A 60,948-nucleotide genomic window follows, 5' to 3' on the forward strand; every position below is an offset into this window, starting at 1 on the left:
TTATATTGGCAAATAGGCCACAGCTCTTATTATTTAACAATGACAATGTGTTGGCTAACAAGGGGCAGGAGCCTAAACTTTCCCCAGGTCATCTGACCCTGAGCCTCCGGGGAGGGCGGTATAGAAATATAATAAATAAATAAATAAATAAATAAATAAATAAATAAACAAACAAACAAACAAACAAACAAACAAACAAACAAACAAACAAATAAATAAATAAATAAATAAATAAATAAATAAAATTAAGTTACTCTAATGGCACTGTGGGTATCCCATTCCAGACCCATGCTGGGCCACGTGATCCCTTGCCATACAGTATACCTAACTAAAGATAGCTGGAACGCTTTAGGAGGTGTGGACCTCCCTCAGCCCATTCCAGCCTACCTGACGTTGAGTGCTTTGGACCTACCCATCCGGGTCAGCTGCACTCAAGGCAGATGCCTCTTCCTGAAGCCCCCCAATTGAGGGAGTACCATCACTCTCCCTTTTTTCCGTTCCTGCCTGTTTAGGCTCCTTTCCCTTATCCCCCACCAGCTATGACAAATGAACAATTGCATAAAATCCTCAACACAATGTGAACTTTCAAATAACACACTAACTGTAAATACCCGAGTGGGAGGGTAGGATGCTGCTTGCTGGCCAGCCAGGGAGGAAAGAGGCTGCCTGCAAGCATGTAGCACTATCTAAGCACCACACCTTACTCCTCCCCCCTCTCCCCCAGCCTCTGACATGGCACATCTGTGCCATGCCTGCCCAGCCCATTGGGGAGAGCATCCTGAAACACATCCCTCCCACCCCATGACTTCATTTGTGGCAGCCATGGTAAGTCGCAGCTGCGCTTTCCTGCCCTTCCCCTTGAAGGATGTTTCAGAGGACTGCTTGAAGCACAGATTGCTCAGGTAGTTTTGTGGACTTTTGGCATCTTCTGCAGATATTACACCCCATAACCATTACATACCTCATGTGAAATCAGTATTTGAGTGTTGCAATATTCTTGGCGGAACATTCTCTCTGCCTTGGAAAAGGGTCTGGAAATGCCAGATGGTAAAAAATGCAAGAAAGAGAATACTCATGGATACCCTTCATGGAAAATCCTAACAACAGTGTTTTGTTAACCAATACTCATTGCCAGAATGTTCCTGGACACAGTTCACGTGCTTATGTTGACTTTTAAACCCAAGATACTTGAAGACTACCATACCTGGATATCCTATATCTGTACACCGCCCGTGGCGCCGCGGGCGCCACGGATTAAATAAAATAGTAAGGGGTTCTGGGGCGGGATGTGTCCGGGATGAGGAAGGGTCCGGATTGGACCCTTCCTCATGACAGACAATCAGAGGGACCAATCGGCAGGCGCGAAGCGCCTGCCGATTGGTCCCTCTGATTCCCAGCCCCAGTAACTGCAAGCCGCGCGCAGCGCGGCTCGCAGTTGCTCCCGGCCTGACGTGACTCCAGCCGCCGAGAACCTCCAGCCGCCGAGACTCCAGCAAGACTCCAGCCGAGCCAAGACTCCAGCCGCCGAGAGGGAATCAGGGCCAGGCCGCGCCTGCGCGGCCCGATCCGCGGGCGCGGCTCGCGGGTGCGGCCCGATCCGCGGGCGCGGCTCGCGGGTGCGGCTCGATCCGCGGCCGTGGCCCGCGGCCGGGCGCGGCCCCGCGGGCGCGGCCGCGGCCGGGCGCGGCTCGATCCGCGGGCGTCGCCTCTGAGAAGCAGCAGAAAGAACCCACCCCCCCCAGCCGCAGAAGATCAAAAAAACCCAGAGGAGCCGCCGCAGCCCAGCGCACCACACCTGGGACTCCCCACCAAAAACCACGAGACGCCGAGGAGCCGCCACCCGCCTCCTCTTTCAGGTAGCCTGTCCCTTGCTCTGTCCCTCGCCTGCCCCTCGCTCTGGTCCCTGCCTGCTAGCGCCCATTGTCTTCTGGATACAATGGGCTTTTTTACTAGTCTATATATATAACACATGCTACTGGATTTTATTCTGTCATCCTGCTCTGTGTATCTCCACTGAAAGAGTTGAGAAGGATTGGCACAGAAAAACCAGTGTTCTCATGCCTATATTATAGAAGGCTCTCCAACCAGAGTGCTCACCTTCCAACAACTTCCAAGGCATTTCTAATATGGAAGGTTTGGACAACCTTCAACTGCAGGGAAAGGTGGAGAGAGCATACTTTAAATAAAATTAGGATGGTATAATTTCCCCATAATTTGAGTCCAAATATTTATTTATTTAATTTATTTATATACTGCCCTCCCTTTCATCTCAAGGCAGTTTACATTGTGACTCTCATAAAGCAATACAGTACAATAAACATCTTGATTCAAATATAAATATATTTAACAATGAAATGACTCGTAATGAAACTGTAATTTGTTTTAGCTCTGTCAGGGCCTTGATGTCATCTGGGAGCTTGTTCCACCAGGTAGCCATAGCTCAAGAAAGCCATAGCTCTAGCCATTGACAGATGAGCTTCCCTGGGGCCAGGGATCACCAGTTTGCTGGTGATAGCGGAACATATTTCTCTTTGGGGGACATAGGTAGAGGGGTGGTTTCTCAGATACTCAGGGCCCAAACCATGTGTGCCTTGAAGGTAATTACCAGAGCCTTAAGCCGGACCCGATAGTCAACTGTAGCCAGTGCAGCTGTTGGAGTGTGGGCCAAATGTGGGCTCTCCAACATGTTCCCGTACATACCCTGGCTGCCAATTGGAGTTTCCAGGTCAGGGATAAGGGTAGGCCTACATAGAGTGAATTGCAGAAATCCAACCTACAGGTGATTGTTGTCTGTTACTTTAGGGCATTTTATCTTGTGTTTTTGGTCCCAAATGCTTTATTTGCAAGCACTAATGTCTGTCCAATGTTATGGAGTAAATGTGAGGACATCACTCATAACATGACTTTACAGATGCTCCCAAGTTCTGCAACAAATGAAAATATTTTCTAGAACAACATATCCAAAAAAGGAAACAGTGAAAAAGAGGCACATTAGCCCAACATAATGCAGGCAATTAGATTTCATTTTGAGCCAATAGCACTCTCCTCCCCCCACCCTGCCACTCAAAAATTTTTTCCAATGTTCCTGAAAAAGTTTGTGGAAGTCCTATTCAAAATTTCTATTCTTACATTGTCCAGAAAGTCTGATTCACTGCATATCAAAATTGATGAGATCAGTTTAAAAAAAAACGAACTGTTTAGCCATCGAAACAGGCACACAGTATTTCCATAATGATCAGTTAGGTGTACATGCAGCAAATATTAGGAAATAATAACAATAATATCCAAGAACACATGGTACATATTTAGACAATATAATTTAAGTACTTGAAAAATAACTTTTCCTGGTTGATAGTCAACCCAAGTGAACTAGACTTTGCTTATATCAGCACCACACTTCCTGCTGTTTTCCATTTAAAAGGTAGTTCAGTTTATCATTTCAATCTGATCTTGACAGTCTGCCAAGCAACATTCATCTGGAATCCAATAAAAGAAACTAGAAGACAAGTGAGGGGGGACACTTACAATTCAACACACAAGCACTGCTATTCGTAGAAGGAAAGGTCATCATTAATATTTAGAATCACAACTGTATGGCAATTTTTATTTGTTTGTTTATTGTTGAAGTTATATATCGCCCCTGCTAGCCAGCCGACTGGGGCAGTTCACAACAATGAAAAATACAATTTAAAACCAAATCAGAAAAAAACAACAGACAACCCCAACCAACCCCACCTCCCCCACACCCTTCCTGTCATGAAATGGCTGGAAACATTACCTCCCACCAAAGGAAGGGTTGTCCGAGGTGGGAGCCCGATTGATGTTCCACCACCCAGCCCCAACCAAATGCTTGGTGGAAGAGCTCCATCTTGCAGGTCCTGTGGAACTGCGAGAGCCCTGACAGGACCCTCAGCTCTTCCAGGAGCTCATTCCACCAGGTCAGGGTTACTATTATGTACTATTATGTGTTTAATGCCTGTTCTGACCTATTCCATGGACTTGGCCTTGAAAGGGTTAAATAAAGTGCAAGAGTTTCACATATTCTTTGGTTTCAAGTGTGTGTAATCAATCTCACTATTTTTGTAGTACTATTTATTTATTTTATTTATTTATATTTCCATTTGTTACCTGTCACTCTCAGCCAAGGCTGGCCTGCGGCTGGCCTGCGGCTGGCACTCTGGCCTGGAAAGGGTTAATAAAAGTGTAATAGTTATGCATTTTCTCTTCTAAAGTATTGTTCTCAAGTGTGTGTAATGCATCTCACTTCTTCTTTTTCTTTTCTTTCTTTTTGCAGTACTATTGTTTGTTTAATGCTCGTTATGTGGTGGTGAGGAGGCATTTGGCCCAGAAAGGTTTAATAAAAATGTAAGAGTTAATTTCCCCTAAAATATTGTTCTTGAGAGGCTGTAATACACCCAACTGTTTTTTTTTTTTTGTACTTTTTTAAAAATTCCCCTTCCATCCTTTTCCTGGGTATTCCAAAGGAATTCTGGCCTGGAAAGGGTTGGTACCAAATGTGTCTGTAATGCATCTGACAATTTTTTGCAGTACTACTGCTGGTTAAATGCTCATTCTGTCCTGTTCCATGTTATTCTGGCTTTTATCCTGCCCTTTTGTGTCCATGTGTGGGTATCTAGGAGTAGATCTCCTGCTCTCTTCTATTAATGCAGAACATCTGGGCATTCAACTGCTTTATAGGGCTCCAGAATCTGGGGCAGCTGGGGCTGTGCATTTGTTGATTCTTTTCTGAAAAACCCATTCTTCAGCTGTTCTGCAGACAAGATGAAGAAGGCAAACTGATTCCAGCAGTTCCCAGGATTTGGGGGTTTTAATCTTCATTGTACTTTGGAGGGATAGCATGTGCAGACCCCAACAGCACAAGAGTTTCCTTATTCAGCTTTGGTTATGCAAAAGTAGCTCCAGTCCTCTAAGAAGAAGGAAGGAAGGAAGGAAGGAAGGAAGGAAGGAAGGAAGGAAGGAAGGAAGGAAGGAAGGAAGGAAGGAAGGAAGGAAGGAAGGAAGGAAGGAAGGAATCAGACTTCCAGGATCCTGCTCTTTATTATCACTTCCTTGGTTGTGGGTGTGTGAAATTTTACATACAGCCATAACTTATATAACAAAACACCAGGAGAAAAAAAGAGAGACAGAAACAAGGCAAAAGGTACAGAATACACATCTGTTGGCATGTGGAGGATCCTTAAGTTTCTTGAGCCCCATCTAAATATATAGATTACATAGGTGGCTATCCCGACAGCAGGCATGTTCAATAAGGGCACCATGCTTTTCTTCTAAGACATCACACTTTGCACTTGCTTTTGGCTCACAACCAAATATTGTTAGTTGAAGATGGCCCTCTAAGATAGAGTTAGGAGAGAGGTGGAGAAAGAAAAATGTATAAGAATTTTTATTCTCCTCATCCATAATAAAATCTACTTTGATTGTCCATCCAATATTCAATGTTTTTCAGTCTTCATTCATCCTCATTGCTTAATATTCCATTTTATGGCATTATACCTCATTGACGCTCCTCCCTTCCCCAAACACTGTTCACCCCAGAAAACTTCCAAATCTTCAGGAATTTCCTAACCCAGAGTTGTCAATTAAGTGCAGATGATGCTTCCCCTCTATCAATATTATGCCCCATTTGTGTCCTACTCATCTTGGCTTTCCACTGTTTCCCATTCTACAAAGTTCTATCATTTTGTTCTAATCCCTTATTATAATTTTGACATACCATGGAGTTACCTCTTCCGTTGATTCTAATGCATGTGGCATCCAGGATTCAGCATGTTGAATGCACATGCTTCTCTGAATTGGGCCAGGGAATATTTATTTTTATTTTATTTATATATAATTGAATGTATAGATGGCCCAGCCAGCTCATTTACATAAAATATAAAAACAGCATAGAACAATTGATGGGAACAGCAAAGAACAATATAAACCCTCAACCCTTCTGCTGGCAGTCACTGTTGCCCCAATAGCTGACCACAGGTGACAGATGGCCTTGGGGGGAGTACAGGTTACAAAGGGGGGAAGGGACCAGATCTTATTACCCCTCCCTTAACCACATGCCTGGTGGAATAGCCCTGTCTTGCAGGCCCTGCGGAACCCAGCGAGCTCCATCAGAGCCCTCAGCTCTTCCGGGAGCTCATTCCACCAATTCAGGTGTGCTTCCAGGTGTGCTTCCCAGGGACCCAGTACAACCAGCAGATTCATACCCAAAGAGCGGAGGGTCTTGTGGGGGGCCTAAGGAGATAAACAGTCCCTCAGATAGGTCCCTCAGATCACCCTGCCAACAAAAGTGCGTTTAGTCAAGGCTATGGTATTCCCAGTTGCAATGTATGGCTGCGAAAGTTGGACCATAAGGAAGGCCGAGCGTCAAAGAATTGAGGCTTTTGAACTCTGGTGCTGGAGAAGACTCTTGCGAGTCCCTTGGACTGCAAGGCGAACAAACCGGTCAGTCCTAGAGGAGATCAACCCTGACTGCTCTTTAGAAGGCCAGATCCTGAAGATGAAACTCAAATACTTTGGCCACCTCATGAGAAGGAAGGACTCCCTGGAGAAGAGCCTAATGCTGGGAGTGATTGAGGGCAAAAGAAGAAGGGGACGACAGAGAATGAGGTGGCTGGATGGAGTCACTGAAGCAGTAGGTGCAAACTTAAATGGACTCCGGGGAATGGTAGAGGACAGGAAGGCCTGGAGGATCATTGTCCATGGGGTCGCGATGGGTCGGACACGACTTCGCACATAACAACAACAGATAGGTAGGACACAGGCCGCATATAGCCTTGAAGGTTAACTGGTAACCAATGCAGCTGCCACAGTATCAGCTAGACATATAAATATCCTCACTAATAAACCAAAAATGAATACATTCATTTTTGGATGTGTTAAATTTCAGTTATTTTGATAAATGCTTTGATTTCAAAGAGCAGAATTGCAGAATACTCTGCTGGGTGAGAAGAAAGGAAAATCTAAAGAGTATTTTACAAGAATCTGTTGATACTTTATACAATCAATGACCTGTATCACTCCATAGCCCAAAAAGCTTAGTGAACAGGTAACTCTAAATATCGTTTGTCAATATAACACATCATGGAATGCAAAATATCCAGGATTGTATCCACATTTATTTCTTTTAGGCAAAAAAAGTGTCTAATTTCACAAACCTGTAGATACCTGATCAGGGAATTTTGACAGTATATTTATATGATTCAACCCAATGAAGGTGCAACTTGGGGAAATATGTGGTCTTAGACATTGGGACCAGCAAGGTAAAGAAATTATGAACTCAGTTCAGTTCTTACTTAAATATGTTCGGGTGACATGGCAGGTATGTGTTCTCCAGTTCAGTATACAGGTAGCACTAAGTGGTTTACAGTGTGATCCTGGTTTCCTGTGTATGCAGGATCGACATCGCAGAGCATCTGTTTTCAAAACATATATTTTCATCATTGTAATGGTGTTAAACTGGACAAGGGAGAAACACTGTTGTCCAATGATACTATTGGTCTAGATGTAACCTGTTTTGGAAAATATTTGCTCATTCTCTCTCTTCCCCCTGAAGGATGCACAGCTTTGGAGTGCTGGTGGAGGCATAGATTACTCAGGTAGCTTTGTGGACTTTTTGCCATAACTGGTAGATTCACCAGCTACATCATCTCGTGAAGATCATGTAACCCTTAAGCACCCTAAGTGAAATTGGAAGGCATTCCTTCTGCCTTGGAAAAGGGCAGGTGGTAAAAAATACAGGAAAAAGATTTACTGCAGAACCCTTCCAGTATTTAGTGACTGCTTAGTTACTTTTCATCTGTGAGCTGTGGGAGTAGATAACAAGCTGTCTCAGTTTATCTGAGAGGAGTGCTGCGAATGGAAGATTAAAGATTTATTTTTCAATGCTGTGACCAGTATAAGGAGGAAGGCTTCTATTGGGTGAAGGTGTTTCTGGTCTCTGTTAGAATGATTACAATTAGACATTGTTTCTTGATTAAAAGGCTGCATTTCAAACAGTACAATATTAAAGGACAGGACTTTAAAGAAAAAGGGCTGTCTGTATTATTGGGATGCAAAAGAGAAGTGTACCTGGGAAATATAAAAATGGTGCAAACATAGCAAAGAAAAACAGGATGACAGAGAATGAATGAAAAAGATAAGAATGTCTGATAATGGGTGACAAAGATAAGATGGCCTCTGCCAAAAGGAAAAACAGTATTTTAGAGGCAAAATTACAAGAGAACGAGTCTAAAGTGGATTTCATAATTAACCTACTTGTTTCTTTCCAAAAAGAAATAACAGAGAACTTTAAAACTTTAGAATAGAAGTTGGAAAAATTGACCAAAGATTGTACCCAGGGCTGTCCTAACTGTCATGTCCAACTACTTCCCTCACTTTGCCTCAGACCACTAACAGAGCTGGCAGGTGGCTGCTGAGTGCCCTCCCTCCCCCCTCCCTTCAGGCCTGCTGTGAAGGAGCCTCTAACAGCTCCAGACTGAGGCAAGGGAGGCATTTCCTTCCGAGAACAATGCAGGGGAGTCTGTGGGGGTACTTGTGCTTTCCTTTTGTGTGTGTGTGTGGGGGAAAGCTTTCCCCTTATGCCAAACAGTTGGGTGACAGGGAGGCCACAGAAAAGCCCCTCACTTAAAATATTGCTCTACCCAGCCTCACTGCTGGAGGGAAGAAACAGCCAAGCCATGTGTATTTCTTCTTTGTGACTCTCTGTAGATTTAAGGCCTACTGCACAGGGTTATTATGCAGATGAAACTGGATGTTGTTGCAGAGGTTCCTTTGCTTCCCATTTCATCTGTACAACAACCCTGTGCAGTAGGTCTCAAGTATTTCAACTCCACAACATGTGAGGGAGGCCTTAATGTTTCTTCTTTACCACCACCCTGTCCAAACTCCAAAGCAGCCCTTTCTGCCATGGGAGCTGATCTTTATAGTCTGAAGTTGAGCTGTAATTCCAGGAGCTTTCCAGGCCCCACTTGTACATTGGCTACCCCTTGATTGGAAATATTCCTGGAGGTTTGGAGGTGGAACTTGGAAATGGTACAATGCCTCAGAGTCCACCCTCCAAAGCAGGCATTTTTGACTAGGAAGCTGATCTTTATAATCTGGAAATGACCTATAATTCCAGGAGCATTCCAGGATCCACCTGGAGGTTGGCTACCCCTGGATTGGAAATATTCCTGGATGTTTGGAGGAAGCACAAATGCCTCAGCCTTCAAAGTAGCCATTTTTGCCTGCAGAACTGATCATTAAAATTTAGAGATGAACAGTGATCTAGAGATGATGGTAGAGGCTTGCAGACTGTGTTTGGGGTGGATTGGTGCAGCTGTGTCCCGCCTGGGCTATGGGCTTTGGCCAGCCCTTACTAACAACTGTTTGTATTTTGGGGTGCAGACAGACAGACAGACAGACTAGCATTGCTCCTGTGAGTCTGGAAAGTGCAGAAATATCTAAATAAAGAATATTTACAACCTGAAACTGTAATTAGTGAACAAGCAAATGGGCGTACCCCATCTGGAGGCTGGAATCCCTAAACCTCAATGGGATACAATGGGATACAAAGAGTCACCCCTCCAAAGCAGCCATTTTTTCCTGTGGAGGTGATCTTTATAGTCTGGAGATGAGTAGCAGTTCCAGGAGATCTCCAGCCCACACCTGGAGGTTGGCTGTCCCTGGTCTGAACATATTCCTTGAAGTCTGAAAATGGGGCCTCAAAAGTGTGTAATGCTTCCACAGCCACCTAGCACCCCTTACCTATTTTAGGTCAAGAAAACATTGCAGAGAGGAGGTAAGGTTGCCAGATTGGTATAGGTTCATGTTCTGCAATTCCACACTACCTAGGTTTACACAAACCTGCCTAAGGTCAAGACTGCTGTACACAGAAAGACCTCCTCTTAGGGTTGCCATCTTCCAAGTGAGGCTCTCTACCCCACCTCCCTCACGGGGAGTCTGCTATGGGGAGTGGAAGGGAAAGTGATTGGAAACTACTTTGCGACACCTGAGGCCTGTTGGATGACTGTGGACCATTCCCAGTTCTCTCATATCTCTCACACCCCCACATCCCTCACAGGTAGTCTATTGTGGGGAGATGAAGGGGGAAAGGTGTTTGTAAACTGCTTTGAGACTCCTTTGCATAGTAAACTGCAGGGTAAAAAATCCAGCTCTTCTTCTTCTAAGGAGCAACCATGAAAGAAGCATGTGGGCACATAACATTTTATCAACAGTAAAAAAATGGAGACAGAAGGAGCAGGGTGGACACCTGTATGCTGTGACTCTCCCATGTGTATTAGGACTGGGGGACATTCAGTGTCTGTGGCCTAATTTACACAAGATGGGAAATGAGGTTGAATGTAGCACTGGGAGGAATTGGTTGTCATGTAATCTCCCCCTAAGAAGAATCTCCAGTCTGTTTCCCTTCACATATCTGAAGACATGGCTCTTGAAAGCTCATCTGTAACCACTATGCCACAATTCCCAAGGGTCAGTCCTCTCCCACACTCAATGAACATTCCAAACCACACATTCTTGACACCCATCTTTCCACACCCATGCCCTCATCACCATCCCACCACAACTTCCCACACAATACACACATTCTACCCCATGCCCTTACACACTGGACAACCCCATCCTCTTCCCACCGCCATGTTCTTGTGCCCGTTGTATTACTGGATACAATGGGCTTTGCCCCTACTAGCAGAAGTAAGTCGAATGCAGAGGCCATTTAAACCACTTTTTTTTTTTTTGGCACCCTACAGCTCAGCTGTTTGGTTAAATGGCTCAGAGATGCATGCACTCCACTGGTAAAGTGCTGTAGTGCTGGGGGAAAGTATGGTTCTTCCATACATTTTGGCTGGCTGAAATGGTTGTGAGTACTGGATCCTTGGTGTTGCTTCAACTATTTTTGGACAATATTTCTTAGGTTCTATCCCCACCATTGTCAAACCTCTGTCAAAGGAACAGTTCATGAACTGCATTGTACATCACCCAAAATTGAGAATCCTTCTCTTGGTCCTTGTAAAAATATAACTTACCTAGAGGGGTAAGGAACAGGAGAGCACAGGTTGCAATGAGCAGCATGTGTCCCATTGGTAGCATCTTGGAATCAGGCCTGTTCTGTATACCACAACTGAGCTTGAAAATCAGAAAGTCACTCCAGTCACTTTCAGCAGGATTAATGCACTGCTTCTTTTTACCCCCTTGAGGATGCACAAGTAGCACAGAGAACATTCTGTCTCACTGAGATGGAAAGAGAGAGATTCGTACACTATGAAAGCATAAACTGATCACACACACATAAAGCATAACTGTAATCAGAAGATGAAAGGGAAGAACAGGTTCTTAAATGCAGATTTTATGTGTGTTTCATCCATGAGGAAAAGGAGTTTCCTAGCATCATGTTCTGGTATCATAATTCTCTGAACTGATGTATCATATAATGTGGGCTATGCATGGATTTACCATATTTATTGTTTGTTTGGTTATTTATTTAAAACATTCCTATCCTTAACTTATCTTCTTAGGCTCAAGACAGCAAATTGTGCAGCAACCAGGGTGTGAGTACACAAATGACCATGGTACACCTCACAAAATTAAAACACAGATTCAATACACAAATTACAAATGTAAAAGCATGCAAATAGTAAAATGTACAAGAAGTTTTAAAAACAGAGGTAAAATGAGCACAGCCAAATTGGATGAAACCATTTTCTTTCCACCAAATGCTCTCTGGAATAAAACTGACTGAATAACGACTTCCAAAATGTCCATGGAGAGTGGCAGGATATAAATTGAAGCAATAAATAAATAAAACAGAAATAAATGTGGTGAGTGGCGATGCCCTCTTTACCTATTCTGTCAAGCCATGCCAGAAGGTGAGACCCACCAGAGAAAAGGCTTGTGATTTCACTCTGGCCATATGGTCATTACACAATAATGAGGAGGCTATCTGCAGAATGTAACTGGTGCAAAGGAGTATACACAGAGATACATATCCAAAAGTATGTAGTTTGATATATATATATATATAATGGTCCTAGGGTGCAAATAATTTAAATGGTAGCCTCTGAATGAATTTTAGGATCTCCTTCCAGCATGATTTTAATACCCAGGGTGTACAACAGTCTTGTATGCTGAATCCTGAGTGAATGGAAGCTGTATTTGCCTTGAAAATCCCCATGTTGCCCAATTTGATTATGATGTTAGCCATTCAGTTGTATCCAACTCTTTGTGACCCAATGGCTCAGCTGTTACCATGTCTTTCAATCTTGCACCGCTTCTTTTAGTTGTATAATGCTCTGGCTAGTGTCCATTTTGATCATATGCTACCATCATGTTCTTTGTCGGCATGGTTTCCTTTCACAACTAACCAATTCTAGCATAATTGCTTTCTCCGTCAAGTTGGATGATATGGCAATTGAGTGAATCATACTGCCCAAACACATGGCTGGCAGCCTTCTGCTGCGTGTGGACAGAACACACTGCAACATCTGCTGAGAGCTTTTAAGTGAAAGCCATAAGTGACCTGTGCAGTCCCCACATGTAGGCTCACTATCTTCAGGATCTAATGAAGGGGAGAAGGGGACTTAAAACAGGATTTGATGTCACCAGGAACAACCATGCATTAAATATATGTATAGTAACAATCAGCCTCTATGTTAAGACAATAATATGTTCTTAAATGAGTCAACAGGATGTTCCAATAACTGGTTTAGTTCTGATTCAGAACAAGCACCCATATTGTCAAGTGTCTTGTTTTTAGTAATTAAGAATTAGTGAAGTTTTTTTCTATCTGCCTAAAATTTGGAAGGTAAGATCCCTTGGGCAAGGAGTTCAATCCCCAGAAATTCTATCCAAGGTTTATAAAGCAGAACTGCTCTAACAAAGCATTGAAAGCATCAACTCTGTATTATGTTTTTAAATTAGCCTGTGGTGCAGTCTTCTATACAGTTCATCATTAATGTTTCAACAATCTCTTGGTCGTACTTTTGGTTCCAAGTGCTTTATACAAATACTAATATCTGTCCAGTGTTATGGAGTAAATGTGAAGACAACAACCATAATATTACACTACAGATCTTACCAATTTGTGCGGTAATGAAAACAGGAAAAAATAAAAGATTTTCTACAACATACACAAACATGAAAACAAGGCATATCTGCACAGTCAATCAGATTTCATTTGGAGCCAATAGCTCTGAAAAATTGTGAGGTTAGGTCACATAGCTTGGCTTTCAGTTTGTATAGGCAAGTATTCCTCTCCCCTTCACTCAAAAAAATCTGAAGAGGATGTGTTTTCAATATTCCTGAAGTACTTTATGGACGTACTGTTATAAATTTCAGTTCCTACATTGTCCAGTACATTTGATTATGAATAATACCAATTTTCCTGAAATACTAATTGTTCAACCAATGAAATAGGTATGCAGTATTATCATATATTCAATTTGGTGTACATGTAGCAAATATTAGAAACTCATAAACAGAATATCCAAGTACACAATGTACATATTTAGGTAATACAATTTAAGCGCTTGATAAATAACCATTCCTGGTTGATAGTCATCTCAAATGAACTAGATTTCAATTAGAACCAGAATCCTGTTTCTTGCTTCCCCCCCATTTATTATTATTATTATTATTATTATTATTATTATTATTATTATTAGTAGTAGTAGTAGTAGTAGTAGTAGTAGTAGTAGTATTTGTTAGCTGCCTTTGTATTGCCTTAATGAACCCTTGACTCACTGGATTGAGTTAAAACATTCATTGCATTCTGTCTGTACTTTGGCATTCTGTTTTTGAAATACTGATTCTCTCTGCCTTCCTGTCAGCTTTCTTCCAGCAAAGAGCTGAAATCTGATACCAGCACAGGAAGCAAAGGAAGCAGCTGGCTTCCCTTCTCTGCTTGGGGGAGATGGAGGGTGGAGAGAGGCTGAGGATAGGGCAACAAACTGGCAGCAGGGCCTTTCAGAGAGGCTAATACCTCTTCCACCTGGCAAGCAGCAGGAAGAGGAAGAAAGGGACAGATAAGCCCCACAATTGGCCCTCATTGGCAGAGTGTTCTCTCCCTATTGGTGGCACACCCCCAGGGAGGGCCAATCTGTATGTTGCCTGCACATAATTTGAATTGATTTGCCCTGACTGGCAGAGCGTAAACTGGACTGATTGGCCCTCATTGGCAATGCATATAATTTGAATTGATTGGCCTTCATTGACAGAGTGCTCTCTCCCTATTGACAGCCCTCTGCCTCTGTTTAAGTGGGCAGATAAAGTGGAGCATTTTCTACTTTATTTCTCCATATATAGCATGCTACAAGATAAGTTTTTACAACTAATGCTGGAAGGATTTTTGGGCCTACCCTCAGTTGGTAGGATGGAGAAGTGTTGATTGATGAGAAATTTCAGATTACAATATATACTCAGTGGATAATATTTGTACACAGAGATGTGCAATTTTATGGTCTTTATTTTATCATTTACATATTTTAGCAAGTTTTAAATTAATGAATGTAATAGTAATAGTGATAGTGGTTATAGTAATTAGTAAATAGAATGATACCACATATCATACATTAAATCAGATTTGTAGTAATGATAATGTCACAGAAGACAAAAAAAAAACCCAATTCTGAACAAGGACAAGGTTTCTAGAATTGCATTCTTTTTTCCTCCTCATGAACAGAGATCTGAATTGGTACCACAGCTGGGAGAGGACAGGTTCCTGATTTTACAACTAGATTATTCAAATAGCTCAGAGTATTCCTGTAGCACTTTCTCTTGGTCCCATCACCTCATGGTAAGATGTTGCTACCATTTTTAGTAGGAATAATCCAACCACTTGATGATCATAGTACAGTAAATAAATTATCATAAGCTTATGACATTATGTAGCCATTTTACGGTTTGTAAGTGGAGGGGAAATTGACTAAACTTTGTCCATAGAGGAATTTGCACCCTTTTACAATCATTATGAACAATAACAACAAATAACTTTAAATAACTGATTAGTTTTTTCTTATTCTTACCATTGCTGAATTCTTATATAATGACACAAGTACCTTATTCTTCTTCAAAATAATATTAATATTTCTGCAGGCACACTCAGATGAGGTGATGTAACTTTGTAAAAACATATTCCTTGGGTAGAATTTATCTCATGACAATCATAATCCAAATACTATGGACAATTATCCTTAATAACATAATTTTAGCACCATTTACAAATGCACATCATTATAGTCTTGTTCTCATTTTAATATAAGAAAATGTATTCCTCTAAATGTAGTCGTAATCTTCATGATACTACCTTTTGTTCTACTTCCAATACTCCTCTGCATGTGAGTGTAAAAGTTGCAATACTTCAAGTGAGGAATATGCAGGTTCATCATTGGAATTTTCTTCCAGATTCTAGCATCACATTCTTTCAAGACAATTTTAACCTCTGGGTAATGCATGAATGAATACCCAGTTTATCTCTACATTTACCACACTGTGATGAAGATGCTCGTGCCATCAAGAAAGAAGCAGGTTGTCATGGATCACCATGGCTAGATTTCTAGGGCCAAGTAGGGTGCTAGTGGTTTGGTTTGACGGAGATGGAAAAATACCAGTCACACTACTCTCATGATCTGCACTTCTATGATAATTCTGTAAGACGAAGTTGTTCAAGAGAACTTTTCTATAAAAGTAATATACCATAATAGTTCAGGGGGGTACTTAGTAAAGGCAAAGGGACAGTGGGGATAGGGGTGAAAATTACTGTCAAGACACGGCTGATTTATGGAGACCCCACAGGATTTTCAAGGCAAGAGACATTCAAAGGTTGCTTGCCATTCCCTGGCGCTGTGTAGCAGCTCTGGGTTTCCAGTGGACAGTGAATTATACAACACTATGGGGCTTTCTGCACTGGGATCCTTGTAGCAAATAGTTTGCTGAACGAAAAATCGCCATTTAAAATAGTGGAATTCATCATTATGCATACCTGACTTTGTAGTGGAATCCAGTTGCGTTTCCATCGTTTCCCACAAGCTTCCGGTCTCAGCAAAAATCGCTAGAAAGGAAGCGCTATTGCCGAGCTCGTCCCGCCCCTGGCCGTCAAGCAGCCAATGGGCAGCCGTTAGCATGCTCCCAAACAGCCCCTTTCCCTTTAAGAAAGGTTTAAAAAAAAAGACACACCCATTGCAACGAATATGTGTTGATTCGTTGCAACGGAGAGACCCATCCAGCTGGCAGGTGTGTTTGAGCTGTCGTTTCATCGTTGCCACGCTCCCCCCGAGTGAAAAAAAAATCCCCCCCCCTCACGGGCCGATTTTCGGCCGAAAACAGTGTAAAAAATAAAGGGAAAATACATCAGCAAACGGGCTTCTCTGTTGTTTGTGCTTAGTGACTGTAAAGAGACTATAAAGAGCTTTGGGGAGGGACTGCAGCCGGGGAAGCCTCACTGGGTAAACGAAGGCTTGCCGGTGATTTGATCTCCGCTTGCTCGGAGAAAAAAAAAATGGCGATCGCTTCGCCGGAAGATCAGAGGAGAGAGCCAGGGGGAGGGACTTTGTAGAAACCACAACAATGGTAATGCACAGAACTTTCCCGCTAGTGTTGCAGATTGGTTGCAGGAGTGTAGCGCTTTCCGGAGGGTGAATCCACTTTTGGGGATTTCCCTGAAAGCGCTACAAGGAAGCGCTTTTTGCGGATCAGTTTCAGGTGTGTGGCAGATTGTCAACAACGTTGTGCATAATGGCAAAACTGTAGTGATTTCAATTGGCAACCATTGTGCGATTTTGAAGGAGTGCGGAAAGCCCCTATGTATAGAATGTATTATCAGATTGCTGCAAGTATTTCCCTGTTGCCATTCTACTGATTTAATACCATTTTTCTCCATTGTAACCATACTCTGTATAATTCCTAATGTACTCTACTTATTCAGATTTCAGTAATTCTAATCCTAGTATATATTGCTCATTAGCTGTCTCCTCATGTTGATTGTATTGACCTGTACTGTCCTTATTTGATGACACTTTGTATAGTCTGTTATCAACTTACAGTGTGTAATTTACTTGTACACTAACTTATAAAATGAGAAACAGCTGCAAGTTCTGAATGTGAGACCATTTTAATATCTATATTACATTGAAAAAGACTGCGGCCATGTTGTTGTTATGCATGAACTTGCCCATTCTCAAGAAAACAGGGTTGACTATTTTAAAACAAAGCCAGATCTCAGTAGTCAGTCACCTGTAAGTCTGTGTATCTAGGTCAGACTTTTTAAACCAGGATTCCATGACAGTCCTAGAAGGGTTTCCCAAATGGGTGGGAGTTAATTTTTAATATATTTTTAAAATGTGTTAAACATTTATTGGGTGATATAACCATATATAGTCATGTCAACCCACCGGCCCCTTCCAAAATGGCCAATGATGGGCCTCGATGGAAGGGGAAGGGGAGGGACCCGAGGTGGGCATGTACACAGCTTTGCTTTCCAAGCATATTCTGTGTGATTGCATCACTTCTGAGGTTTCTCAAAGCCTAAAGAATGTTTCAGGGGGTTCTCAATGGTAAAAAAGTTGAGAAAGGCTGATCTAGGTGTTTCAGTTACCAGGAGTCATTCCATTCCTGTCTATGAATGGAGAGTCTATACACTTTTGGCCTGAGCTACAGACTGAACAGTAATTGGGGCCATCTTCAAGGATCGCTGCCTTGTTGTGGCAAGGGGGCTTGCGTAGTTCAGTGAAGCTATGAGCTATGCCGTGCAGGGCCACCCAAGACGGACAGGTCATAGCTGAGAGCTCTGACAAAAGGTGATCCACTGGAGAAGGAAATGGCAAACCACTCCAGTATCTTTGCCATGAAAACTCTATGGACAGTTCCAATAGGCATAACGATATGACGCCGGAAGATGAGCCCCTCAGGTCGGAAGGTGTCCAATATGCTACTGGGGATGAGCAGACGGCTAGTACGAGTAGCGCCAGAATGAATGAAGCGGCTGGGCCAAAGCCGAAAGGACGCTCAGTTGTGGAAGTAACTGGTGGCGAAAAGACAGTCCGATGCTGTAAAGATTTTTATTCCATAGGAACCTGGAACGTCAGATCCATGAATCAAGGCAAGCTGGACGTGGTTAAACAAGAAATGAGAAGACTGAACATCGACATTTTAGGAATCAGTGAACTAAAATGGACAGGAATGGGTGAATTTAATTCAGATGACCATCAGGTATACTACTGTGGACAAGAATCTCGCAGAAGAAATGGAGTAGCCTTCATAATCAATAAGAGAGTAGGAAAAGCAGTCTTGGGATACAATCCCCAAAATGACAGAATGATCTCAGTGCGAATCCAAGGCAAACCATTCAACATCACAGTGATCCAGGTCTACGCCCCAACCACTGCTGCTGAAGAGGATGAAGTTGATCAGTTCTATGAAGCCCTACAACACCTTCTAGAAGCAACGCCCAAAAATGATGTGCTTATCATCATGGGGGATTGGAATGCTAAAGTAGGAAGCCAAAAGATAACCGGGATAACAGGCAAGTTTGGCCTTGGAGTACAAAATGAAGCAGGGCACAGGCTGGTAGAATTTTGTCAAGAGAATACAATGGTCATAGCAAACACTCTTTTCCAGCAACCCAAGAGACGACTCTACACATGGACATCACCAGACGGTCAACACAGAAATCAGATTGACTATGTGCTCTGCAGCCAAAGATGGAAAAGTTCTATCCAGTCAATAAAAACAAGACCAGGAGCTGATTGTGGTTCAGATCATGAGCTTCTTGTTGCAAAATTTAGGCTTAAATTGAAGAAAGTAGGGAAAAGCACTAGGCCACTCAGGTATGAACTAAATCATATCCCCGACGAATACACAGTGGAGGTGACAAATAGATTTAAGGAATTAGATCTGATAGACAGAGTGCCTGAAGAACTATGGATGGAGGTTCGCAACATTGTACAAGAGGTAGCAACTAAAACCATCCCAAAGAAAAAGAAATGCAAGAAATCAAAATGGCTGTCTGAGGAAGCTTTACAAATAGCTAAGGAGAGAAGGGAAGTGAAAGGCAAGGGAGAAAGAGAAAGATACACCCAACTGAATGCAGAATTCCAGAGAAAAGCTAGAAGAGATAAGAATGCCTTCTTAAATGAACAGTGCAAACAAATAGAAGAAAACAATAGAATGGGGAGGACCAGAGATCTTTTCAAGAAAATTGGAGATATGAAGAGAACGTTTCATGCAAAGATGGGTATGATAAGGGACCAAAATGGTAGGGACCTCACAGAAGCAGAAGAGATTAAACAAAGGTGGCAAAATTATACAGAAGAACTATACAAGAGCGAGCTTAACATCCCTGATGACCACAATGGGGTAGTTACTGACCTGGAGCCAGATATCCTGGAATGTGAAGTCAAATGGGCCTTAGGAAGTCTGAGTAACAATAAAGCTAGTGGTGGTGACAGCATTCCAGTTGAACTATTCAAAATCTTAAAGGACGATGCAGTAAAAGTGCTACACTCAATATGCCAGCAAATTTTGAAGACTCAACAATGGCCTCAGGATTGGAAAAGGTCAGTTTACATTCCAATCCCAAAGAAGGGCAATGCCAAAGAATGTTCAAACTACCGCACCATTGCACTAATTTCTCATGCTAGCAAAGTTATGCTCAGAATCCTACAAGCTAGGCTCCAGCAGTATGTGGACCGAGAACTTCCAGAAGTACAGGCAGGATTTCGAAGAGGCAGAGGAACTAGAGATCAAATTGCCAACATACGCTGGATCATGGAGAAAGCTAGGGATTACCAGAAGAACGTCTACTTCTGCTTCATTGACTATGCTAAAGCCTTTGATTGTGTGGAACACAACAAATTGTGGCAAGTTCTTAAAGAGATGGGAATACCAGAGCATCTTATTTGTCTCTTGAGAAATTTATATTCAGGTCAAGAAGCAACAGTGAGAACTGAACATGGAATCACTGACTGGTTCAAAATTGAGAAAGGAGTTCGGCAAGGCTGTATACTGTCGCCTTGCCTATTTAACTTGTATGCAGAGCACATCATGAGAAATGCGGGATTAGAGGAGTCACAAATTGGGATCAAGATTGCAGGGAGAAATATCAACAACCTCAGATATGCAGATGATACCACTCTAATGGCAGAAAGTGAAGAGGAACTAAAGAGCCTGTTGATGCGGGTGAAGGAGGAGAGTGCAAAAGTTGGCTTGAAACTCAACATCAAGAAAACAAAGATCATGGCATCCGGCCCGCTCAATTCCTGGCAAATAGATGGGGAAGAAATGGAGATAGTGACAGATTTTATTTTCCTGGGCTCCAAGATCACTGCAGATGGGGACTGCAGCAAAGAAATTAAAAGACGCTTGCTCCTGGGGAGGAAAGCTATGGCAAATCTAGACAGCATCCTAAAAAGCAGAGACATCACCCTGCCAACAAAAGTGCGTTTAGTCAAGGCTATGGTCTTCCCAGTTGCAATGTATGGCTGCGAAAGTTGGACCATAAGGAAGGCCGAGCGTCAAAGAATTGAGGCTTTTGAACTCTGGTGCTGGAGAAGACTCTTGCGAGTCCCTTGGACTGCAAGGCGAACAAACCGGTCAGTCCTAGAGGAGATCAGCCCTGACTGCTCTTTAGAAGGCCAGATCCTGAAGATGAAACTCAAATATTTTGGCCACCTCATGAGAAGGAAGGACTCCCTGGAGAAGAGCCTAATGCTGGGAGCGATCGAGGGCAAAAGAAGAAGGGGACGACAGAGAATGAGGTGGCTGGATGGAGTCACTGAAGCAGTAGGTGCAAACTTAAATGGACTTTGGGGAATGGTAGAGGACAGGAAGGCCTGGAGGATCATTGTCCATGGGGTCGCGATTGGTCGGACACGACTTGGCACATAACAACAAATAATGGTGCCATTTCTAAAAAAACATTTGTCAGCTGTCTTGCAAAGAATTGAATCTAGCAGCTTCTAGATCAATCACTCAGCCAGTCAGTAGGATGGGGGAGGGACTTAACAGAACTTCTCCTGTATAGTTCTATATGTTTTACTGGAATGGGGAACACCTTTATTCTTTTACAAAAAAAATGAAACCATGCTACAAGGGCAGCTCAATCAGTGAGGGAACAATATTTTATTTTATTTTATTTTATTGGGCAGGGAAAATTTACCTCGGTGTGGGGAAGTATGAAGGGGGCCCATCACACAGAAGTTTCCATACTTGGGGCTGTGTGGAAAATACAGCCAAAGCAGTAGACATGGAAAAAGCATTCTGCCACAGTAAAACAGCATAAACATGTTGGTGCATTTATATATTTTCATTGCAGAAGTCACTATCTTTGCAGCAGACATGCTCAGAGTGGACAGCTATGCCTGCAGTACCTTCTACTGTTCCACACTTTGCACTTGCCTTGGGCTTGCAACCAAGGATTTTTTGTTGAAGTACACCATCTAGGATAGAGGGAGGAGGGAGAAAGGAAAGAGGAAAAAGTGTAAATACGTGTGCTTTTACATCCAAATTAATTAGACTGTGTTCCAAGTGTTTCACAGTCCAGTTTGTCTTCACTGCATAGCACTGCAGCTGGCTACCCTTCCCATTTTACTGATGGGAACATGAATTCTATTGCTGAGGTTTAAATGTGGGATTCTGTGGCCAGAAACTCACATGCTATTCACCCCAACCACAATACTGAAGGTACGTAATTGATCTCACTTGCCACCATGGTGCAGTTTATGGTGACTCCGCTTTTTCCTATCTTTTTTGTTTCTTCATCTTTGTTACCTTTCTCTTTTTCTTTGAAATTCTCCACATTCTGGTTCACTTGTGTAAAAAAATAAAAATCCTGCCCCGCACAGGAGTAATATGGCTTCACTTGGGGTAATCTGGCTGAGTCATTATGATGTATGAAGTAATATTGGGGCAGAAATACTCAGTCATAGTTTACTGACTTTTCCCTTCAGGGTAGCTTCTCCCTAAACCTGGACTATCAAACTCCGATATCTAATATCCCAGCAGACACCATACTAGTAAACACACTCTTGAACTCTGTCATTAAATTTTAAAATGTGGAAACCCTGAAGCAAATGTGGACACAGCTATTTTAGTAGCTATTGAATCTGGTTTACTAGAGACGGCTGCATTCAAAAAGGAGGGGAAGCACTTGCATGATGAGTGCAGTGAAATGGGCACAGAGATTATCAAAGGGGAAGGTCAAGTGTATTGCACTAGAGTGTATCAACACTTCTAGGATTAAATCTGCTACGCCACAGGGTATTATAAACATGGCACTCCTCAGTTATAGCAGATCATGGAATTGCACATCCAGTGCTGCATCCATCTTTTCTCTTTTAATCACGGGAAATATCTAATCTCACAAATATCTGGACATACTTTCCCTTATGTTTAGGGAACTTTAAGAGAAAGTCCTTGAGGGTAGATGGAGAGAGCTAAGGGAACTCCAAATAATGCCATCCTAAGCCAAGTCAGCTTGCTTCCTTCCAAGTCTGTTGAAATTGTTCAGGTTAGAAGGGTATAATTCTGTTTAGAGTAGCACATTATGTTCCTTACCAAGGTATGTTTTGAGGGCATGGCAGGTATGTGTTGCAGGATTAGCTGAACATGGAATGGGTGGCCTACAAGGTTCTCCTCGACTCATGGACATGCAGACTCGACATTGCAGAGCATCTGTTTGAAAAGATAAATCCTCATGATTACAACTCTACCAAATCAGAATCACAAAGGAGAATGCTTGAGGTATGCTGTGTAGACATTGGCTTTGCCAACTGCTTTATGCCTATTCCAGTCACACCAGTGACACAATTGTATTACTTGTAACTAGGGATGTGCACTGGAAAAAAAACTAGTACTTTTCAGATTTGGGTTTTCCTGATGCAGTACAACTCAAATCAGCCAAATCACAAATTTGGCATATCAGTTTGACTGATCCAGGGAAACTTGAACCAATTCGACCCAATCAGCAGTCAGATAATTGATCATGCTGCTGAGAGAAACGTCTCAGGGGATCAATCGTCTGGTTGCTTGTGAGGCATTAAAAGGGACTTGGGTCCTTTTAAATACCTCCTGTCAGCCGTTCTTGCACAGCCTGGGGGTCTGCTGAGCCAGCTACAGGGGGATCAGGAAGGCAAGCATGGGACTGACAGGTCAGCTCCACACCCACCCCACTTGATCCCAGGCTGCAGCTGGCTCCAGCAGGGTGAGAAAGAAATGATCTGCAAATCAGCTGATCCTGAGGCTCAGCTGCATGGCAGGGTCTTAAAATGCTTCCCCAGCAGCCTTCCCCCCTCGAAGCTGTGGAGAGGGCTGAAGCCTCAGAGGGGTGTGTGGGGAAGAAAGACCCCACCAAGCAGCACAGCCTTTGGATGTATAGACTCAACCAAGAAGCCGAGTCTCAGAATCAGTGGCTTGCAGAATCTTTCTTAATCAGCCAAAACATGAATCAGCTGGATCAAACCTGAATCAATTTCGGCTGTTTTAAACTGATTGGATGAATGATTCAGCTCAGACAAGCCCAAAGTACTTGATTCAGCATTGATTTCAGTATTTTCAGACTTATCCAAACTGAAACGGCCATCTTATTTTCTCATGGTGCATTTGTGGCTCAGACCTTTTAGAATCATAGAATCATAGAGTTGGAAGGGGCCATACAGGCCAGCTAGTCCAGCCTCCTGTTCAACGCAGGATCAGCCCAAAGCATCCTAAAGCATCCAAGAAAAGTGTATATCCAACTTTTGCTTGAAGACTGCCTGTGAGGGAGAGCTCACCACCTCCTTAGGCAGCCTATTCCACTGCTGAACTACTCTGACTGTGAAATTTTTTTTCCTGATATCTAGCCTATATCGTTGTACTTGTAGTTTAAACCCATTACTGCGTGTCCTTTCCTCTGCAGCCAATGGGAACAGCATCCTGCCCTCCTCAAAATGACAACCTTTCAAATACTTAAAGAGGGCTATCATGTCCCCTCTCAACCTCCTTTTCTCCAGGCTGAACATTCCCAAGTCCCTCAACCTATCTTCATAGGGCTTGGTCCCTTGGCCCCAGATCATCCTTGTCGCTCTCCTCTGTACCCTTTCAATTTTATCTACGTCCTTCTTGAAGTGAGGCCTCCAGAACTGCACACAGTACTCCAGGTGTGGTCTGACCAGTCCCATAATCAATGGGACTATGACATCTTGTGATTTTGATGTGGGTTGATACAGCCCAAAATGGCATTTGCCTTTTTTACTGCTGCATCACACCGCCTGCTCATGTTTAGTTTACAATCCACAAGTACCCCAAGGTCTTGTTCACACACAGTGTTACCTAGAAGCGTATCCCCCATCCAGTAGGCATGCTTTTCATTTTTCTGACCCAGATGCAGAACTTTACACTTATCTTTATTAAATTGCATCTTGTTCTCATTTGCCCATTAAAATGTGGTTCAGAGCCTCCATACCAGAGGCTCTGAACCACATTGCAGGCTGCAGTTTGAGCTGGAGCAGGTTGCCCCACCTCTTCCTGCTTCCGGACAGGGGAGCATTTGTCCTGGTACATCTTTTCCGCCCTGTATTTGTGCTCCCACACAGGAGCCGCAGCAGTGAAGTTCCGAATACAGAAATGAAAATTGTATTTTTTATATTCCCCTCTATATTCCCTTAACAACCAGTACAAATTTCTGTCAAATGTTTTCCTTAAGAGTTTTAACATGTTTCATCAATATCTGAAAACCTACACACATACACCAATTTTGTAAAATGGAGCTTACCTGTAATTGTAAAGCAAAGGGAACCACAGATTACAAGGAGAACGATCTGATTCAAAGGTGTCATCTTGATACAGAAAATGCTGTGTGTCATAATACAGCCCAAAGGACAGAAGAGAAAACGGTGGGTTTTGATTACTTCCAGCATTGTGTACAGCTGCTGCTTTTTATTCCCTTGGTTATAGGCATGCACAGGAAGTATAGAGAGCATTCTGTACTCATTAGGTAAATGAATAGACCAATGAGCCATCATATCATAAACTAGATATTTGGGTCATACTAAGATAATAGAATGGGGGAAAGACAAGTCTTGAATAGGGATGGGCATGTATCAGAATACAAACCTCCAAACTCCATGAAAATAATCCCCCAAAACACCCCCTACCTGATTTCAGGGTTGGGTGGTTTGTGGTGGGAGCCAGGCATGTCTCTCATGTCGTCTTCAGGACTCAACTCAGCAGGCATGCTGGTGTGTTGAAGAGTGTTGAAAAAAAGCAGTGTGTAGTTGGATTTCTGCAGCCCTGGAAGCACCAATAGTGGCCTTTGTAAGGTGACAGGCAGTACTGACCACCAATGAAAGACCTCCTGATAGGTGCAAGCTTTGTAAGTCATGGCTTGCATATATCCCTTCTCTTTTTTGATTTACCTTTTTTATTTTCCCTGTCACTTTTCCTACAACCCTCTGAGCACCCTGTGTCAGATCCATACCCTCCTGTTTTGTCCCCAGTTGCTTCATTTTTCCCTGATATTTTTCCACAGGTGATGCTTCCCATTTTAATGTCTCTCCTTCCCCACTAGCAGCCCTCTGTTAGTCCTTGTCTTCTCCCTACTCTTCCTACTTTTGGCTGTGAACCTTGAGACCTCCCCTGGGTCCCTACATCCTGCTTTTGGTCTGCGCCTCCCTCCATTTAAATCTTCCATTTTGCTTTCTCCCCTTCCAAATGGCAGAAAGCAAAATAGGGTGCCAGGGAACCCGGGAAGGTGGCAGGAGCCTAGGTAGAGTTGGAAAAAGCTAGCAGGGAAGGGGGAAAAGGCAGCAGAGAGGGACACTGAAGGACTCTTTGCAGATGCCAGTCATGGTGGAAAACAGAAAAGGGGAGGGAGGCACAGCTGAGACACAGACTAAAAGTGGAGAATGGAGACTTGGGGGGAGGGGTCTTAAGGCGTGCAACTAAAAGCAGTAAGAATAGGGCTCAAGGCAATGATTGGCAGAAGACTAACAGAGGGGTTCATTTCAAGTGGTTGGGTCTTCTGAGTTTGTGGGTTCAGAAACACCCTGAACCAAAACAGAATTGTTTGGTCTGTGCCCATCCCTAGTCTTGAATGGGTACATATGAATTTCAATAAACTGTGTAATCCTACACTTGGTGAGTCTGCATGTATGCCTACCCCCCCCTCCAGATGTTTTGGGATAGGATCATTCAACAATATGCCTAGCTCACAGGCTGATGGCTGGCTGTCATCAAGTGGCAAGTGAAAGGCTTTTGGCCATCTTTAACTGCAAGAGAAAGGTGGAAAGTACATACTTTAATAAATTTCCCCACAATTTGAGGTCAAATATGTTTGATGGTGTTATTTTAACACTTTAATTACTATATAGTTATAGTTTTACATTTCAACTAAGTTGTTGTTTACATTGTCCTAAGGTGACAATGAGCTTGTTAATGGTTGATTTTGTTTTGACATATATTTTAACATAGTAGGTCTCTTTGTGTACTAATTTTACTAGCAGAGAAGCAGGAGATAAATAAAAAGAATTGACAGGCTGTGAAAGAGGACCCAAAGGAAAAATGAGCAAATGAGAATGAGTCCTGAAGTAATGAAGGGCAGATGTGACAATGCGTTGAGAAAACTAACATCCAGAGAGAAAGAAAGGTCATACAGAGCCTAGAGATGAGAGAACTTATGGACAGAAGAGAGAATGGTAAATGAACATTTGGCAATCATATGGCTTTAATTAGAGAAGTAACCAAGAAAAATGAGAAGGAGAAACAGAATAAAAGAAGGCAGGAACATCACAAGACAGGAATATGAGATCAACAGTTGGTGAATTGGATACCCATGGAGAATTGTCATCAGTTCATATGTTGATAAATCTGCCAGTTCTGTCTGTGCAGTGGTACTCATGCCCATTCCTATATGACAAAAAGGACATGTGAATCATCTGGTTAAATGTGTATATGTTGTGTGCGATTATCTAGATCCATGTAATCATGAATGCTTTACAAAAGAGCAACATAGAGTTAGTGACTGTATGATGGAAGCATACATTGCCCAATGCACTTTCTTTGATCTTTCGCATATCCATGTCCCATCAAGTATCCTGCAAACTCATCAGATGTAAAGTGGCTCCTACTTGGAGCTTTCCAAGTTCTGAATCTAATCCAGGCCTGATCTGAAATCATGGTAGCTTATAGTCATTCCTTGAACTAACATTCATCACCAGGATTCAAAGCAAATGCCAAGCAATAATTACTGGATATATTTTACTTACAATGAATTTATTTTACTTACAAAATTTATATCCTGCCTTTCTGCCACTATCAGGGCTATCAAGGCAGCTAAGACATTACAAATATATACATAATAAAAATGATTGTCTGTGTGTGCGTGAGTGAGTGTGAAGCTCCATCAAGTTGCAGCCAACTTATTCAACATCTTTAGGCACCCTCTGGCCCAGCTGGTATGGAGCTTTGGACTGGGTTGCCATCAGTATGCTAATGACACCCAGCTCTATCTCCTTATGGATGGCCACTCAAACTGACCCCCGAAACCATTTGCCAGATGTTTGGAAGCGGTGACGGAATGGTTCGAGCAGAGTCGCCTGAAACTCAACCCCTCCAAGATGGAGGTCCTGTGGCTGGGAGGTAGGGGGTGGGACCAGGAAGTGCGTTTACCCACCCTGGCAGGGGGTCAACTTACCATCGCATCCCACGCTAGGAACTTGAGTGTGACCATTGATGCCTCCCTGACTATGGAGTCACAGGTCAAGAGAGTAGCGGGCCAGGAATTTTTCTGTCTTCGCCAGGCTCGGCTACTAGCGCCCCACCTGTCCCCTGATCACTTCGCCACAGTGATCCATGCAATGGCCACCCCCAGAATAGATTTCTATAACTCACTCTATGTGGGCCTACCCTTGTCCTTGGTCCAGAAACTTCAGCTAGTACAAAATTCAGCTGCTAGGGTCCTCACTGGTACACCTTGGGGGGCCCATATACAGCCTGTGCTGAGGCAGCTGCATTGGTTACTGATTGCTGCCCTGATCCGGTTCAAGGTTTTGGTTTTAATCTTTAAGGCCTTACGTGGGTTAGGACCCACATACCTGAGGGACCGCCTATCGCCCTATGCCCCCCACAGGGCTTTATGCTCTGTGAGGGAAAATCTATTGGTTGTTCCTGGCCCCAGGGAAGTGCGCCTAGTCTCAACCAGGGCCAGGGCTTTCTCTGTCCTGACCCCTACCTGGTAGAAAGAGTTCCTGGGTGAGCTGCGGGCCCTGTGGGATCTGGCAATGTTCCACAGGGCCTGCAAGACAGAACTCTTCCACCAGGTCTATGGTTGAGGCTGGGGTCGGCGAGGTAGGTCTATTGCCCCCCCCCCGGGATCTGAAACGTACATAGGTACTGCTCCATTTTTTCCCATCGTCTCAGCAGTGGGGTGGGAGTGGGTTATCCTTTTCCGCCATGTTGGGAGTCTTGAGGTTTTTAATGGGAGTTTTAATGGGGTTTTTAAGACTGTTGTTACCCGCCACAAGCCTGTTACAGAGTGGTGGGAAATAAATACATACATACACACATACACACATACACACATACACACATACACACATACACACATACACACATAAACACATACACACATACATACATACATTGTTGTTGTTAGGTGTGAAGTCAAGTCCGACACATTGTGACGCCATGGACAATGATCCTCCAGGCCTTCCTGTCCTCTACCATTCCCCAGAGTCCATTTAAGCTCACACCGACTGCTTCAGTGACTCCATCCAGCCACCTCATTCTCTGTCATCCCCTTCTTCTTTTGCCCTCGATCGCTCCCAGCATTAGGCACTTCTCCAGGGAGTCCTTCCTTCTCATGAGGTGGCCAAAGTATTTGAGTTTCATCTTCAGGATATGGCCTTCTAAGGAGCAGTCAGGGCTGATCTCCTCTAGGACTGACCGGTTTGTTCGCCTTGCAGTCCAAGGGACTCGCAAGAGTCTTCTCCAGCACCAGAGTTCAAAAGCCTCAGTTCTTTGACGCTCAACCTTCCTTATGGTCCAACTTTCACAGCCATACATTGCAGCTGGGAATACCATAGCCCTGACTAAACGCACTTTTGTTGGCAGGGTGATGTCTTTGCTTTTTAGGATGCTGTCTAGATTTGCCATAGCTTTCCTCCCCAGGAGCAAGCGTCTTTTAATTTCTTTGCTGCAGTCCCCATCTGCAGTGATCTTGGAGCCCAGGAAAATAAAATCTGTCACTACCTACATACATAAATACATAAATAAATAAAAATAAAACTTATAGCAACCCCAGCTAGGGGTTGTCAGTGAAAGTGAGAAGCATCAATGGTTTGACATTGCCTTCCTCCACAGAGGCTTCCTTTGTGGTCTCCCTTCCATACTTAGCTTCCAAGATCAGACAAGACCAGGCCTTACCATGCAGCCTTTCCCCCCACATAGAAATATTGAACAGGGATCCTTGAAAAGAGAGTTCCAGAATTTGGTTGCTATGATTTCTCATTCAAGGCACTGCCCTAGGTTGCCTCCCCCCCCCAACTAATTTCAGAATGTTGAGGCACTGAAAGCAGAACCTCAGAAGTTGACCCTAGCACTTGGATTGGTTTCTAAGGAAGACTACAAGGAGCAGAATGTGTCCCAAGGGTAGCATCTTGGAATGAGGCCTGTTCTGTAAACCACAGCAGAGGTCAAAAATTAGAAGGTCTAAAACCTAAGACTATTTTACAGTTTGAAGGACAAAGATATATCAATGGCAACAAAGAATTGTCAATACAATTGTTTTTCCTGGGGTAATATGTAGATATGAATGCTGGGCCCTAAGAAAGTGCAAAAGATGATTGATGCCTTTATAGACCTGGAGACAATTACAGAAAATATCATGGACTGGAAGAAGAACAAATCGATCTGTTCTGGACCAAATTAAACCTAACTGGTATCTTGAGGCAATGACTTGTAAACCAAAACTATATTTTGGTCACACAATGTATGCAAATGATGGATTAGAAAAATGATGATGTATAGTAAGATTGAAGGAAGCAGGAGAGAAAGAACAGCAAAGAACAAGATTGATGGATAGAATAAACTACTTAAGTGGTTGGCCTACAAAAACTTGAAGAAATGACTGCAGACAGAATTGGATGGTGGGCCTTTGTTCAAAAGGACACCATGAGTCTGAAATGACTCAAAAGAATCTAACAACAACATGACTTCAGGAATGTGAGATGCCTCCTTGTCTATTACATCAGGTCATGCCAGAAAGCTAGGCCCACTGCAAAAGAGGCTTGTGATCTCACCATCTGCACAATGTTACTGGTGGAAGGCAGTATACAGTGAGATATATGTGCTCAAGTATGGAATTTGATAAGTACAAAGGCCAAAGTATTCAAAAGACTTTAAAGATAATAACAAAGCATTGGATGCATCAACTCTATGTTTTTAAATTAGACTGGGGAGCAGCCTTTTATCCCGTTCATCTTTAATCCCTTAGTCTTGTACTTTTGGTTCAAAGTGCTTTATGCAAACACTAATATCTGTTCAATGTTATGGAGTAAATGTGAGGACATAGATCACAATTGCATTACATTGCATCACATTGCTACCAATTTGTACAGCTATGAAAACAGGCAAAATGAAAATATTTTCTTCAACACCATACCCAAACAGAAGGGAACAATAAAAAAGAGGCATATTTGTACAGCCCTATATAATGTAAATGAGCCTCTTGTGGTGCAGAGTGGTAAGGCAGCCGTCTGAAAGCTTTGCCCATAAGGCTGGGAGTTCAATCCCAGCAGCCGGCTCAAGGTTGACTCAGCCTTCCATCCTTCCGAGGTCGGTAAAATGAGTACCCAGCTTGCTGGGGGGTAAACGGTCATGACTGGGGAAGGCACTGGCAAACCACCCCGTATTGAGTCTGCCATGAAAACGCTAGAGGGCGTCACCCCAAGGGTCAGACATGACTCGGTGCTTGCACAGGGGATACCTTTACCTTTACCTTTATATAATGTAACTAAATAGGTTTCTTTCTTTCTTTCTTTCTTTCTTTCTTTCTTTCTTTCTTTCTTTCTTTCTTTCTTTCTTTCTTTCTTTCTTTCTTTCTTTCTTTCTTTCTTTCTTTCTTTCGTTCTTGGATTTATTACCCACCGCTATCACACAGCATCTTGCAGCAGGTTACAATAAAACGATTTTAAAAAATTACATATAAAACCAAAATCCTGCTCCAGTGATGAGACAATCCATAAAAAACTCAAGTCCTACCCCACCCACTCCTTTCCTTCCCACAGCACCTCAGGAGGCCATAACATTTGGAGGTGCTGACAAACCCCATACAGATGTGGGAGGGGGCCTCCAATAGCACAGAAAAATCATTAGGTCAGGTTACATAGCTTTGTTCTTAATTTGTATGGGCAAATATTCCTCCCACTGTCATTCAAATATTCTAAAGAAGAGATGTTTTTCAATATTCCAGAAGAATTTTGTGGAAGTACTGTCATACATTTCTATAGCTACATTGACCAGAATGTCTGATTCAATACATATCAACATTGACTTGATCACTTCCCCCAAAGACTAATTGTTCAACCACTAAAATAGGTACGCAGTATGTTTATGTTCTGATATAATTAGGTGTATATGAAGCAAATATTAGAAACTTATAAACAGAGTTTCCAAGTGCACACTGTACATATTTAGACAAAACAATTTAAGCACTTTTCCTGGTTGATTAGTCAACTCAAGCGAACTAGATTTCACTGATATAAGCATCCCACTTTCTGTTCTTTTTCATTAGAAATGTAGTTCTGCTCATCATTTCAATATGTTCTGGGCAGTTTTCTAGACAGCATACATTTGGCATTCAATAAAACAAATAGAAGGCAAATAAGGGGGGGACCCCCACCCAATATCATGTAGTCAATCTGATTTGTAGTATTCATTACATCACAGAAAACAAAAAAAATCAGAAAAAGGACAACGTTTCTAGAATTCCATTCTCTTTTCTCCCACATGAGCAGAGATCTGAATTTGTACTACAGCCAAGAGAAGACTGGTTCCTAAACTCACAACCGGATGATTCAAGTAGCTCAGAGTATTTCTGTGGCTCCTTCTCTTGGTCCCTTCACCTCATGGTAAGATGAACATTTTTGTTCCCTTTTTAGCAGAAATAATCCAGCCACTTGTTGATCACAGTGCTATCAAAATTCAATTTATATATGAATAAACATTTTGACAGGAAAAATCAGTTAAATGATAAATATTTTAAAGCTTTCTCGAAAGGCTAGCAGTGAACCATGTCAATCTCATGGACAACAGCCTTCTACTGTGACATGAGGCATATGTAGGTTCATCATTGCAATGTATTCAGGAATATTTTAACCTTTGCATAGTGCATAAATGGTCATGTTATGGACATCCATTAGGACTGGTTGTTCTCTGTGATGATGCTTGTGCCATTGAGCTTGTTCACCTTGCTGTAAGAGGCAGCTTGTTCACCTTGCTGTAAGTCGACAATTCGCTGTCTATGACTTGGAATCTTCTGCTGCCTCCAAATGGCTCCCATGGGACAGATCCTGCTCCTTGCAATCAGTGTTTTGCTCTGTTTCACACCTGAAGGTAAGCTTCTTTTACAAGGGGAAGAAAGATTTTGAAGTAATGATGTTAACCAACACCTTTAACAAAAGTTTGAAAGTCTGAAGTTTCTCAGAAAGAAATCTAGACATGATGATTAGCCAGCAGGCCATTAAGAACAGTTGATACAGGAAAAAATGAGAGGGTTAATTCTTGCAAGCATTCCTGTGTGTAGATAAGAATAGGAAAAGCTTAATCCATATTAATTTCCATATATTGTTGTCTCTGTCAATCAAGTTGTGTGCTTGCAGCTCCCTTTAGTCCTTGATAAGCCATATGTGTAACTGGTTTCTGGAGCTTGATTTTGGAAAGCAAAATATCGAACAAAGCTGAGCCCCTGATTTCTCTAATTACTCTTATACATGCAAATAGCTATATGGAACTCCTTGTACACTCAATGGTTTCCAATTTTCTGCATATATTCGACAAGTTGAAATATGATCTGATACAATGAGGAAAACCTAGGATATTAGAAAAAGTAAATATTTCTGTGTCGAAGTCACATTGAGTGAGACCTCAGGTTTCTTCTTCTACTGGAGTGCTAGGGAACAATACTGTTTGCTACTTAAGCACTCACTCTGGCCAGGTCACTAGCTTCTGTAGGCTGATTGTAATTGCTGCCTATTCCCTGAGGGTATGGTGAGTTATGACCACAACCCCTTCCCTTGAGATGGCGGAAATGGAGAAGTGAGGTTGGGTGCGAGGGTGGGACAAAGCTGCCCAGACTATTGTGCGTTTCCCCTCTATACAGTCTTTACACTAGTTGCTCACTGGTTGTTCACGCATTTTAGTGTCGTAAACCTAGGGCCATTCCACACAAGGATCAATGTTGCCAAATGTTTTCAGAATGCAGAAACGCTATATTAAATAGTGGAATTTCGTCATTCCGCATACCTTTATTTTTAGTGGAATATAGAAGTCCCAGTAGCGTTGTATTCATTCCCCCCCAAAGGAATCGCAACAAAGGAAGCGATATTTTTCAGTGCTTTTTCCCACCCCTGGCTGTCAATCAAATGAAACAGCCAATGAACTGTTGTGTTCATGCTCCTGAAAAGCCCCTTTCCCTTTAAAAACTGTTTTTTAAAAAAGCTGAAAACACCAGTAGCAACGAATATATGTTCATTCGTAGTAACGAATGTGTTCATTCATTGTCTCAGAAAGACCTTTTTTGCTGGCGTAGGAGCTGGCGATTAATTGTTTACATGCTCCTCAAGTAAAAAAAAAAGAATCCCTCCCCATGGGCACGATTTGTGGCCGAAATTTCGGGCAGTGCCGAACAGGGGGCTGTGTTGTGCTTGGGAACTTCAAAGACACTTGTAGTAGGGAGCTTTGTTTAACTTTTAATCACTTCTGTGGAGGGACTTCAGCTGGAGAACCCTTGCTTGTTCATTGCTTTCGCCAGTCTAAGGAAAAAAAATGGTGATCGCTTCTCCGGAAGTTCGGGGGCGAGAGCAGGGGAGGGACATTCTTTCTACTGCTACATTGAGAATGCACGTGTCTTTCGCTGATGTGTTGCAGCTTGTGCTCAGAAGTGTAGCGATTTTTTCAGGGGGAATCCACTTTTCCCGATTTCCCGAAAAGCGCTACAATGAAGCAATTTTTCTGGGAGTGTTGCAGGAGTGTTGCAGATTGTGTGTGACGTCATGTGGAATGTTGAATTAGTAGCGTTTACAAAAGGTAAGACTTCTGCTACATTTAAGTCGTGCGGAATGGCCCCTACTTTCCTGGATTTACCGCATCACGATTCTAAAATGGTGAAATCACAAGCCGCCTACTAGACAGCTTTGGGACGTCACTGGCAGTATTCAAACAAAGGTTGGATACACACTTTTCTTGGATGCTTTAGGATGCTTAGGGCTGATCCTGCGTTGAGCAGGGGGTTGGACTAGATGGCCTGTATGGCCCCTTCCATGATTCTATGATTCTATGATGTTGGTAATGTCATGTGGAGGGGGCCGAATATGCTGCCAACATTCAGAAACTGCCCAGCTACATTTTGCACATGAGGAAATGGCCTAAATATTTTATTAAGTAAATACAAAGAAAAATAATTAATTCTTTCTTCAGGCTTCAACTTGGCTTAATTAATTATTTTATCCTACACTTCCTCAAAGCATCCTAAGGAACTATTCATGATGACCCTCCATTTCATCTTCATAACAATCCTGTGCTGATCAGAATACATCACTGGCCCACAGTTTATGGGGAGCAAAGATCTAAACTTGGGCCTCAGAAGTCTAATCTAACATGCTAACTGTTCCACTGGCTAACATCAGTTATAAGCACAACACTTTTTTTTTAAGAAGATGCTCTGGAATGTCGAAAATGTTCATCCAGAAGGAAAGAAGAACCATGCGAACCAGTTGAAGTATGCACAGCCAACACTGAAACAGATACCTGTTTTGCTTCCATAACCTATAAAGGTAAGAATTCTAAATTGTCCTCATACCTTATTGACTCAACAATCTTCAAATAGACCTTAGTACAATTCTGAGTTACTCAGGATTGCTCTCTTAGGTTCCTATTCCTAAAGGAAAAGACCACATCTTTACATTAATCCTGACTCTAAGTAAACAAAATTAAGAAGAGATATAAAGAGACTGTAGGTGCAAAGACACCTATATAAATACTTGGGAGATTATCTGCTTTCTCTGAGGGGAAAAAGGGGAAACTTGAATGTATCACTAGCCCTGCCAAATTCCATGTATGCTGGATGAATGTGAATTTTATAGCATGCTTTTCTTCCCAGAATTTGGGCTATGGAGTAGTGTAGGGCATTATTGTTCAAATTGCTGTCAGTTTCCTTTGCAATATTTTTTAACTTTTCCTTTGGGGTAGTGGTTAAGAGCGGCAACTATGAACCTGAAGAGCTGGTTTTGATTCCACACTCCTCCACGTGGGTGATCTTGGGCTAGTCACAATCCTGTTAGAGCTGTTCTCAGAGAGCAGTTTTTTCAGAGTTCTCTTAGCCCACCTAACTTGTAGGGCGTCTGTTGTGGTGAGAGGAAGGGAATATGATTATAAATCGCTTTGAGACTCCTTTGGGTAGTAAAAAATGTGGTATAAAACCCAACTCTTCTTTGTCCACTTTTCTCCCCCTTTGTATCATCTCAGGAAATAGGTATCTCCTTCTACTTTCCACATTGCAAACTACAGCACTTGTCAAAATAATCTAGATTAGGATTTCCAGCCCTGCTGCAGCAAATCCTGGGAGATACTGAGAGCTGTGCCTGAAGAGGGTAGAGTTTGGAGAAGATATATCACTTCAGGTGACACTTTAGGAATTTACCTTTAATATCTTTGGTAAATACCATAGAGATATGTTAAAATTGCTATAGCATCTCTATTAAAGACAATACTGGCCATTTTTTTCTCCTGCTCATAAATTTCTCAGGGGCGGGAGATTGGTCAGGGGGTGCAGGCAAATGAGAAGTCCAAATGAGAAGCCATGGGCAGGCAAATGAGAAGCCCAATAGAGATTCAGCAAGTACCCATTTGTATCCATGTTTGCCTCATTTATTCCATGTGAGGATTCGTATGCTCCCTAGCAGAGTTCAGGGGAACACTAGTACTCAAAGGACTGTGTAATGGGATGTAAGGCCCAGGACACCCAGAATATGAGGCCCGAATAGCCTAGGATAATAGAGATCTACCCTAGAAGAAAGAGCCAGTAAACAATTGCCAAGAATTAATGATATAGAATCATAGAATCATAGAGTTGGAAGGGGCCATACAGGCCATCTAGTCCAAGCCCCTGCTCAATGCAGGATCAGCCCTAAGCATCCTAAAGCATCCAAGAAAAGTGTGTATCCAACCTTTGCTTGAAGACTGCCAGTGAGGGGGAGCTCACCACCTCCTTAGGCAGCCTATTCCACTGCTGAACTACTCTGACTGTGAAAAATTTTTTCCTGATATCTAGCCTATATCGTTGTCCTTGAAGTTTAAACCCATTACTGCGTGTCCTCTCCTCTGCAGCCAACAGAAACAGCATCCTGCCCTCCTCCTTTAAGTGACAACCTTTCAAATACTTAAAGAGGGCTATCATGTCCCCTCTCAACCTCCTTTTCTCCAGGTTGAACATTCCCAAGTCCCTCAACCTATCTTCATAGGGCTTGGTTCCGATATATATCGGAAGGAATCACAGAGGTGGCACAAAATGCAGCCATTTGCAGTGGGGTCTGGGAAAGGACTGTGTGAAAGTGTAATGAAGAAATGGAGGAAACTAAAAGGATTTATCATTGTGAAGCAATCAACACCATAAACTGCAGCACACTGCCAAGCAGGGTCTATTTCATATTTTGAATGTTCCGGTTATGGTGAGAAGTATTTGAATGTTACTCCACAGGATTCTAGGTTAAAACGTTTTCTCAGCGGTGGATTCCTTAGCTTGTCTGTCAAATGGGAATAAGAGTAGCCAGCTGCAGTGTGGCTAAGCAAGGCAGATCAAGAAGCACTTTCAACTGGGAGGCATACAAATTAATTCTGAGGAAAAAAGCATAAATCCCTGTGTGTTTTTCCTCTCTTTCCCCTGTCTCTCCTCCCTCCTTCTTAGATGGTGAACTTCAACAGATAACACTTGACTGTAAAGCGAAGGAAAACACAAAGTGTGATGTCACAGACCATTTCCCTGATGAAGGCATCCGCCTTGAATACGCCTGTTGTGAGAATGGTGATTTCTGCAATGAAATTATTTAACCAGGGCTGAATGCAAATGGAAGACTCTCCACACTCAAATGTGTATGCCTTTCCCAGTTCAGGTTGTTGTTGTTTTTAACTTTTCCTGCCTGGTCTTTAAAGTGATGTCTCCATCCACAGAAATTATTTGTCCTCAAGCAAAGAGTTCAGCTCAGAATCCTTACAATCTCATTTTCTTTAGCTTTTTCAGTGTTCAGGGCTGAAGGTAAAAAATATAGATAACCCAAGCATCCTGATCCAATAGGTATGGAATCAGGCATCTCCAGCACATCCAGAACTGAATAAGGAACATCTTGTCTTTATGGTGTCACTAGTTTTCTTAGTAACTTGCGCAAAGCCTCTGCTGAGATGGTATTTGACAAATTGTATCTCTCGTTTTGAGAGAATTTTGTTGACAACTGCCTACTCGTTAGACCTGAGAGCAGCTCATATGCTTGTGCAGCTAGTTGGTTGGATATGTGGCAGCATCACCCAAACATTTAATGGCTTTAGAGCTGGAGGGGGTGAGATTAAACTTGCCTTACCTCAGCCCATCTTTGCCATGCAAGTTGGAATGAACAAGGCAGAAGTAACATTGGCTAATGTGCCAGAGACCCAAATTGCTGGGAACCATCAAGAGACCACTTGCTAGTGAAGACTTGCACTGATAGAGGAGGGAAGGGATTTATATTGTGCAGATCAGCCATCAATAAATTGGGAGGTTGAGATCAGTGAAATTCAGGCTATTCATACTCACTGTTATCAACCAAGAAAAATTACTATCATATGCTCCAACTGTGTCTTTTAATTATGCAAAAGTGCACATAAAGGCTACTGTCATTGCTTTCAGATGTTCACTGAATGACTATCCAGAAGCACTATGTACCTATGATGGTCTCATTGGATGGTGGAAACTCAGGTGATAGTTGTTTACTTGGATTTCAGTAAGGCTTTTGACAAGGTTCCCCATGATATTCTGATGGATAAACTGGAGGGCTGCGGAGTAGATTTTTGAATGGTTCCATGGATAGGGCATGGGTTAGAAAACCCCACCCAAAGAGTAATTGCCAATGATATTTCACCAGATTGGAGGGAGGTGAACACTGGGGTGTTGCAGGGCTCGGTACTAGGTCTGGTACTTCAACATTTTTATCAATGACAGATGACAACAAATTGGAAAGAGTAGCAAACACCCCAGAAGATAGAGATAGAGCTCAATGAAATCTGAACATTGAGCCCTCTCCCTTCCACCCCTGCTAGCAGTCCCCAGCCTTAAAATGTTTGGGGGCCGCTGCTTTAGAGTATTCTCAATTTACCTATATGTGCTGAAATTGAGGTTATGCAGGCCCATTATTCTACTGAGTTTGATTTTTTCTGTTCCTCTTGATGTAGAAAGATCAGGATATTCTCTAGGATGTTTGTCCATACTCTGCTGTGACACAGGGACCCCCTCCTTCCAATATGCAATCAAAGGGTTACATTCTGCACTTGGCAATCTTTTCTTTCCTTAGTTTCAAACTTGGACTTGAGTTTCCTTTCCAAGAGCTGGGGGGAAACCTTCAGTCAAGGCCAACATGAATAATACAACTATCAAAAAGTTGCTTTGACAGAAATTTGAGATGCCTGGGAATGGAACATAAGGAAGATCATCCTTAAGAAAACAATTGATCCAGGAGGAAATGAGAGCTCCAGTTTTCACAAATATTTCAGCCTGTAGAAGAGCACGGGAAAAGCGTAGCCCATATTCATGTCCATCTGCCACACTCTGTGCCAAGCAAGATGTGTGCAGAAAACTCCCAAGACACATAACTAAGAGCTGGAGCTGGCATTAGTAACCCTCAGATCCTATGAAGCTGGGCCGTTGTTTTCTCTCTTTGACTCTGCAAAAGCAATCCTGAACTAGAATAATGTAACTCTTGGATGCACCGTAAATCGGGGAAAGGGTCTGAATTGGTACTGCTAGTAGGAGAAGATTGGTTTTCATGCATACATCAAAATGAAGTCACCAAACAAAATCTATGCATTAAATTGGGGTTTCTTAATTACAATATGACCTGCACATTAAAATGTGCCCTTCATTGTGTAGGCTACTAAAATCTGGGTTAATGGCATTTGGTCAATCCACCCTGGCTCCAAGCATGACGGCCACAGACCATGCCTACTTTTCCTCAGAGAGATTACCCACCAACCTCTTTCCCCACCCCATGCCATGTAAAAATTCAAGCATTGATCCACAGCACCAAGGAATTAATCCTGCCTGGCCACCTGGAGCTATGCAGTCATCAGTGACTGGTTGGGGTGCTTCTTCTTACCCTTGGATACCTCAGAGTGTTTACCAGACTAATTATGCAACAAGCATCTCACCCACACAAATCCTCCCAACCTCCCTTAGAAGGGTTACCAACTTTAACTTGAGAAATGCCTGGACATTTGAGGGAGAGATTGGGGAGGATGGAGTTTGGGAAGGAAGTGAAGCACAGAGTGGGTGTGGTGCGGGAGAATGTGAAGCTGCTACTTCCTCCAGGGTCACTGATTTCTGTAGTCTGGAGAGAATTTGTACTTCTGGGATAATGCCAGGCTTGAGGTTGTGAAACTGACAAATTTGGGCCTCACCAAGCCCTCAGGATCAGGACTGTTTATTTATTCAGATTTATTGGGCTTTTAGGCTGCCCCTCTCCGAAATGGACTCAGGGCAGTTTTCAACAGTTCATTAAAAAATCCAAATGCAAAACACATATAAAACCTCAAAATTTGTCTGCTAAAATTATTTACCTTACATTGTCAGTACATTTGCTCTACCTATAAATTGTTCCCCAATGAGCCAAGACACCCAACTGACAGTATTCTACCATATGGTTCAGCTCAGGGTAGGAACAAACAGTCTGAGCAGAGTCCCCAAGTAGGGGATTAGGCAGGGGGCCCATATAGATGGTAGATGTCTAGCCCCTGGCCTCAACCAAATGCCTGGTAGAAGAGGGCCATTTTACAGGCTCTTTAGAACTTTGGGAGTTCCATAAGAGCCTGTGTCTTCACTGGTTGCTCATTCCAGCAGGCTGGAGGAAGGGCTGAAAAAGTTCTGCTCTGGGTGATACCAGGTATGCCTCTTTGGGGCTGTGGATCACTAGCAAGCCGGAATTTGCTGAGTAGAGGGCTCTTCAATGGGGTGTATCTGGAGAGGTGGTCCCTCAAGTATGCAGGTCCCAGATTGTGTAAGGCCTTAAAGTTATAACCAACATCTTAAACCTGATCCAGAACCCAATCAGCAACCAGTGCAGCTGCTGGAGAACAGGTCAAATATGGGTTCACAGAAGTGATTTAGGCTGCCTTCATCTGCAGAGTGTTTCTTGGTGGTCTTCCATCCAAGTACTGACATTGCTTCACTTCTGAAATTTGACATGACTGGTTTATATCCATTCCACATCTTGGCCAATCAGAAAGGAATAAACAAAATGCTTGCTTGGCCTTGAAGTGACTGACCCCACATTGTTGCCTGATGGGAAGGATGAGAAGCTCCACAGGAAGAAAATTCTCCAAACAACAAGGGAACAGCTTTAAGTTGCTTTCTGTTCTTAGAACAGTATGAGCCAACCTTTCCCCCTCCCTTCAAATAATTTGGTGCCTTCAGTTCTTTGAGGGGTGTGTGTAAAGGTTGCCTTGATGTTATGTGAGCTTTCTTTATCCTTGCTCAATATTGTACATTTATGTCCAAACTGGACAGCCAGTTTGGTGTAGTGGTTAGGAGTGCGGACTTCTAATCTGGCAAGCCGGATTCGATTCTGCACTCCCCCACATGCAACCAGCTGGGTAACCTTGGGCTCGCCACAGCACTGATAAAACTGTTCTGACCGAGCAGTGATATCAGGGCTCTCTCAGCCTCACCCACCTCACAGGGTGTCTGTTGTGAGGAGAGGAAAGGGAAGGTGACTGTAAGCCGCTTTGAGACTCTTTCGGGTAGAGAAAAGCGGCATATAAGAACCAACTCTTCTTCTTTTCAGCAAAAGTAACAAACTACTTGGTGACCATAATGGAATCAAAATTCAACATACACATGAATGGAAAGCAAAAATGTGAAAGTCACTTTAATATCAAAAGTGAATGAAAAGTCAGTCATTCTCAAAGACTTCTCAGAGGGCTGGCGGTGATTTACCATTGTGGGTCCATGGCCTATTAAGGAGAAAGCATGTGGAATGAAAACGCCACCAGACATTTTCGGATGAAAAATGGCCACAACTTTATTAGCCACAACCAAGGACCAAGGACCAATGGCACAGGGACTAGGATCAGAAAATCCATATGTTGCCTGATAAATCCATTCAACACCAGCCCATCTGCTGGGGGGAAACATGAAGTAACTCAGCTGGTCCTATGAATAAAAACTCATCTAAAAATGTGGGGGCAGCTGGTGCAGCATTTAGTTCTTTCCATTCCATGAATGAGCTAAAGGTTTCAAAGGTGGCACAGATGACAAAACACCCCATGGGTGGCTTTATCCAAACACCAACAGCCATTGAGTTTAAAACCCAAAAGGCAAAAATTGCAAGTCACTTGCCAAAGAAATATATCCTACTAAAGTAAAAGTTCCCAGAATGCTCCCAGATGCTGAAATCCTGTCAAACTGGCTGGGTGAACAAGTCCTTGCTCAACTTAGAGGGATAGCCAACTCAGCTCCATTCAGTTGTTATATACAAAAACCAAGGCCACAAAACACTAAGCACTCAGAAAGATCAGCAAACCCTTTGAACCCAGAAAAAAATCGCTGAAGCACAACTGAGTTCTGCTACCTTGTGCTTGGAGCTTGTGATCACCCAGAAGTTTCCGTTATACTCCAAAACATTTGTTGAAAGAAAAACAGGATGAAGCACCCAATGGCAGCTGTTTTTATTTAATTGGTCATTTTAATTTGCAAGTGGCCACATGGCATTCCAGAGGATGCCTTCCTGGCTCATCTCCTAGCCTGAACTGCAAATATCAGCCCACGGTAAATCAGGTTCATCAGGACTATTTCTGCATTAGGAAACATACCTTGTTTTAGTCTCACTCTGGATTCCCTTTGGATGCTGCAAGTCAACTCTAGCCTTTCCACCTTTGGGCTTTCCTTCCCTCATATCCCAGACTGTAATTTGTGAGTCCAATGGAGGCAGTCTCCCATCATGCTTTGTTCCCTTCCCAATTTTTAACAATTATGTTTTTTTGCAAAAATAGTGCCATCTTGCTCCCTTGTTTTCATTGTGCCCCTTAATCCCACCATCCTGTGCCCTTGGTCACCTCCTCCTCTTCCCCCCACAGTGTCCCAAATGTAATTTTTAAAAAAAATCCTGAGTTAAACATTATAACATCATTATAACTGGGTTTTTAAAAACTTCGAAACAACATTTTTTAAAAAGGGTGATCGCGTTACAAAGCTATCCGTTCAATTAATTGGGGCAGACCTTCCACTTTTTGAAAGAAGCCTCATGTCAAAACTAGGCTTTTTATACACAGACCAATTGCAATGACCTGGATCAGGGTGAGGACATGTGGTAATGCCCATATGTGTCTACCCTGGTTTCAGGGTGAAAGTAGGCATATCTGGAAGCTGGTGGAAATGTGTTAGCTGAATAGATTATTCTCTCTGCTTTTGGAAACCTCACCATATCCCCTGATTAAAACATACTTTTCAGGTCCCCAATTTAATTTCTTGGAACACTGCACTTGCTGGCATTTTCTAGCAGGAATCATTCTGAATATATGCAGTCCTCTCTCAGTCTTAAATTGAAGTTTTATTTTTAATTCAAATCTGCCAATATTTTTAATTAAGCCTATATTTCTGGTGATGCTAAGGCTGCCCTCAAACATCTGACAATATTTTATATAAAGCCAAGGATTAAATTGAAAGAGTTCCAGAAGAGAACATTTGCCTGGAGTTTTACAACTGAAAGAGACCAAAAGAGCTCACTCGGCCTAGCCCCAAGCTATGAGCATACAAACAGAACTTCCTAACTGAAAGGAAGGAAGGAAAGAGTGGGAAATCACTGAGAACAGGATGACAGGAAAGAGAAAGGAGGAAAAAAGTGTTCATTGCCAGGTCATGTGGAACTATGGTTTATTTTAACAGGTTAGTTTTTAAAGCAGAATTTGTCTCATGGGTGAGGAGGAGGAGGAAGAAGAAGAAGAAGAAGAAGAAGAGTTAGTTCTTATATGTCTCTTTTCTCTACCTGAAGGAAGAGGCTTACAGTCACTTCCCTTTCCTCTCCCCACAACAGACACCCTGTGAGGTGGGTGGGGCTGAGAGAAATTACTGCTCAGTCAGAACAGCTTTATCAGTGCTGTGGTGAGCCCAAGGTCACCCAGCTGGCTGCATGTGGGGGAACGCAGAATCAAAGCTAGCTCACCAGGTTTTATGTCCACACTCCTAACCACTACACCAAGCTGGTGATTTATTGAATCCTGGCTTGTTTGGGCAAATACTGATTTCAGCGCCTTTACCCTTTTCTTCAACTCCCTTCTGCATCTCCCACTCTGTTGCATGGTCGCAAAGATTTGCTACAAGAAGTGCCTTGCCATTGGCTGGGGGTAACACAGGGGCAATAAAACTGTGTTTGTAAATATTCAACTACTTTCAGAGCAGGGAGTAGCCATTTGATTTGCACTCCCCTTCTTGGAAATTATATAAGGAAGCTGAAAGCTTTCACATTAATCTTTTTTTATAAGTAATTTTATGTACAGTATTTGCTGGCGTATAAGACTACTTCCCCCCCTGAAAAACATGCCTCCAAGTGGGGGGGGGGGTCGTCCTATACGCTGGGTGCACTTCAGTTGGGATAGACATAGCTGCCCATAGTGGCCCATAGTACTGTAATGTAATGTAACAAACTCTATATTTTGTGTGGAAATGCTGGGGGGTCGTCTTATACGCCCAGTCGTCTTATACGCCAGCAAATACGGTAAGATTAATTTTAAACTGAATGGTGCTATTTATCTTAATTGTTTTTAACATTAAAGTGGCCATCTGTTTCGCCTTTGGCAGGACTATCCCGCTTTTGGGGCATTCTCATATATATTTTTTAATTAATTAAAAAAAATTGTTTTGCCGCACGGTAGGCAGCTGAGTAAGCAGCCCAGGCTCAGGAGGCCCCCGCGCAGGTGCCTGGGCCCCAGGGTGGGGCTTCCCAGCCAGGTCTGTTGTCGCCTGCTTGGGTGGCCTTCCTGCTTCCAGATCTTGCTGCCTTCTGGGCCACCGCCGCCCTAAGGCCAGTCGGGGAGGGGGGGAGGACCGCCTGCCGCTGCTTGCTGCCACTGCCCTTCTGAGGGGAGGGGGGAACAGAGGGCCCGCCTGCTGCCGTCTGCCACTGCAGCAGTGGCAGCGCATCCTGCCTTGTGACCACAGATTTCTGGTCACCTTATTTAACATGCAACTGTCACCTATGGATTGGACTTCTGTAACTTGCTGTACATGGGCCTATCTTATCCTTGATCTGAAAACTGCAACTGGTCCAGAATGCGACAGCCAGATTCTTATGAGAACACCCTGGGGGACACAGATTTGACCTGTACTCCAACAGGCTCAGAATAACAATTTGATTGCAAATTGTGACTAGCATCAGGTATTGGTTCTTACCCATAAGGCTATCCATGGTCCAGGTCCTGCATATCTGATAGACTGGCTTTCTATATATACCCCCCCAAAGTGTGCTATACTCTGCCAACACCCACCAGCTGGTGGCTCCTGGCCCCAAGGAGATGCATCTGGCCTCAAATAGGACCAGGACATTTTCCATCCAGGCCCCTACTTTGTGGCAATGAACTCCCAGAATGTATCTGGGATTATCTGGACAGAAGGGATTGTGTAGGTGTTTGGCCCTTGTAGCTATTTCCTGCATTCTGCAGGGGGTTGGACTAGATTAACCTGGAGGTCCCTTCCAACTCTGTGATTCTATCTGGGCCCTTTCATGGCTAGCACAGTTCTACAGGGGCTGCAAGACAGAGCTCTTTCTCCAGGATTTTGGCTGGGCCCAATGAAATGCACACATCTAACTTCTGTTGGGTCCCATGAACCCACTTGCTTACCATCTACCACTGACAGTGGGAGATCCAGACTATAGTCTGGAGTTAGACAGGAAGATGCTCAAGAAATTGGACAGCTAATGCTGCATATTTTTAAACTAGAAGTTATTGTTTATTTAATTGTTTTAATTGAATTTTAATCTTCGGTATATGCATATATAATATTGTACACTGCCCTGAGCCGGTCCACCGGGATGGGTGGTTTAAAAATCAAATTTAAAAAACTCAATTTATATTTTAAATCTTATTGCATATTATATATGATACTGTAAACTGCCCTGAGCCAGTTCACCAGGAAAGCAGTATACAAAACAAACAAGTAAATAATTGGAGGAAAATGAGCTCTTGCAGCCAACTTTACCCCCCTCCCCATGCATGAATTAATCTCAATACACACCTTTTCCAGTCTCCCTGTCACTGCTGCATACTCCAGAAGTTCCATGTAGCTGATAATATGTGTCTGTTCTCTCCTTGGTCTTATTCAAATGCCTCTGCAAAATGAAACCTACTTTATTGCTGGAGTTCAGGCTACTAAGAAAGCCAAGGTTTCACTGACATTGCTTGCCTCCCTAGGGATGTGTGGAAGATGTATGCCTTGTTGCTGGGATTTTCAGAAGAAGTGTAGAGAATTGTTACCAGGCAGCTTCAGAGCCCATGGGGAGAGGGAAGGCACTCTGAGGAATAACAGGCAGCGGGAAGTCAGGGGCACCAGCGGGAAAGCAAGTGGAGCAGGGGCTCAGGCGGTGGCGACGTCCCTCGGCAAAAGACTACCCCCCCCCCCCCGGGCCTCAGTAAAATTGCCAAGCGTTGACTGGTCCCCAGTGATAAAAAGGTTGGAGACCACTGCCCTGTAGGATTTCCAGAAGAATTGGTTGGCCAATTGTGTGAGACAAGATGTCAGATTACATAGGCTACTGGTATGATCCAGCAGGGCTCTTCTTATGACATGAGGAGATCTGCAGAAGGAAGGTGGAATCAATGGAAACCATCAGTTTGGTATAGTGGTTAAGAGGGGTGGCTTCTGAACTGGTGAGCCGGGTTTGATTCCCCACTCCTCCACATGCAGCCACCTGGGTGGCCTTCAGCTTGTCACAGTCAGAGCTATTTTTACACAGCAGTCCTGCCAGAGCTCTCTCAGCCCCACCAACCTCACAGCCTCCTTAGGGTAGTCAAAAGTGGGGAAGAAAACCAAACTCTTCTTCCTCCCATTTGATCTTCTCAGTTTGTTTCATGTAGAAGAAGAAGAAGAGTTGGTTCTTATATGCCACTTTTCCCTACCCGAAGGAGGCTCAAAGCGGCTTACAGTCACCTTCCCTATCCTCTCCCCACAACAGACACCCTGTGGGGTAGGTGAGGCTGAGAGAGCCCTGATTTTCCTGCTCGTTCAGAGCAGTTTTCTCAGTGCTGTGGCGAGCCCAAGGTCACCCAGCTGGTTGCATGTGGGGGAGCGCAGATTCAAACCCGGCTCGCCAGATTAGAAGTCTGCACTCCTAACCACTACACCAAACTGGCTCTGTATACCATTTTATATGAATTTAAGCCATTTTATGCCAATTACACACTTGTGATGAAAAAATAATGTTAGCATTTATAAATTTTATGGTAAAAATTTAGTATGAGGAGACAGAAAGTCAAATAAATACTAGTGGAACCAAACTGCACAAGAAAGAAAAACAATTGATACAGGGATTTTGAAGTAAAAAAATCAAATGGAAAGAAATTCAAAATCATCCTATTATTTTTCTTGTTTAATCCCAGGGGTCTAAATACATGAAAAGCAACATTAGCCAGCCTTCCAGCATCAGTCATCAAATGCACCTAGATGTCTTCAATGAGATACTCTTTCTTCAAATATTTGAATACATAATGCTAGATAGAATGGCAACTTTCAGAAAATTGTTCAGTGATTTACTCCGTTTAACTGGCAAATTATATCTTTTGTATCCAGTATCATGGGATTAGAATCATAGAATTAGAATCATAGAATCATAGAGTTGGAAGGGGCCATACAGGCCATCTAGTCCAACCCCCTGTTCAACGCAGGATTAACCCTAAGCATCCTAAAGCATCCAAGAAAAGTGTGTATCCAACCTTTGCTTGAAGACTTCCAGTGAGGGGGCGCTCACCACCTCCTTAGGCAGCCTATTCCACTGCTGAACTACTCTGACTGTGAAAAACTTTTTCCTGATATCTAGCCTATATCGTTGTACTTGAAGTTTAAACCCATTACTGCGTGTCCTCTCCTCTGCAGCCAGCAGAAACAGCATCCTGCCCTCCTCCAAGTGACAACCTTTCAAATACTTAAAGAGGGCTATCATGTCCCCTCTCAACCTCCTTTTCTCCAGGCTGAACATTCCCAAGTCCCTCAACCTATCTTCATAGGGCTTGGTCCCTTGGCCCCAGATCATCTTCGTCGCTCTCCTCTGTACCCTTTCAATTTTATCCATGTCCTTCTTGAAGTGAGGCCTCCAGAACTGCACACAATACTCCAGGTGTGGTCTGACCAGTGCCGTATACAATGGGACTATGACATCTTGTGATTGTGATGTGTTGCCTCTGTTGATACAGCCCAAAATGGCATTTGCCTTTTTTACCGCTGCATCACACTGCCTGCTCATGTTTAGTTTACAATATATTGAATAAAATAAATATATTGAATTACAATATATTGAATCAATATGATTGATTTAAACCCTTGCCTCAGTTAATAGAAATTAATTACTGTTAATAGAAATGAGTTTAAAATTGTATCTTTCTTTCCTGAGAGTCTACTAATGCTCCCATGACAAGCCCATAGGAAGCAGAGATCCCATGACTGCTGGACATTCACATATAAAACTTTGTTTCTTTATTCAATATATATGTCCAAGAACTTTAGAAAACTTTTTTTTCCTTTTCCCCTCAACTGTTTAATGAAATCAGTGTGGACAGAAAACTGACACATAGCATAATACACATTTAAGAGTACCTACGAGGTAGAATAACATTTTGTATAACTGTACATGAATATAAGCAAGAAAAACTTCACAAGCATAAGTAATCCAGCTACAGTCTACCTTGTGCTTATTCAAGAACTGTCTGTTTACACAAATATGAAGACTCTGAGATGAACAGCTAATGGATTCATTCCTTAGCTTGTATGGGCCAATCTTATATGTCTAACCTGGAGATCGGTAATTTTTCAGCCAACTTTTCAGCCAAAATAACAATTTGATTGCAAATTGTGACTAGCATCCTTGAATACCATAATAGTGTTTACCATTTATGAAGAGATTTAAAGTGATTCACAGATGATTTGTGCATTACAGCATTGCAGCTTGGAAATATGATTTGTGCATGGAAAGGTACCAGCTCGGAACAAAGTCTTTCCCCACCATCTTTCTGCTACCTGAACCATATTGGGGTGGGGGAAAATACTCATAAATCAGGTACTTTGCTTCTTTGTGGTGGTGTCTGAGCTTGTCTATTTTGCATGTATTTGCAAGGATGGAAGCATTACTAGTTATAGTAGCAATCTCTTTCAAGTTGAGGAACTTAGTAAATGATGAATTGATTTAAAATATTAATGTCATTTAAAATTTGCTTTATTATCTTTCCTGCAATTGAGGTCAGACTCAGTGGCCTGTAGTTTCCCGGGTCATCTCTCCTCCTTTTTTGAAGACTGGGAGAACATTCAGTTTCCTCCAGCCTTCTGACACCTCTGTAGTCCTCCAAGAGGTCCTAAAGATGATGGACAAGTGTTCTGTAAGCTCTCCAGAAAGTTCTTTAAGCACTCTTGGATGCACACATTCAGAGTCCCATTGACTGCTGTAGAAAACAGGCTAGGCTGTTTGCGAGAGCAGGAAAGTATAGCCTATTCCTGAGATAGAATCTGATTAAGTTGATACACTAAAACTTAATCCAGCTCAGCTTTAGCATGAGACCCAGGACTCATCTTAAAAATGACTATTTGCATCACCAAATGTCTTTGTAACTGCTGAAGAGACAGCGAGAAAGATATGCATTCAAATCATGGCTGTTGTTTCACTTCTACCTGCCAATAACCAAGGAGGTCTCCAGTGAAGAATTCTGAATGCATTTCCACACATCAGAAAAAATAGAGTTATGCCAGCTGAATGGTGTGGCGCTAAACATTATCATGCCTCCAAGCCCCTCCTCAACTTTTTGCTGTGTCGCTTTCATCTTCCACCTTTTCACACTTCTCACCCTCCATAAGTGCTGCTGGAAATGTCAGAAGAGAACAATGCACTTTACATGCGACTCTCTTCTGCCTGTCAGTCAAGCCAGGCAGCCAATCTCCTTTCTCCATGTTTTAAAGGTCCCGCAATGCCCGCTAATTTTTTTTTAATTCATAGTGCTCTTTTTAAATGCCTCATTCCTGATTTTTTAAAAATTAATCTCATTCCTGATTTTTTTTTGTGGGGGGTGGGACTATAGAGAGGTATGTTTTGTGTTATAACTTTGGGGTGGAAATTTATTTCTGGCATTGCCTGCACGCTTGTCTGCCTATTCGTTGCTCCAGTAAGTTAGACCTTTAAAAAAAAAAAAGAAATTCCTGTCCCCGGGAACAAGGGAGAGGGAGGTGGGTGCGAGGGTAGGACAAGGCAGGTGCCTTTAGCACATTTGAGCCTCCATACCTTCCCTCTGCTGGTTGCTCTCCTGTTGCTAAGCTAAATAGATTGGGAAATCCACTTTATGTGATTCCCCAACTAGCGCTTTAAAATGGAGAATGTAGCTAGCTGCTTACTGTCCAGACGCTTGGTGTTGGTGATGTCATATGGAGGGGCCAGAATATAATGGTTATATAAGGTAAGCATTTCTCTACATTTAAAGGGTGTGAAAATGCCTGAGAGTTGGTCGATATCAACAGTTTTCAGCAGATATGAAAATTATGATATATACGATTTTGCCTTTGTTGGGAAAAGTGCATATTATTTGTGACTGGTGTGTGTTTTTTTTCTGAAGGAATAAAAAGGTAAAAGTATCCCCTGTGCAAGCACCGAGTCATGTCTGACCCTTGGGGTGACGCCCTCTAGCATTTTCTCATTAAATTAATTGCACAAAGAGTCAATAACTCAGGCCATAAGACAATCCTCCATTGCGTCTGGAGTCAGCTAAGTTGTGCATCTCCTCACCAAGAAAGGTTTATACTGAATTTTAGTGACATTCCTGTGAGCTGCTTTGGAAGCTTGTCTTGGCTGAAAGAACAGATAAAAATATAAGTACTTACTTAAAATTTCACACTTTCAGGTCATTGAATTTTTCACAGGGCTCAGTACATGCAGAATCAGGACGGTGTAGTGTGAAGCATTAAGTCAGGGAGATGAGCTCAAGCTCTCACTGAGTCCTGAGAGTTACTGGGTGAGCTAAACCATGGATCTCTCAGCCTAACCTAAACAACATGGAACATAGGCAGTCACAAAGACCATGTATCTCTGAGATCTTCACCAAAAGGGTGAGCTAAAAGGGTGAGCTAAAAACTCAATAAATAAATGCCTTCAGTGTGTGTGAAAGAATACGACTCTAGTCTTGGAACCATTTGTCACACTAACATCAGAAAGACAAATTAGTCTCAGAGAACTGAAATCCCATCACTTTCAATGGATTCAAGCACAAACAACTTTCTTTGTATGTTAGATCATATCTTTGTAAGGTGGAATTTCTACAGAACAGAGAATGATTGTGGGATCCTTATTCTTCTCATCCCTGTGCCCTTTAAGGAGTTTGATGAGATCCCCCTGTACAAACTCACCTTCCTCCCAAGGGTGCTTGTTTCCAAACACAAGTTTCCAGAGAAGATTTTGAAGGCTTTCCTCATGGCAGGTTGCAGGCTTTGAAAACTGTGCACAACTGTTTGCTTGACATTTATATTAAAGATTTTGAAATGCCTGTCAGTCAAGTTGCTGTGTTGCTCCCATATGGTCCCATAATCTACCATCCAGAACTTGTAGTTTTTGACACCTATGCTTGATTATGTAGAAGCAGCTGTATATGCAGATGGCACTTTGGTCTGACATTGTAGGGTTTAGGGTTATAATGAACTGGAAAAGACAGGACTGTAAATTATTGGTATACGTGGAAGTTTACCATGCTACCGGGTCTGATTTCGGTAGAAAAATAAATACACTCATATTTCTACCTTCATTATTCTTAACATTGATCAACACTCACACAAAATAGATCACCTTATGTGTTATGCAGTAGACAGAAATGATGAGATTCTGGATTGTGGCACTCCAGACAGGCAATGTGTGGTGGGTCATATTAAAATCCTTACATGTTATATATTAGCACTCTAACCTGGATGGTTTAGGATAGCCCAGTCTTGTCATCTCTCTGAAGTTAAACAGGTTTGGCTCTGGTTAGTATTTGGAGGGAAAAACCACCAAGGAAGTCCCAGATGGCTATGCAGAGGCAGGCAATGGCAAACCAGTTCTATTCATTCATCTCTTGCTTTGAAACCCTACACCAGGGGTAGTCAAACTGCGGCCCTCCAGATGTCCATGGGAATTGTAGTCCATGGACATCTGGAGGGCCGCAGTTTGACTACCCCTGCCCTACACCATCATTGGTTGCAATGTGACTACACTTTATACACATATATATTTGTTTCTTTGCATTTTCACTTCATTTTGATTTCTTTTGATTTTGATTTCACTTCATTTTGATTTCTTCTGTCTTCTGTAGGTTTATCAGTGTGCACATGTGAGTTAGTTGACAGCACATGCAGCTAATACATCTCTGAGCAGCCTTGGTGATACAGCCAAGAATTTACCCACCATGGAGTTTAACTCTACATAATGATCAAAGTATGCCTCTATCCTTCCCTAACACATATTACTACATGTTGTGACATCACTTGAAACTCTGATCAGCTTCTGTCATACAAAACTGGTGGTGATGCTGGTGGGAAATTTCCAGACTAGCCGACATTAAAGAAGCCAGTAATCAATGGGATGGATGTTACTACACCATCACACATCTATAACGTTCTAGAGCTGGAAGGGGCCATCAAGTCCAACCGCCTGCTCAATGCAGGATCAGCCTTAAGCATCCATGATAAGTATCTGTCCAGCCGCTGCTTAAAGACCACCAGTGCTCCACCCACTATGTAATGTCACCAAGCTTGATTCCTTTGTGTAATTCTAGCTTCTGCCTTGCTTTTTGGTAAGCAGATTGCTTTGGTTTCTATAACATCCTTTATTAGGGTTTGCAGTATGCTCATTTGGCCCAGTTTTATCCAGTATCTGGGCATACCACTCGGCATCCATATGGCCAATTAGCTGGCCAAGCTTCCCAGGTTCATTTTCTTAAAAAGCAGTGCTTAAAGCCTGCTAATAGACAAAACATGTAGACAGTTACCTGCCTAATTTAGTCCGGGAAAACAGGACAGTCCTACCTTTCCGTTCTTCAAGTCAATGAGGGAAATGACGGGTAAGGACAGTCCAAAGAAATGCTTTGCTTCCTATTGCCAGGAGTTGTGGCTTCTGTCATTCCATGCATATTGGAATGCACTTTCCATGCACTTTCAATGTGTTTTTGCAGATGGATTTTACTGTGCAGAACAGGAAGATCTGCTACTAAAATGCATTAAAAAAGTATTAACCAACGTGTGTGGAATGAGAATTTGTAGGTCAGTCTGTGTTTTCCATTTCTTAGGCTTTAACTGGCTTCTAAAAGTACAATAAAATCAGAGTCCAGTAGCACCTTTAAGACCAACAAAGATTTATTCAAGGCATGAGCTTTCGAGTGCAAGCACTCTTCCTCAGACTATTCTAAAAGTAAGTAACTTTAAATAAAAGTATCTCTTTGTGGAATACCAAATTATCCCCCCAGCTAATAGTGATCATGTAAAAGCAATTGAAAATATCTTTTCAGTGTTTATCAATCCCTTCCTCAGCTCTTAGTCGTAATGTTGCAAGCAGTAAATCACCCGTGATGATCTTTATATTTTCAAAACTGGAAATAATATTTCATCATTCAGAATCAAGTCAAATGGAACCAAACTGGGCGATATAACATAGTGGGTGGGGCACATGTAATTAATCTGGTCTTTCAGATACTTTTGTCTTTGGAACCTGTGGAGACTGGAGAGAATTTGATATCTAAAAATCTGACTAAAATTTGCTAGTTTATAAATCATTTTATTTTCACACAGCCCACTGGATTCAAATCCATAACACAAAAATGTTGACATCTGGACCTACCATTTCTGTACAGTAAGTCTCTTTTCCTTTTAGTTGTATGCAATTAAATGTGGGAGAGAACAATGTAAGCCACTTTGGTTCTGCACTGGGGAGAACAGTGAGGTATGTATGAATGAAGAAAATGAATAAATATTAAATAAGTTCTTATTATGTGATGATCTTCAACATCTGTTTTGATTGGCATGTGAGGTGGAACAGCAGCCTATGCTGAAGTTAGCATCGAATCTGTAACATCATTTCTTGGGGTTCAGTTAGCAGACTGAGGCTGTTGACTTATACACTCATCTTCCGGTTCAATGGTTGTGCACATAGAAGAAGAGCTGTTTTTTCTAACAGACTACCCTTCTTCTCCCTACAACACACACCTAGTGAGGTAGGTGGGGCTGAGAGAACTCTGAGAGAACTGTGACTGGCTTAAGGTCACCCAGCTGGCTGCGTATGGAGTTGCAGGGGAATCAAACCTAATTCTCCAGTCTCTTATCCTCTACGCCAATCTGGCTCTCATAAACAATTAGACTCATATTATCACTACATATTAAAGGGTTGTATCCAACAAAATTATCCACTGCTAAAAAAGAGGAAGATAAAGGCCATGTTTGAGCTCATGGTACCTGAATGGAGAAAAGCAACTGAGAATGGAGGCTGTAATCAGAAGCAGAATTGGCTGAGACTGAGAAAAATAACTGACTGGATCTAACCCATTGCATATGGCAGGTGACATTTTTGATACTTCAATGCTATGCCCACTAGCTTGGAAATATAACTAGATGGGATTTACTTCTGAGTCAATTAGGATTCGATTTAAAAGCTAAAGTCCTGATCACACTTTACTGGCGGTAGGTTTTAGAGAAACTAAAGCAACCCCAGTGAAACTAATAAAAGGCAGGTATGCACAGAACTTGAGCTCAAATCTTATTTCAAGTTCAGCTGACTATGAGGACTTCCATAGCCACTTTTCTTTTTAAGTGCTGAATGCTACAAGCTAAGCTTTATATGAATTTCTAAGTATGTAATTGCCAAGGGCTCAAAACTTGGGAGACAAGAATTGCATACACAGAAACATCTGATTTGCACATAAATTGGACAGGACCAGCACAGAAACAATGAAACCAAAAAACTTGGAGCACAGGAATTGTTCCATTTTTCTTTCATCACAGCGAGCTTTGCTATTGCCTCAAATGAGAGCCGGAACAAATCCAGTAATGAGAAAGGGTATATTTGCTAGTCTTTCTCCAACATTTTGGTGGTAGTTAACAGGAAATACCAAGCCACTGATTGATAACACATCAATTAATGTTTTTCATTGTGGACCCCATCTGGAAACCATGAGTGAAAATGAGTAACTGAAAAGAATATCTTGATTTTGAAAAATAAAAATGGCTACAGGATTATTGATTACACTGTAGGAGCATTGGTGCAGCACAGGGACAGATCCTGAATCAGACCTGCTGCCCAATAACCCAGCACCCCCAGCCTGCCTGCTGAGGTGCTTCCAAGAATTAGAATCCTACCCCCAAGAAGCCATATGGTCCCTTACCAACTGGTGATGACCACTGCTTTAGAATGCTTTGGGCTGATCCTGTGTTGAGCAGGGGGTTGGACTAGATGGCCTGTATGGCCCCTTCCAACTCTATAATTCTGTGATTCTGTGATACCCACACTAACTTGGAATTGGGCACCACTGAACATACAAAGCAAACATGCTTAGGATCACACTGCATCCTTCAACACAGAGCCATGTGGCAGAACAAGCTAGGTCAAAGAAACATTGCGTCCAGTAGCACCTTTAAGATGAACAAAATTTTATTCAAGGTAAAAGCTTTCATGTGCCTGCACATTTTGTTAGGTACAGTGGGGGTTAAGGATTCATTTTGAAATTTGCCATCAAATTTGCCATGAATGAAGCTAAACCCTTCCATTATTTTGCTGCTTCAGTGGGAAGCAAAAATACCCTTTAAGGAACACAAACAGTGGCCCTGTAAAGAAATGCTTGGAGGGGGAAAATTTGTCCTGCTTCCCCCCCCCCCCCCTACACTTGAGCATGCTAGTTGTGTTCAGTCCCTGCTCTCTGGATTGCAGAGAAACAAGATGAGACAGCAACACCCAAAGAAACTTGGTGATGAGGGGACTTCCTGGATGCTTGTTTTCCAAGCAAGAACAGAGGCTTCTAGAAGCAAGCAAGGCACCTGGTATGAGGGGGGGCAACTTGTGGCTCTTGTTATTGCTCTTCAGGCCAGCACAAATCATAAATATGCGTGTATGCACACTACTCTGTCTCCAAGCAGGCAGGAGCTGCGGAGGCAGAGGGTGTGCACTGGAGGAAGTGAAATCTCCCACACACAGCAACGAGGCCAAGAATTCCCACCCCTCCATCTACTACATGGAGTCATAAGCTGAAGTTAGTAAGGCAAGGCAGGCTGTCTTTTTGTATTGTCCTGTATCAGTCACCATAGAAATTCATTTGGAGAGGGCTTCACCCCCGCAGGCTTCTTCTATATTCCTTCTCTTGGCACTGGGAATAAATGGCCATGGGTGGGCGGCATCTTGCAAGCCTCGGAAAGTGCAGAGTGTGTGGCATGTGCTACATAGTTAAACCAACTATGCTGGCAATCAGTAAGCCCAGTGAATCAAGGTTGCTGATTATATAGGGATGAGGTGCAGGTATGTAAGGTCCCAGCAGCCACTGCTGTAGACCCAGCCCCCAACCTGGATACATGGTCAGAGGAGATGCCCTGCCACCCCCCACGGAGCTCCAGGACCACAAGGCAGTGATGCATCTTGTCATAAATAAATTTGTTTAACATATGAATTAAACAAAATCAGAGTCCAGTAGCACCTTTAAGACCAACAAAGAATTATTAAAGGTGTGAGCTTTCAAGTGCAAGCACTCTTCCTCAGATGATATGATATCATATCAGACGATATATAGCCATCCTCAAGTACATGTAGAGCTGTCACATAGAGGATGGAGCAGAGTTGTTTTCTGCTGACTCAGAGGATTGGACCAGAACCAATGGAATGAAATTCATTCAAAAGAGTTTGGCTTAACATCCAGAAGAAGTTCCTGACAGTTAGAGTGGTTCCTCAGTGGAACAGGTTTCCTCGGGAGGTGGATTTTCCTTTGTTTTTAAGATGTTTTTAAGCGGAGGCTAGATAGCCATCTGACAGAAATGCTGATCCTGTGAATTTAGGTAGATTATGGGGGGGGGGGGAGGCTTGTGTCTGAAGGGATTGTGTCTGAGCTTGGCTCTTGTGGCCCTTTCTTGCATGCCCAGAGAAATGCTGTTCTGGTGTCAGAAGATGAATTTCCTCCAGACCAGACGGTCAAGGGATTCTGGTTTTTTATTGGGGGGGGGGGGGCATTATCAGGATACGGAATTGAGATCACTGGTAGCCATACATTTCCTGCACTCTGCAGGGGGTTGGACTAGATGATCCTGGAGGTATCTTTCATAGAGGTCTGTATGATTCTATGAAATATGTATCTATGGATATTACACAGACTCGATGACAGATATTTTCTGGTTCTATACTCTTTTTACAACCAAACAGGTATTTGTAATCACAAATGTATCACCTTTTATATGCTTCCCTGTTTCTGCCACACGTCTCACTCACTGAATCCCATGTGTGTGTGTGCGTGTGTGTGTTTTGTTAGATAGAGCCCTATTGCTTACCCTTTTCCCTACAGTTAACCAGCATTCAGCTGCTGCTAGCAGATAAACATGCTGTGGTAGCACAGTCTCAAATTGTAAATGTGCTTCAGAACAAGGAGATACAAATCACAATAATTTAAATGTGCGTTCATATAGTCTTGGGGGAGAGTATATCAGTAGCATGCCTGCTCAACAAAGCGCATAGAAATGTCACAACAAATACTGAAGCAAGCTGAACAATTAAATATGTATTTTCCAGCAAAAAGAGGGGGGGGGAGATTAAAATACATTCTGTGGGGAAATGTGGAAGGTCAGAGAAATGGAACATCTACTCTCAGATAACTGAAGAAATTATGATGGGAGGAAGGGGAATTCACTCATTCCTACTCACCTCCTATTAAATGTCAAGAGGTAGGAGCATTTGTGGCCTCCGCTTTGTAAAGTGCACTGGGAAGTAGTTTGCTTCTGAGCCTAAATTTATGTGCTGTTCTGACCTTTAAAGTTTCCTCTGGTATGGGGACCCCATATGCCTTAGAGATCATCTCTTCTTTCATTTGCTCCTGTTCCATTCATCAAATCAGGCTGCTTTTCAGGAATCATCTTTGTGTGTGATGTACCAAAAGAATCAGGGCCTCTCGGTCTGTGCAATGGCCTCCCTCTGAAACAAAGAAATGGGTCCCATCTGAAACTTGGGAATGCAAAGCCTTACTTTTCCACTGGACTTTTCTGATTTCTTTTTATTGCTGCTATGAAACATTTTGAACATGAGCTGGAAAAGTGACATATAAATTCTAATGAATGCATTTCCAGAGGTACTTTAGCTCTGACCATCAACAACTCCTTTATGGAAGTAGAATTGCCTTCCTTATCTGAAGACAGAACACTCTCAGTAATGCTGAAATGAGAGGTGATTGATACTTGGAAATATGAAGATTTGGTTCAGGGAGAGCGCCGTGGAGGGGCACGGAGGCAGGCGTGGGATTTTGCAAGGAGGGGCATGCGGCAGCCATTTCAACCTGCCTCCTTGGTAACTTAGAGTTGGCAGAGTGGTGGGCAGGCTGGCGGGTGGCACTGGCACAGTCTAGCCAGCTGTGTAGGCGGAGGTGGCTCAGCTCAAGGGGAAGTTGACTGCTGAGGAGGTGTAGGCAGCACCAAGTGGGGAGGTAGGAAAGTAGCTGGCTGCCGCCTTGTGTGGTGCAGCCTCATTGGCACAGTAAGAGTATCATAGAATCATAGAATCATAGAGTTGGAAGGGGCCATATAGGCCATCTAATCCAACCTCCTGCTCAATGCAGGATCAGCCCTAAGCATCCTAAAGCATCCAAGAAAAGTGTGTATCCAACCTTTGCTTGAAGACTGCCAGTGAGGGGGAACTCACCACCTACTTAGGCAGCCTATTCCACTGCTGAACTACTCTGACTGTGAAATTCTTTTTCTTGATATATCGTTGTATTTGTAGTGCCTATATCGGTGTACTTGTAGTTTAAATCCATTACTGGACGTCCTCTCCTCTGCAGCCAACAGAAACAGCATCCAGCCCTCTTCCAAGTGACAACCTTTCAAATACTTACAGAGGGCTATCATGTCCCCTCTCAACCTCCTTTTCTCCAGGCTGAACATTCCCAAGTCCCTCAACCTATCTTCATAGGGCCTTGGTCCCTTGGCTCCACATCATCCTCGTCGCTCTCCTCTGTACCCTTTCAATTTTATCTACGTCCTTCTTGAAGTGAGGCCGCCAGAACTGCACACAGTACTCCAGGTGTGGTCTGACCAGTGCCGTATACAATGGGACTATGACATCTTGTGATTTTGATGTGATGCCCCTGTTGATACAGCCCAAAATGGCATTCGCCTTTTTTACCGCTGCATCACACTGCCTGCTCATGTTTAGCTTACAATCCACAAGTACCCCAAGGTCTCGTTCACACACAGTGTTACCTAGAAGCGTATCCCCCATCCAGTAGGCATGCTTTTCATTTTTCTGACCCAGATGCAGATCTTTACACTTATCTTTATTAAATTGCATCTTGTTCTCATTTGCCCATTTTCCCATTGTGTTCAGATCTTGTTGAACTCTGTCTCTATCTTCTGGAGTATTTGCCAGTCCTCCCAATTTGGTGTCATCTGCAAACTTGATGACTAGTCCCTCCACCTCCTCATCTAGATAGGACCTGCAGTAATAGCTTTAAACTACCTGTAGAATGGCACTGGCTACATATCAGTTTGGGTTTTTTTTCAGTCAGAGTACTTCAATGGTGGAATCGGCTTCTTAAGGAGGTGGTGAGCTCCCCCTCAATGGTAGTCTTTAAGCAGCTACTGGACAGATACTTTTCACTGTTTTAGGCTGATCCTGCATTGAACAGGGGGTTGAACTAGATGGCCTGCATGTCCCCTTCCAACGCTGTGGTTCTATGACTCAATAGAATTTCCATATTCAGAGGCAGGAGATGGCAGAATACCTACCTAGGGGGCAACACCAGAGGAAGACCTTCGTTTCAGTGCTTTGTACTCCTTCTAGGAACATTTGGCTTGTCACTTTGTGAAGCTGAAAGCTGCTGGACTAGTTGGACCTCTGGTCTGATCCAGCAGGACTGTTTGTACAGTCTCTGCACAGGAATCAGCTTTCAATTTCATGTGCTGATGACATTCATTTTGAGCGACTAATAACAGACTGTAGGTCACGTGTATCTTTAACATAAGGAACAACAGATTTTAGCTTTAATACACGGATGGGCAAGTCATTTCAGAGTAAACAACACATCAGAGGGAGGAAAGCTTTCATTGAGTGGAAAGGGGGTAACGACCCTGAAGTCTTAGAATAAGCACATTTCAAGACTGGGTCTATATTCCTTTGTGAACTATTAGAGGATATGTCTGAGATCTAAGGAATGTTTTTTTTCTTTCTTCCTTAAACACTGGCTCTTTGTCCTGTGGTCTAAAACTTTTAGATACAGGCAGCAAAACAATGGAGGGAAAGGTTGTGAGAGGGGGGGCTTGCATTGAGTGCTGTGAAGGCAGCTTACAGCCCAGAATGTGTTTTCATCACCATCAGCACCCTAGGATTTGACTGTAATAATTAAAGGGGCTCTGACAGGAAGGATATTAACTGCTGCCTGGGTGCTAACAACTTTCCCCCTTGCTATTGGCCCTTCTCAAGAACAGTAAAGTGTTGATTCAAGGCTGCAGTGTATTGAATAAGAGAATAGCTGACACAGTGTAAAAACAACTCATTGATCATGCTGACACCTAAAAAATAACTTTTGCTCTTTCATCTGCCAATGAGAATGGCAAGAGTTGCTGCTCTGTCACATTACAGCAAAATCACAGATGGAAAATGTGTGTGGCAGGTTATTATTTTTTTTTGGGGGGGGGGTTGTTTGTTTTAGGCATTGCATATAATCAGCTTTTGTCCTTGGCCTGGTTTGTTGTATTTTGGTAATGTATTTGAAAAGCCATAAATAAAAGAAAGCAGAACTAGGTAAGCATCTGGAACTGAAAAGCATTGGCTGTAGATATATCAGAGATAGATTCACCTTTGTGTTAATGTTACCCTGGCTCTGATGGAAACATCTATGAAAGGAAAGCCCACTTCTCGTAGGAACTGGATACACAAACAGCCATGTCCTGTGCTAAGAAGTCTTAGGAAAGGGATTGAAAAGAAAATAGCCAGATATTTACATTCCATTGGATGAGCAAACAACTTGACTGGAGGGGGAGTGCTGAGCCTCTGGGAGAGGCAAGCAGCACTTTCCTTCTTGTTT

General features: G+C 42.8%; 1 protein-coding gene across 1 annotated transcript; it reads right to left on the reverse strand.

Moving 5' to 3' along the window:
* Positions 1-21,010: 21,010 nt before the first annotated feature.
* LOC143837223 (uncharacterized) lies at positions 21,011-45,837 on the reverse strand. The gene is made up of 5 exons (XM_077336858.1): positions 45,722-45,837; positions 25,137-25,272; positions 24,755-24,834; positions 22,561-22,677; positions 21,011-21,443 (listed from the first exon to the last, which is right to left on the reverse strand). Exons 2-5 carry the CDS (start codon positions 25,214-25,216, stop codon positions 21,301-21,303), a joined length of 420 nt encoding a protein of 139 aa, XP_077192973.1. The 5' UTR covers positions 25,217-25,272; positions 45,722-45,837; the 3' UTR covers positions 21,011-21,300.
* Positions 45,838-60,948: the final 15,111 nt, after the last annotated feature.

This window comes from Paroedura picta, chromosome 1 (genome assembly GCF_049243985.1).
Source record: "Paroedura picta isolate Pp20150507F chromosome 1, Ppicta_v3.0, whole genome shotgun sequence".
Taxonomy (NCBI): domain Eukaryota; kingdom Metazoa; phylum Chordata; class Lepidosauria; order Squamata; family Gekkonidae; genus Paroedura; species Paroedura picta.

Excerpts from the sequence above, each read along its gene's own strand:
- LOC143837223 (XM_077336858.1), bottom strand. The coding sequence starts at position 25,216 with ATGCCTGCTGAGTTGAGTCCTGAAGACGACATGAGAGACATGCCTGGC. Across the intron at positions 24,835-25,136 it reads CCACCCAACCCTGAAATCAG|CATTTTCTGTATCAAGATGA; the intron begins GTAGGGGGTGTT and ends TATGACACACAG. Across the intron at positions 22,678-24,754 it reads CCTTTGCTTTACAATTACAG|ATGCTCTGCAATGTCGAGTC; the intron begins GTAAGCTCCATT and ends CTTTTCAAACAG.